The sequence below is a fragment of the Xenopus laevis genome, chromosome 2S (assembly GCF_017654675.1).
Source record: "Xenopus laevis strain J_2021 chromosome 2S, Xenopus_laevis_v10.1, whole genome shotgun sequence".
NCBI classification, from domain to species: domain Eukaryota; kingdom Metazoa; phylum Chordata; class Amphibia; order Anura; family Pipidae; genus Xenopus; species Xenopus laevis.
The window spans coordinates 25,182,055-25,254,143 of NC_054374.1; the positions used below are offsets into that span (position 1 = coordinate 25,182,055).

A 72,089-nucleotide genomic window follows, 5' to 3' on the forward strand; every position below is an offset into this window, starting at 1 on the left:
TAATCTGTGCAAAATAAAAAAAAAATTCTAATATAGTTAGTCAAAAATGTAATGTATAACGGCTGGAGTGACTGGATGTCTAACATAATACCCAGAACACTACTTCCTGCTTTTCAGCTCTCTAACTCGGAGTTAGTCAGTGACTATAAGGGGGGCCACATGGGACATAACTGTTCAGTGAGTTTGCAATTAATCCTCAGCATTCAGCTCAAAATCAAAAGCAACAGTAATGACCCATGTGCCTCCCCTCAAGTCATTGATTGGTTACTGCCTGGTAACCAATCAGAGGAAACCAAGAGAACTGAAAAGCAGGAAGTAGTGTTCAGGCTATTATGTTACACATCCAGTCACTCCAGCCTTTATAAATTACATTTTTGGCTAACTAACTATATTAGAAACATTTTTATTTTGCACAGCCTATTTACCCACTTTTTATTTTACACTGAACTATTCCTTTAAGAATTTAGGAAGTGCCCCCACCCCTTCATTAGGCCAAACTGTCAAGTGATCAGCTGGAGTTGTAGTTTACCTTCCTCCCTGCAAGTTTGGGAGCAGAAACCAACATTAAATGCTAAAATACCAAAATTCGGGCTAAATAAAAAGGTCAGGCCGCTGTTTTATTTGTGAAGCCTTCAGCTTTATTCAAGTCTGTGTGGCAGCTGCAGAACTGGAGTAGTTATACTTCATGCTGCTTACTCGGCCTCGGCTGGGAGTCTGCTCCATGCAACTACCCCTTCAAGCATGAGCTCGGGTTGGCACTTCCTGTTCCAGGAGATTAACGTCCGATACCATCAAGTGCCTCGTTTCCTACATCGAGGCAAACGGCACAAGATTTGCTCCTAAAAAAAGGCGATTTTTGTCAGAATACTTTGCGGCTTCTCCTTCTAAACATCCTCCAGGGGGAGCTCTCAGAGTGACGACAGATTTCCCTGCAGCCCCAGGCCACACCCTTCCAACTGGTGAACACAACAAAAATCGTATACAAAATATAAAATATCTTAAATATTTATAAACATTGCAAGAAAAATATAGAATTGTACCAAAATATTTTTTTTTTCAGTTTTTTTTTTTTCCTATCAAATCTCCTGCTTCCTCAGTGAGGTTTCAGTCCGTAGCTGCTGAGGGGGTAGGAGTAGGCCCGACCCAATACTATCCTGTCCCGGAGGAGCTTGAATAGGACGTAGTAGTTGCAGAAGAGAATGAGCGCAATTGAAAGCGTGTGGTTCCACTTCTCCGCCCGCAGCAGGGAGTAGAGCTGGTAAAGCACCAGGCTGCCCTCGATAACAAGCAGCAGGTTCAGGAGCCGTAACGGCCGGTGAAAGAGAAACTGCAGGAGAAAGAAGGAAAAAGTCAACTCTTACAGTCAAGTGCATTGCTGGTTCTGACTTCTGGAACAATGTAGCAGCTGTTTAACAGACCTGGAGGAAATGGACTCCGCTACATAGTTTCAGTACAGAGGGTGTCTGCACTAAACGTGGTGACAGTTTGGAATCCAAGGGATGTTTAAAGGGAAAGTGATCAAAGACTCCTACTTACATAAAATCTTGCGTGTGAGACTTCTGAAGGCACCGCTACATTATATGGGCCCACAGCTTTGTATAAACTTCTGCTGTGTCGTACCAGAACTCCCTGCGGCCACACTGTATTCTCCGACCAGCTACGGAAAGAAACTATAGTCAGTTACAGAACTTTGTATGTGCGATGCAGCATAGGTATTCCCCTGTACTAAGCACAATTCAGCAGGAACAGCCCCCTAAGTTTGCTCATAGCCTGTACAGAGAGATCCCATAAAACTATGGCAGCATAGGTATTCCTCTGTACTAAGCACAATTCAGCAGGAACAGCCCCTAAATTTGCTCATAGTCTGTACAGAGAGATCCCATAAAACTATGGCAGCATAGGTATTCCCCTGTACTAAGCACAATTCAGCAGGAACAGCCCCTAAATTCATAGTCTGTACAGAGAGATACAATAAAACGATGGCAGACAAGCTTAGAGTTGTAGTTACATGTGTTGGGGTGCGTTGCTGTATGCTCCATGCTCCAACTTCTGCCACTTGCCCAGGTGGGAGGCGGATCTGTGTAACAAGTCACAATACTTTGGGGGGAGGAGCTGGGTGCTGAGCATGACGAAGGCATTGATCCACACCATAATGAGGTGCTCACACGACCAGCGCATGTCGTAATACTGGGTGCTCTGTGGGAGAACACAAGTCGGTTAAAGGGGTGCACACAGAAAAACTACTGGGGTTCTCCTAAAATAGGCCATTGACATTGGAGGAAAGTAGATTCTACGATCAGCAAAGGAAGGGGATGTATAGACTATAGGCAGACATGAGAGGTTAGAGATCCCCCAGCATGTGACTCACCTTTACAAAGCAGAGCGGCAGGAAGGCCACATAGTAGGCACTGAACAGCGAGTTGAAGAGAACTTCCTTGATCCTGCGGTTGAAGTCGGACTTGAGACATTCCACTTCGTTGCGTATGAGGTCGGGGGACAGGGGGCAGCTGTGAGACGGGACAGACGGGGCGCTGTTCAACTGCTCCCTCAGCGATTCCCGCAGGAGGGAGAGGAAATCTTTGGGTCGGACGAGACTCCCCGCGCCGTTAGCACCTTCATCGACTAGAGAGTCGGGCACCAGGTAGCCACAGTCTGTAGGGAGCGGCTGCGAGCGGTTGTCTTGGTGAAAGCAGCAAAGGGGAACATAAACCCCAAACCTAAAGGGAAAGTCATTGTTCATTCTGACTGGTTGCGTCAGGGCTACAACTCCCACAATCCCTTGCACACTTGCTGATTCACTAAAATGTGAAAAGGAATTCAAGGTGCTGCTTCCAGGGGAAAGGGACAGAGACCAAAGCTTTTAATGTCCCCTTGTATCAGACTCACCTTAAAGGGGTGCTTCTCCTTAACTTTTACTATGTTATACAATACCAATTCTAAGCAAAAACAAATGCTCTGTAAGGCTACAAATGTATTGTTATGAGTAGCAGTCTTTTTACTCAGACCTCTCCTATTCATATTCCAGTCTCTTATTCAAATCAATGCATGGTTGCTAGGGGAATTTGGACCCTAACAACCAGACTGCGGAAATTGCAAACGGCAGAGCTGCTGAATAAAAAGCTGAATAACTGAAAAACCACAAATAAAAAATGATTACCCTAGCAACCATGCACAGATTTGAATAAGAGACTGGAATATGAATAGGAGAGAGTCTTAATAGAAAGATGAGTAATAAAAAGTAACAATAACAATACATTTGTTGCCTTACAGAGCATTTGTTTCTTAGATGGGGTCAGTGACCCCCATTTGAAAGCTAGAAAGAGTCAGAAGAAGAAGATAGATAATTCAAAAACGATAAAAAATGAAGACCAACTGTTGCTTAAAAGTATACATGACATACTAAAAGTTAAGTTAAGATGAAGCACGGCTTTCATACTGTGCAATGCTATGAATAGAAGGGAGGAGCTGGGGTGCAGTAGGAGTGGCCTCTAGTGGCCACAGAAGATACTGCAGCAGCTGGCAGCTCTGTGATGATTCTCTCTAATGACAGGCTATTGGGGTAGTACAGGGGGGACTGCAGTCAGGGGCCCCAAGAGGGAATGTGTTATTTGTGGGTCACAGAGTGGGCAGGGCTTGCGCAAATAACGGGAGCTTATAAAGTAATGGGTCAGAGACTGGCCATGCATGTAAACTATGGATGCACAGAATCCACTATTTTGGATTCGGCTGAACCCCTGAATCCATTCGGCCGAATACAGAACCGAATCCTTATTTACATATGCAATTTAGGGTTGGGAAGGGGACAATAAGTCATGCGATTTCCCTCGCCATTATGTAAATTGGGACTTGGATTCAGTTCGGACGAGCAGAAGGATTCGGCCGAATCCTGCGGAAAAAGGCCGCATTCCGAACCGAATCCTGGATTTGGTGCATCCCTAATGTAAACTGAATGTTTTTGCTGGGCATCGCTTTATTTAGAACATTTTAAAAAGCATGAATGGAGCACACAACAAACTATCGCTTGACGCGTTTCGTGGACAGAAGCCTTTTGAGGAAGTGGCTTCTGTCCACGAAACGCGTCAAGCATTAGTTTGTAGTGTGCTCCATTCATGCTTTTTAAAATGTTCTTAATAAAGCGATGGTTTTAACCCTGCTGGGGCTCCATGATTGAGGATTTTCTTGCTGGAATGTACACGCTTCAGGAGTGGATACACGTATCAGCACATCAGTGTCTCCTTCAAGGGTCAGTGAGTGTTCCCTGCTCTTGTGTTCTCACCAATTTTACTTTTGGCAGGGCCCAACTCTCTTGGGAACTTGGATGACCAGTGGGATAAAAACTATGGCTCCCCGGGATCCCATATATATATAGGCTTACCACTCCCTGACAACCAATAGCATTTAATCTGGAATAGGCAGAAAATCAATTCTAATCAAAAACCGCATAGGAAAAAAATACCAACTGCAATGTTGCTTAGCATTGTGCCCTCTGTAACATAGATGTTAATATAAAGGTGAACTTCCCCTTTAAGTCCCCACCCCACCATGGCTTGTGTGTATGAGGAGGGACTCACGGGTAGCCCAAGAAGAGGAGGTTGAGCAGTGAATGATTGCGGAACAGGTTGACCAGAGTCCAGCAGAAGATCCATCCGCACAGTGTGAGCAGCACCAGACGCCCAATGATCAGAGTCGTGTAATGGACCATCGACGAGGTTCCCACCTGCGAGGCCTGAGACACATCAAATATCACTTACACACCAACAACTACACATAGCGGATCTGTCCCATGCACAATATTTATATTATAGATCATAACAAACGGCATGAGACCCACATCATGTGATACAAAAGGAGGCAGCTCATCTCCCATTGGTGCTACACTGGGACCCGCAGCCAATCAACTGCTCATATACAGCCCTATGCCTCAGGATTCCACTCATTTTCTATTAATATGAATACAATACATGGGATACAGTGGTGTGAAAAACTATTTGCCCCCTTCCTGATTTCTTATTCACACAAAATGTTTCTGATCATCAAACACATTTAACTATTAGTCAAAGATAACACAAGTAAACACAAAATGCAGTTTTTAAATGAGGGTTTTTATTATTTAGGGAGAAAAGAAATCCAAACCTGTGTGAAAAAGTAATTGCCCCCTGAACCTAATAACTGGTTGGGCCACCCTTAGCAGCAATAACTGCAATCAAGCGTTTGCGATAACTTGCAACGAGTCTTTTACAGCGCTCTGGAGGAATTTTGGCTCACTCATCTTTGCAGAATTGTTGTAATTCAGCTTTATTTGAGGGTTTTCTAGCATGAACCGCCTTTTTAAGGTCATGCCACAACATCTCAATAGGATTCAGGTCAGGACTTTGACTAGGCCACTCCAAAGTCTTCATTTTGTTTTTCTTCAGCCATTCAGAGGTGGATTTGCTGCTGTGTTTTGGGTCATTGTCCTGCTGCAGCACCCAAGATCGCTTCAGCTTGAGTTGACGAACAGATGGCCGGACATTCTCCTTCAGGATTTTTTTGGTAGACAGTAGAATTCATGGTTCCATCTATCACAGCAAGTCTTCCAGGTCCTGAAGCAGCAAAACAACCCCAGACCATCACACTACCACCACCATATTTTACTGTTGGTATGATGTTCTTTTTCTGAAATGCTGTGTTACTTTTACGCCAGATGTAACGGGACGCGCACCTTCCAAAAAGTTCAACTTTTGTCTCGTCGGTCCACAAGGTATTTTCCCAAAAGTCTTGGCAATCATTGAGATGTTTTTTAGCAAAATTGAGACGAGCCTTAATGTTCTTTTTGCTTAAAAGTGGTTTGCGCCTTGGAAATGTGCCATGCAGGCCGTTTTTGCCCAGTCTCTTTCTTATGGTGGAGTCGTGAACACTGACCTTAATTGAGGCAAGTGAGGCCTGCAGTTCTTTAGATGTTGTCCTGGGGTCTTTTGTGGCCTCTCGGATGAGTTGTCTCTGCGCTCTTGGGGTAATTTTGGTCGGCCGGCCACTCCTGGGAAGGTTCACCACTGTTCCATGTTTTTGCCATTTGTGGATAATGGCTCTCACTGTGGTTCGCTGGAGTCCCAAAGCTTTAGAAATGGCTTTATAACCTTTGAAATTGAACTCAGGTGTGATAAACCACAGTTAAGTTATTTTTTAACAAGGGGGGCAATCACTTTTTCACACAGGCCCATGTAGATTTGGAGTTTTTTTCTCCCTTAATAACGTAAACCTTCATTTAAAAACTGCATTTTGTGTTCAATTATGTTATCTTTGACTAATAGTTAACGGTTTTTGATGAGCAGAAACATTTAAGTGTGACAAACATGCTAAAGAATAAGAAATCAGGAAGGGGGCAAATAGTTTTTCACACCACTGTATATATATTAATTGTGAGGTTATTCTGATCTCCTGTGCAAAGGGGAACTGCACCTTCCAGTATAGAGGCCTGTAATATCCATTGAATCAGATGCATTTAATTTGTACAATAAATTGGGTGGCAAGCAAAGTGGTCCATAGCAGTCCATGACCAATGCACAGGTCTGTAACCCACTTGTATGTAATGCAATAATAATTTATATCCAATAAATGGCTGCAAGAATGTCTGTATCCAATGAATAAGCTGCATCCAGTAGTTTAGACGGTATCATATAAATAAGGTGGATGAAGCAGATCTCTGTGCAATGAATAATCCTGTACCCAATGCTTCCGGCCGTAGCAGATCTATATCCAATAAACGAGGCTGCGGCAGATCTCTATCCAGTTTAATGAGCCCAATCAGATTGGCAGATCCAGATACAATTAATATGTCTGTTAGATCTGGATCCAACATAGGAGGCTGCAATGAACCCGAATCCAACGAGCAGAACTGTAGCAGATCTGCAGCCAATGGATGAAGGGATTTAGATGGTTTGTAGCCAATGACTGAGCAGTTGTAGTTACTGGCTTGTATCCAATCAGTGTTAGGAAGGCTGTCACATCCACTAATCGGGTGTTTCTGCTTGTCTTTCCTGCTAATCCCAACTGCCCCCTGTGCTGGCCCTTGCCCAGTTTATAAAGCAATAATGCTAATGTCGGTTTGTATTGAAATGATAAACAAAGGTGCACACGCATTCATTCAATTCTCAGGTCACAAGGGATGAAAGAATGAGTAAACCTTTAAAATAAGTGAATGTAAAATTGATGAGGGACTACTTGGTGGTCAGACTGGTGGGAAACTGACCAGCAGGTGGCGCTGTTGTAACAAATTAATTCATATTAACTGTACATGTATCCCTTAATATCTTGGAATTAAAGAAAAATAAATGAATGTAAATGACAAAAGTGCATAGAATAGTACCCTCATCAATTTTACATTCACTTATTCTAGAGGTTTACTTATCCTTTAAGTGAAAGACACTTACTTCTGATATAAGGGCCCAGACCAGGCGTCGGGCCAGCATGACCGTGATAAAGGCTGCCAAATGGTAATCGATCAGATGGAAATTCTGCAAGAGAGACAACGTTTCATTGACTGGTCAAACGGAGCAGGAACAAGCTATACCGAGTCCAATTTCCAACGTAAATACTATAATGCCTTCATTATTCAATGGGAAAGTCTTGCCAGACACAGTGCCCCCAGCATTGCCAGAACCCCAGCATTGCCAGAACCCCAGCATTGCCAGAACCCCAGCATTGCCAGAACCCCAGCATTGCCACAACCCCAGCATTGCCACAACCCCAGCATTGCCACAACCCCAGCATTGCCACAACCCCAGCAATGCCACAACCCCAGCATTGCCACAACCCCAGCATTGCCACAACCCCAGCCATCGCCACAACCCCAGCCATCGCCACAACCCCAGCCATCGCCACAACCCCAGCCATCGCCACAACCCCAGCCATAGCCACAACCCCAGCCATCGCCACAACCCCAGCCATCGCCACAACCCCAGCCATCGCCACAACCCCAGCATTGCCACAACCCCAGCATCGCCACAACCCCAGCATTGCCACAACCCCAGCCATCGCCACAACCCCAGCCATCGCCACAACCCCAGCATCGCCACAACCCCAGCATTGCCAGAACCCCAGCATCGCCAGAACCCCAGCATCACCAGCAACCCTAGATGGCAAAGAGCTTGACTTCCCCTCTTTAAGCCCTTAATAAATTGTGTATGTTGGAGCTTGTAGTGAAAAGCGGTTTGCTCACCAGTGAGGTGCAAGAGGCGGGGTGATTGTAGGGGTACCACCACACTGACTTGTAGATGTTGATGTACTGGATGAACAGGGCGACCAGCAGGTAGATGAAGAAGAGGAACTCGAAAAGGAGGCCCCCGTCCACCGGCAGCTCAGGGATGCGGCAGTGACGCACTGGTTCAGGGGTAATCAAGGCAGTGATGGGAGGAGCCGAGAGGCCAATGGCGCTACCGTTCCTAGAAGAGGGAGGAGCATTATACAATATTACTTGGCACATTTCCAACACACACCCAAACTAGCAGCACAATAGTACAGTATATATAGTATTGTGGCAGCACTTTATCTTTACTGTGCTGGTGATTTTACTTTCCCTTTCAAGGGTTAAACGCTAATTTGCTCTCAAAGATACTCCTACCACTGTCCCTGGATTGCTGCTCACACTTTCATTTACTACCCTATTAAAGGGGCGGTTGAACTTTACATTAACTTTTAGTATGTTATAGAATGGCTAATTCTATGCCACTTTTCAATTGACCTTCATTTTTTTTTCTTATAGTTTTAGAATTATTTGCCTTTTATTTTAGGACTCTTTATTTCAAATGGGGGTCACTGACACCATCTAAAAAACAAATGCTCTTTATACGGCTACAAATTTAACGTAAAGTAGAACAATGCATTTAATGAGCATTTCTTAGGTTCTGCAGATAGAATGCAGATCAATGCCTGGTCGCTAGGGTAATTTGGACCCTAGCAACCAGACCGCTGAAATTGCACCTTGTAGAGCTGATGAATAAAAACCACAAATGAAAACCAATTGCAAATTGTCTCACAATATCACTCTCTACTAGTGATGTGCAGGTCGTGGTTTTTCTCACCCTCCCGAGGCCAACTTCTGGGTTCCTTTTATAGACCCGCCAATGATGTCACAAAAGGGGCGGGGCAAGCAGACGTGCGTCTATAAAAGTTGAACCCGGAAGTCGGCATTTGTAAGGTCGTGGGCGGGGAGAGCAATCTGAAGAGCTCAACCCGGACCCGTCCACGACCCAGAAAGGGGGGAGCAAGGTCGGGCCCGCACATCACTATTCTCTACGTCATATTAATAGGTCATTTAAAGGTGCACAACCCCTTTAAGGTGTCCTGCGCTCTCCCCCTACTTATATGCTCCTTGTTTGCCCCGAGCAGAAGTATTACCTGTTCCTCAGCCCTGTGCCATTGCCACACGTCCCACCAACCAAGGTCTGCAAAGAGGGCAACGCGGAACGGCTCAGTTGCTGCCGGCTTGGACCCCTCCTTCCACCGGGCATGACAAGGTGCCAGTCCAGGTCCAGCACCACCAGGAGGCTCCACTCTGAGGCCTTGAACACAACCTGCACTCCTTGCCGGCTCTGTCACGGGGGAAAAGAAGAGAGGTCAGTATTAATCACATTATTAATGCTGCAGAGGCAACGCGTTTCGCACAAGCAAGGTTCCATCCCCCACACTGACTGCCGATCAGTTTCCTACGGACTCGGGAGTCGCTGGCTTCATCGTTCCTTTCATACAGTCACAAATTAGCCATTTAGCAAATGAGGTGATACAATTTCCAGCAAGTACTTTAGTCAGCACGCTCCATGAATTCAGCTTCAGTTTGGTGCAAGTCATACAATGTCCACTTTACACTGTTCTCTTGAATCCGTTTACTCACAGACAGCACCAGCCACACGATTCTTTTAAAACACCTTTATTGGAACATGGGCTCTGACCTGAAAATTCAGCAACCTTTTAGACTGCCTCGATAAAAGGATAAAATTACAGATAAAACCCATTGTTAAAAATTATGTAAAAGATGTATAAATTACGGATAAATCTTGCTCAAGTCATATTCCCTATTGAGGCCAAGGGCGGCTAATTTTTCTAATTTTCGGATCCATCTTGCTTAATTTTTAAGCGGCATTTTTATTCGATCTCCACTTTCTCTACTAATATCCATGTGTCGCTGGGGTGCTGGGAGTTGTAGCTCAACAGCAACTTTAGGTCCTTTTAGTTGGGCAGATCTAAAGTGCTGTAAACAGGAGATTTTTACAGGGCTAATTGCCCGGACCTAGACCTACATTTTGAACCCCCTATAGAACATGCAATATGACCCATGACCTGCCGCCCACTGTAAAATATGAAAATGACATCATAAACGCAGTAGTGATGTCATCAGAAGGCGGAAAGACAGGCAGAGAATCTGCTGCCAGGATTATTATGGCCACACTCAGACGCTGGGAGTTGTAGTACAACAACATTGTATATTAGTATTGCCAGACAATCTCCATGATGCTATGGCAGAACAGGCGTACATATGGTCGCTCTGGGGTTAGGGGGACGCTGGCAGCCATGTTTGTTAGTTGACAGGGAAGTGTGTTATTTCGCCCCCCGAGGTGGAGGAACCTTTTGTCTCTGTTACTCACGTCCCATTAATGTTTGTTTTATTTTCCATGACACAGAAGAGCAGCTCTGCGGCCTCGGAGCCAGGAACCTTGGCCGGGGACCAAAAATGCGCCGTATTTTCTCTCCCTAACTGAGGGCCAAATTCTCCATTTACTGCCTCCCAAGAGAGAGAAACATATATAGCAGCTGCGGTTACAGCGGATGGATCTTGATGGGTGCTGGGAGTTGTACATTATGGCCACAGGTTGTAATTGAATCATTATTTTATCATTACCATCTTGCCCATCTGTACCAATCACTCTACCTAGAACCAGCTGTCTCCCTCCATCTCCCTGGGTTACAAGGGTCTTTTTTAAAGGTGGCCATAGATGCAAAGATACCATCGTACGAATCGAGGATTTGTACGATTTTCGGACCGTGTGTGGAGAGTCCCGTCATTTTTCGTCCGGCGGAGAACGGTCGTTTGGTCGATCGGACAGGTTTGATTTTGTCCTGACGGTCCCACCGGAGCCCATTGCGCTCTCATCGTAATCTGATTGAAGGGCAGGTTATGTTTGATAATAATAAAGCAGTGGGCGTGTTATTAATCGGGCAGATAACACAGAAACAAGAAGCCACAGTCTGTGTGATACAAGTGCAGAAATCCCCAGGACAAAGAATAAAAACTCCCCTATTAACCACAAGACACACATCCCCCCGATAAGCACTTTCAGTTGCACTTTAGCAAACCCTAAGGTCAGGGGTTATTATGAGTCTCCAGACTGGGGCCCTGAAGTTGCCATATTGATGTAGCTGCCACCCCCACACTCCAATCCAATCTGTTCCCCCAGTATACACAGGATGGAAGCATGAAGGATTGTACCCAGGGCAAACAGCCTTATTTTATATAAGCTGGGGGCCATAACCAATGCCCTTCCAGTGTATTTATGCTGCACCCCTTTATATATGCAGTTGGCAGCCCATTAAGTACTCTGAGCCCTAAAACACAGCACAAACCACCCTGAATGACCAATGGGCTGGAGATACTACAGCTAGCAAGAACACAAGGATTTTCATACGGGCCCTTGAACCTGGAATCCTTCATATCAACATTTACTTCCTGCTGCAAACAGCTCACTCCTGCAGCGAGACAGGACATAGAATACTAAGTGACTTGCAGCACAGCTCAGGGAACCCCCCAGGTCTATAGATCTGACTCCTGTATTATTATTATAATTATTATTATTACATAGGTGTGAGTGCACTGGGACTGGCAGAATGATGGGCGCAGAGGTTTCCCTGCCTGGGATGAGATAAGAAGCCTGTACAGCATAATGGAGCCTATAAATGACAAGACTGGGCTTGTACACTCTGAAATGCTGAGGAAGGGAAGAAGTCGCTTCAGGCTGTTCCTGCTTAAAAGGAAAAAAGTCCCAAAGACTCTTCTATCTGCAGAACCTGAGAAATGCTCATTAAATGCGTTGTTCCCCTTTAAGTTTACTGTTAGTATCACGTATAGAGTGATATTCTGGGACAATCTACAATTGGGCTTTGTTTTTTATTATTTGTGGTTTTTCAGTTGTTTAACTTTTTATTCAGCAGCTCTCCAGTTTGCCATTTCAGCAATCCAGTTGCTAGGGTTCAACTTCCCTTAGCAACCAAGCGCTGATTTGAATAAGAGGCTGGAATATGAATAGGAGAGGACTGAACAGAAAGAGGAGTAATGAAAAAAAAAGTAGCAATAGCAGTACATTTGTAGCTTTCCAGAGCAGTTATTTTTTTAGATGAGGTCAGTGACCCACCATTGGAAAGCTGGAAAAAGAGATAGAAGAAGGAGGCAAATCTTTAAAAAACTACAAAAATAAATACTGAAGACCAATTGCAAATATGCTTAGAATAACGTACTAAAAGTTAACTTAAAGATGAACCGCCCGTTTAAAGGAACAATCTAATGTGGTCTTTCCATTAGGGAAAGGTAACGTTCCTAAGGAACAGACAGGAGGGTCGCCGACCCCACTGTGCAGCTCTGTTGCAGGGGCCCTATTCTTACACAATGACTTTTCCTTTTACTGTGGTCATGGCCAATCATGAATAGTTCTGACTGGTTGGACCTGAGTCTTTGTCCCACACCCAGGCCCCATTTTTTTTCTACTTGGACCTGATACATCTTATTCAAACCCCCGACCTAAAACTGCGTCTGTGCTATTGGCAGCCAGTCATCAGGCGTGTGCTTGGGGCCGGAGTAGGGCGCTACTGGAGGAACGTCATTTCGTTTCTACTATGTACTTTATTTACTGTATATGGCTGAAATTACAATAAAATCCACTTGACTTGACTAGTGGGAACATGATTCATAGTGACATGAAGGATCCGTTGGAACATGTTCTGAGGCTGCCGCTGTCTCTCAAGTTTTTCTGACTCCCAAATTAATCGGCCTTTAGGCATCCAACTGTGTGTGCAGAACAGAGAAGTACTCCCAGCAACCTCCGACATTAAAGCTCTCACCCAACCAGAAACCTCCTATTTTTTTATTGGATATCGCTCAACAGCCTGTACTTGTGACGTCACTCAGCAGCTTGTACTTGTGACATCACTACAACCCCATACACAGTACCACAAAGCCATGTTGCCAGCCAGAGCAGATTTGCACCCTGGTCCATTCCTTGGTTTTGTGTGTCGCATAAAACGGCAAACTAAAAGCCACTGCTTGGCAATAAAAGGCAAATCGTTCCCCTTTGAACAAATATTGATACAAATAACATGGCACCACAGCCACTATTCTGCTTCGCCCTTTGCTAAATATTCTCATTTACTCCCCGGCCTCTGCTTTGCCTCCTGCCCGACTTTCTGGGGCCCAGGGCAATCACCTAGGCGGTAACACTGGTGCAAGAGATGCCATTAACATATCCCTTTCCCTTCCCCGGCATTTCAACAACAAAGGCAGAAGCCGGCAGATTAACAAAACTGTGAAAAACAAAAAACATGCAATGCTGATTTCTTCTATATTGTGTCAAGAAGCAGAACTAACAGTGCAGAAAGGAGATGATTTCATGCTAATACTTTGCTCTAACGGCAGCACCGCATTCTAGAACTGGAGTGAGAGGCAAACTGTCCGCCCCCAAACATCAATGCAGACATTGCAGGAAGACTCATAGCGATTGGCTGATCAGAAAAGCACTGCAATGGCGCCGGCCAAGCGCAACCCAGGGTGTCCCAATCATTAGACCACTGGTCACTTGGGCGAGGGCCCTGCTAAGGGCAAATCACAATTTTGCATTTCTGAGAGCCCCCTTCGGCCATGGGGCCCCTGACTAGAGCACCCCCTGATGTCAGCCCTGGACCTGAGCAACAGGCAAACTACTCCTGGGCAAGTTTCTTCGTCTCAAACCTGCTGGCAGCAATGTTGGCAAAATCAGCTCTCCTCCACCCAAAACTACAATCCCCACAATTCCTTGTGGTCTCCTTTACAGGTATGTAATCACTGAACATGCAAGGCATTGCTGCAGGACAGCTGCCTTGTTCCAATGGTACAGGTATGGGACCTGTTATCCAGAATGCTTGCGACCGGGCTTTTTCCCAAATAACAGATCTTTTCCGTTATCCGTAATTTGGATCTTCATACCTTAAGTCTACTAGAAAATCATGTAAACATTAAATAAACCCAATAGGCTGGTTTTGCTTCCAATACGGACAGAGACACACGTGAAGATTCGGGGAGAGTTAGTCGGCACTCGGAGCACTTCGAAGTCGCTCAATGTTGCCTCACGAGGAAACTTTGGCAACTTCAGAAATCGAAGCACTCCGAGTGGCATCCCATCGGCGATTTAGATTCTAGCCAGCGGGAAGGCATTTCAGGGAGATTAGTCGCCCAAAGAAGAGCCGATTTGTCACCGGGCAACTAAAGGTGGCCATAGCAAATAAAGGTGGCCATACACCGGCAGATAAAGCTGCCGATATTGGTCGTTTAGATCAATTTGACAGCTTATCTGCCCGTTTATGGGGGCTTCCGACGGGTCATCCTGATTGATATCTGGCCATGATATCGATCGGGAAGGTTTGATTTTTACCCGACCGTTCCGTCGGAGCCCCTTGGCGCATCGTAATCCAATCGTTCGACCATACGGTCAAACATTTGGATTACCCCCGATATAGCCATGTAGTTAGTGGCATGTTGGGGAAAGATCCGCTCGTTTCGCAATGGCCAGCTTAAATCTCCCAGAATCTTCTTGTGTGTCTCTGCCTTAAGGATTACTGTAATTATATTTTAGTAGGGATCAAGTACAAGCTACCGTTTTTTTTTACAGAGAAAAAGGAAATCATTTTTAAAAATAAGAATTATTTGGTTATAATGGAGTCTAGGGGAGACGGGCTTTCCGTAATTTGGAGCTTTCTGGATGTACATGGAGTCGGGATGAGCAGTAAGGAACAGCATGGGACAAATAGTGCTCTCAGTAGCAATTGAATAATGTAGAATTACAGTGGAAATCTGTTCTGAATTATTTATATATACAGTGTGTCCCTAGGGTGCCACACAGACAGTCCCACCTACACTCCCCAGGCTGAACTGATACAAACACCTCTCGTTACCTCAGGGACGTCCTGAACCGGACAAATACCTTCCAGGTGCGGCCAGACTGCTGCTCCCACAATACAAACTTGGCCCGTTAAACACACACAAGCATGGATGTAATGTTATTAAGCACATGTGTGTTCATTAGCAAACTCCAGCGTGGTTCAACTACAACTAACAAGCAACCCCAAACCAGCAAGTTCTGCATTCTGCACTCTACTCTACAGCAAGCACCGACTCCTCAACAAAGCCATGATGTTTCTCCCTTTAAGGGCCCAACTCCATGCCAAGACTCCCGGGCGCTGGGTAACGCTGCAATGTGAGGGCTGACAGGGAGGTTCATGTTCTGCTTTTCTGCCACATCACAAACACTTTGCTCAATTTGCCAGAGTGTTTCCGTTGTGTCACTATGTGCTGTGCCTCTCTGCAACGAACTGTTTCCACCACACATTGACTTTTCTGCCTCAGGAAAACCCCAGAGCAGAGGAGACTGATGGAGCCAACACTCAATATACAGCAGCATCCCCAAGCTCATTCCTCCCGTCAGCACAGGGGTTCCCCTTTGTAACAACGTGCAGGTTCTTTTTAACTGGGTGAACATCAAGATGGAGCTGAGGGTAACAAAGGGGAACTAATGTGCAACACTCTTCAGGCTGCGCTTCATCACTATGGGGAGATGAGGGGGCACAGGAAGTGCAAAGGAAAGTGCAAGGGTGCACAGGAAGTGCAAAGGAGGCCACACAATGTCACACATACAACATATATCAGTCAACTATGCCCTCCACCCATATACCCAAGGCTGGGCCCAGGATAGTAGGCGATAAATCCACTCAGTTTAACCTATAATTTGCCAGAATCCTTTCTGAAACCCAACGGGGCCGTGGGTACCTAGTGGCTGCACAAGTGAGCCAAAGCTGGATAACTAGGGCTGCTAAATGTTAGAGGGTCAGCAGCTTCCCCACTCACTATTATTCTTTTTTTTTTTTTGTTTGTTTTTCAACATTTCAGAAAAGTTTTTAAAGGCATACAAATGTCACTACTCCATGTGCTACATTACTCCACTAAAGAGGCCGTATGGCCTGAAGAAAACAGATTTTAAAACAAACAGGACAGGAAATAGAGGTAGGCAGGCCACAGGCACTTTACTGCAGAGGATGCTGGGCATTAAGACTGGCATGCTTCTTGCTTGTACTGTACTACATACAGCCTGATAATTCATCTACCTGCCATAGAGCCACTTACCTTGTATGGGTGTGGGACTGAGCAGGGGGTAAAGCAGACACTTAGCTGCATATGTGGCAAGCAGGAAAGCATGGGGTCAGAAGTGAAGATATTTTATATATACACAAGTCTATACATTCTCCCCTTCAATCCTTGTGAGTGACAGGGGGGGTTGGTAACATGTGGCCCATAATGAATAAACTGGACCTCGGAAAAGTATTATCAATAGCAGTGACTGTCTGCAGTGCGTGTGTCTGTGCCATAGACTGTAGGGCACACAAAGTGTTTAAAGGAGCAGTAACCCCCCAAAAAAAGTGTTTTAAATCAATGACAATATAATAAAGTGTTGCCCTGCACTGGTACAACTGGTGTGTTTGCTTTAGAAACACTACTATAGTTTATATAAACAAGCTGCTGTGTAGCAATGGGGCAGCCATTCAAGCACAGGATACACAGTAGATAACAGATAAGTACTACTATAGTTTATATAAACAAGCTGCTGTGTAGCCATGGGGGCAGCCATTCAAGCAGAGGATACACAGTAGATAACAGATAAGTACTACTATAGTTTATATAAACAAGCTGCTGTGTAGACATGGTTGCAGCCATTCAAGCACAGGATACACAGTAGATAACAGATAGGTACTACTATAGTTTATATAAACAAGCTTCTGTGTAGCCGTGGGGGCAGCCATTCAAGCAGAGGATACACAGTAGATAACAGATAAGTACTACTATAGTTTATATAAACAAGCTGCTGTGTAGCCATGGGGGCAGCCATTCAAGCACAAGATACACAGTAGATAACAGATAGGTACTACTATAGTTTATATAAACAAGCTGCTGTGTAGCCGTGGGGGCAGCCATTCAAGCACAGGATACACAGTAGATAACAGATAAGTACTACTATAGTTTATATAAACAAGCTGCTGTGTAGCCATGGGGGCAGCCATTCAAGCACAAGATACACAGTAGATAACAGATAAGTACTACTATAGTTTATATAAACAAGCTGCTGTGTAGCGGTGGGGGCAACCATTAAAACACAGGACACACAGTAGATAACAGATAAGTATAACAGATAAGATAAGTAGTAGAATGGCTGCCCCCATGGCTACACAGCAGCTTGTTTATATAAACTATAGTAGAATTTCTGAAGCAAACACACCAGTTTTACCAGTGTAATCTCTAGAGCAAATGGACCACCAAGATGTGGGACCTGTGGCTGCAGCAGTCAGTAAGGGAGGCACAATGAGGAGGTGCAGCAGCATCTCTGCCATGTAGGGCCACTTGATGTGTCACAAGGACCAAAAATCTTAGAGTAATTAACAGTAACTCAAGGCACATGCTGAGGCCTGACCCTACAGATAATAGAGATATGAATTACTTCTCTCTCAGTAGCTGCAACACAGCCACTCGGGTACAGTCACCACAGACGGCCCAGTCAGACTTCATTTCCTTGCCCTCACCATTCACCCGCTTCCAAATAGACGCCAACGTGAGATGTCTGCCACTTCCTGGAAACCACCTGTGTGACTGGCTCCATAGGGAACTACAGACCACATTTTGGGCAACACTGCAAGGTTGTATTAAAGGCAGTTGGCCCAGCTGACATTTATCTGTCCTGTACCCTCAGGCAACTAGAGGTGCCCTTCCATGTCTGCTCTGCACAAGAAACTGCATCAAGACAGAGATGATAAATGAATGGGGCGTAAATTGCAGCTGACATGACTGACACTGTCCAGGAGTCCATATAACATAGGCAAGTCCAGGGGAGGGGGATGATTTTGGTGCCAGGAACCTGGTCAATGGACACCACCCTTGTAAAGCATCACTATCACTTTTACTGCAGGTTGTTTCTGAACTTGCCCTCTGCTCTATCAAACAAGCCCCACTCTTTCCCTGGCACCACCTTCCAATGCTCTGTATATAGGATGGCACTATGGATAAGAGCATGTGGCACATAAATGATGACCTGCCACCCAATGACATACTCTTGCACATAATGCACTCACACAGCTACACACCACTAATTGCCTCCCATAACCCTGCAATAAAGGCAACATTAAAAGCTTATTCCAGGCCAATTAACCCCACGTTACCAGTGAGTCCTGGTTGAGCCATTCTGAGATGTGGGAGACACGGTGCCCTAATGAATAGGGGGTACTCACACATGAAATGGCACAGGGGGGTGCAGCTGTTCAGGCATCAGATGGGCGGTATTCCTTCCCACAGTCTCTATGGCAGCAGCTCAGGGGGGCAGACAGAAGCAGAACTAAAGGGTAATTAGAAAGTGTCAGGGGGCAGGGCAAATTCAGGAAGGGAGGGTTGGGGTGCAGGGCAAATTCAGGAAGCGAGGGTTGGGGTGCAGGGCAAATTCAGGAAGCGAGGGTTGGGGTGCAGGGCAAATTCAGGGAGGGTTGGGGTGCAGGGCAAATTCAGGGAGGGTTGGGGTGCAGGGCAAATTCAGGAAGGGAGGGTTGGGGTGCAGGGCAAATTCAGGAAGGGAGGGTTGGGGTGCAGGGCAAATTCAGGAAGGGAGGGTTGGGGTGCAGGGCAAATTCAGGAAGAGAGGGTTGGGGTGCAGGGCAAATTCAGGAAGCGAGGGTTGGGGTGCAGGGCAAATTCAGGAAGCAAGGGTTGGGGTGCAGGGAAAATTCAGGAAGGGAGGGATGGGGTGCAGGGCAAATTCAGGAGGAGAGGGTTGGGGTGCAGGGCAAATTCAAGAAGCGAGGGTTGGGGTGCAGGGCAAATTCAGGAAGCGAGGGTTGGGGTGCAGGGAAAATTAAGAAAGGGAGGGATGGGGTGCAGAAAGGACTATAGGGGCGAAGTTGGCTGAGAGGAAGTAGAAGAAGGGGTGCAGGTTAGGATCAGGCCAGTGCAGGGGGAAGGAAAGTTCTCTGCTGGTGCATACTGAGCCCATGCAGCAGGCGGCGGCCTGGTGTGGGAGGGAGCAGGCTCCCCAGACTCTCCGGGTAAGATCCACTAACGTCCCCGGGATGGAGAGAGCGATGCACGAACCGGGTTGCGCTCCTCAGCAACAGCCTGCGACCTCCCTTCTATTCCATCCACTGCCTCCCTCTTCCTCCTCTCCCTCTCCGCAGCTGCCCAGGAGAGACGTGGCAGAGAAAAGCTGATAGCGTCATCACACAGCGACCGGAAGCGCATGCGCGGCATGTGAAGCTTGGCAAACCTTAGACGTAGGGATGTTTGTCTGCCATCTTGGTTGTGGCGAATATGTATATTGTCACAAAACATTCGTTTATGATTAAATGATGATACTTTTGACGCCTTCGTTGCTAACACAGGCTTATATTACATCCGTTACCGGTAAATGATTAGTTGAAGTCCTGAGAATAAAATAAAATGGTGCCCTCTAGTGGCGAAATAACTGGGAAAATGGTGGCACACTTGCTCTCCTCTATCAAACAAATAACATTTAAAGTGAAAATAAAAAAAACCCAATCATGCATAAAAATGAATTATTGATGTGATCTTAAAAAACTACAGACAGATCATTGGATTGTTTAATGATGCGTCTTTAGTGGGTACAGTGCGCCTTTAATCGTTTAGTTACTAGTAGCGTTGCCAGTGCCACCTTTTCTGGAAAAAAGTACTGGCCTTCCTATATTCTTGCTGTTTTTTCCTGTTAATAACATTGGCATCAACCCTAGTTACTAGTGTTGCTACCTGCCCAACATCTTACTGTTAAATTATAGTTCTGTAGGGACCCGTAGGACCCCTAGGTGCCAGGCAAAAGCCCACGTGTTATTGGCCCTTAGGGTTAGTGACTCCCTGTCACACTTTAATACAGAGATTGGAAAGGGGTGGTTGTTCCATCTTTTGACCCAGGTGGATGTGTCTGGGAAATTGATGTCAACAAGGCCCAGTAAAGCTGTTCTGCTCTAGAGTGAAACCCCTTCTGGTGAAAGTTGGGGAACAAAGACCCAGTGAATGAGGTTAAGTCAGATCAGGCTGTGTTTGGAATATGTTGTACGTTAACATACCTCCCAACATTTAAGAAATAGAAAGAGGAACAAAAAAAATTGCCACCTGGAGCAGGGTGATTTTTTTTTACCACACCCATTGTATGGCCACACCCCCTAATTACCATGTCCATTTTACAAAACTTGTCACGTTATGGAAAGTTTGAACACATTTCTGTGGTTTTTATGAGTTATTACAGTTTTGCTAATGAAGGTGAATTGCCCTTTAGGGAGGTGGCACAAGTAGCGTTCTGGGGAGATTCGTCACCCAGCGACATATCTCCTCTTCTTCAGCCGACTAATCTCCCCGAAATGCCTTCCTGCCTGCTAGAATGTGAATCACCGGCAAGTTGGGGCAAGTTTCCCCAAGAGACCTGCTTATCTCTTAAATTGTTACAATTGTATCTTTGCTTATCTTAATTTGTTACAAATGCATCTACGTGCACCTGCCAGGTGTTCTGGGCTCTCTGCCAAAAGCCAATTACGCTTTTGAAACATGTTATCAAAGAGAAAGTTGGGACATTTCAGAAACAAACCCGGGACTGGAAGAGGCAAGGAATAACATTTGTGCAGGGTTCCCTCCTTACCTGGGGAAAAATTCCATCTTTCCTGTCTGACTAAAAGTGATTTTTCAGCTAGTGATGGCAGAACATGGGTCATCAGATGGGCCTTCTCTAAGTGGAGCAGGAAGAGAGAGGATGTTGTGCAACTTCACCTCTCCAGCTGCTGTGTAGAAACAATAAATAGGACACCAGAGGTACTTGCAAACAAAACCAAAAGGGTGTTATTGAAACTACACATAAAATACTCAGTGATCAGTGTATAACTGTATTCAACCAAGTACTGTCATCGGCAGAGCAGAGCAAATGTGACAGCCCTGTGGAGAGGGCTTGGCGAGTAACTGTTGTCCTGGATAATAAAGTTCTTGAGGTCGTCCAGTGGAAACTGTAGGAACAGCCCTTTAAAGGAGAAACAAACCCTTAATAAAAAAAACCCTACCCTATATAGACCCCCTCACCCCCAGCCTATCTCCCCCCCATGCATTTGGTCTAACAAGGGGCACTAGGCAGGATTGCCCACTGTCACCCCTTCTATTTGCCCGGGCAATAGAGCCCTTTGCAGCTTTGGTAAGACAAAACCCACGAATAGCAGACTGGTCCACACAAATAGGCACAGACAAGATACAATTACATGCTGACGATACCTTGTTATACCTGGGGGATCAGAGTCACTCATTAACGGAACCTTTGGCTCTCACCTGCCTGTTTGGGAGGGTGTCTTATCTAAAGGTTAACCCTACCACTCTGTTCCTGGTGGATCCAAAGATGCCCGGGAAGGACCTGAGCCAGTGCCCCCTCCAGGTCACATCTAAATTTATATATCTAAGGGTAGAAATTAAACTCCCCATAGCCAGTTACTATGACTTAAACCTGGTTCCACTGTTGGAGTGGATTGAAACAAGACTCACGGCCTGGGCACCACTGCCAGTGGGTCTGGTAGGTAGAATAGCCCTTATCAAGATGTTCATCTAGCCCAAAGTCATGTATGCATTGTGGCATGCACCACTTCTTATTCCCAAAACCTTCTTCAAAACAATAGAAGCACTGCTTGGGAAATTTATTTGGGGTAAAGTTTGGCCTAAATTCTTTACCCAAGAGGATGCAGGCCTGAAGGTATTTTAGAAGGTAGGTAAGTGAACCCTGGTATGATATTTAAAATGTAAGTGGGTGTTCTTGCCAAATAGACCTTGATATGTTTTCTTTTCAGGTGATCCATTGTACCTTGGTTGACTTCTGGAGAGGCTGATGTACAAACGTAATGTTTTGAGTCTGAAATATGTTTAAGTGATAATAAAAGTTTGGTATAGCAAGCAGGGATGTTCCTGGGGGAGACTGGAGGGGACGTAATGTTTGTTGCCTTTTATTCAGACAGTCCCCTAAAGTTTTGCACAGGTAATTAATTTACAGTTGGGAGGGGAAGCTGTTTCACTATCCTGGGTTAAAGTATTTAGCAAGGCATTTTAGTAACTGGCCAGGAGATGTCATAGTCCTACTCTTTAAACTTCCCTTAGTTACCATTAGCAACACTCTAACATTTATGTTCCATTGAATCAACCACATTTTCTACATTTGTACACAATAAAGGACCTTCTCATACATATTCTATTAACAGTTGACCAATGCTGGGAGACCTTTCATTCATCTTTTTGGTGGTTTCCCCAATATAGATAAAGTTGCATGGACAAATTAGCATATAAACTTCAAAACTATGTGTCAGGCTTCTTACGCCCATGAATATTAACATCTGCACCAATAATGCCCCCTGTGAAAGAATATCATTGGTGGCTGTTGGAAAGTATAATTAGATTCCTCAATAGATGCCAGTGAACAAAACTTAGAGACAAAAGTGACCCAATGTAGTCAATCTCTATGGCACCTGCATTCTTTATCTACAAATTTTTCACCCTCCTGCAACCCCTCTCAATCAATTTACATTCTACCTTCTTAAGGTCATCTTGCAACACATAAGGATTATGTGTTATACAGCACACCTGTGAGAACTGACTAATAGGTATAAATCTTTTGTCAGTTGGGGAATGGAAACTTATCATACGATAACAGGTAATTACGGTCTATAGGTTTTGTGAAAATATACGTCTGGCAACCTGTCTCAATATGTGTAATGTCAACATACAGAAATATGATGTATCATTATGAATTGTATGTCCTGATGGGCACCATTCATTTCTCCCGGAAAATGGCCATGTCCAAGTCAACCCCACACTGGAGGAACCTGTCATCCTCTTTGCCTGGCAAAGTGTATATTAGAAATGGATGCACCTTATCAATCAACTTATGAAAGAGTTGGCATAGGCTGGGGCAACATTGGATACCATGGTTGTACCCTGCAACTGCAAGTAATATCTGTCCCAAAATGTTTAAATAATTTCAATGTAAAATAAATCTGTGTATAGAACCTGGTTCTCCTTCATCAATCTTATCAAGCATTGAACGTTTACTCAAAAAGTTCCAACGCCAGGTAAAAACCCAGTGGGCCCTCATGCTGCTAAACATTTTGCCTATTTCATGACCTTTCCCTATTTTCTATGAGAAAAAATAGATGGAATAATAGATTATAGTATGTAAAGAGAAGAGACTAGGAGAATAGAGGTTGACTGAGGAGAGGAAGAATAATAGTACTGAGAGTGGACCACTGGTCTAAGAATTTTGGTGGGCCCCTGGTATCCCAGTCCGACACTGGTCCTACGCATCTCCATTAGGAGGGTCTGTATACACTGGCCAGTATGATGAGAATGAAACCATTTTTTTGTGTGGAGATACTCAACTTTATTATACATATTCATAAATCTCAGGATAGATATTACTCGCAGTTGCAGGGGATGGCCACGAGCTCCAATGTTACCCCAACCTGATTTATACATTGATTTGAGGAGGAGCATGTTTATCAAAATGTACTCTTCGCTAGGCACTGTTATTACTGGTGGAGGTACACATTCTATGACATATTCTATTTATGGCAGGATCACTTGGACTCCATGGTCATCTTCAATGATGCAATTAATGGGGCCCATTGAGACACATAATTCATAATGGCAACTGATCTCCAAAGACTCTCATTGTGGATACTGTCATTGCACGTATCGATAAAGGTTTCCAGACATGTATTTCCACAAAACCTACAGACTGTTATCAGCTATTATCGTATGAAAGTTTCCATCCCCCAGCTGACAAAAGATTTCTACCTATTTGTCAGTTGACATAGTGACGTGTAACAAATAATCCTTATGTGTTGCAAGATGACCTTAAGAAGATGAAATTTTAAATTGATAAAAAGAAATTTCCTACAAATGTCTGACAAAGAAATTGTGAAGACAATAATGGTAGGTGTCATACAGATCAAGACATTTGGTTACTTTGTGTACATTGTCCAGGCTGACTTGTGGGGAACATCCCTCTCAGGGTCCTTTGCCTCATCCTTGAGAAAGGTCCTAGCAAGTTACATATTATACAGTGAGCAATGATCTTAAAATTGTTTTTGTATTCCAAGTTTACAGTTCCCCCGTTTTTTTAGTTTGAATTAAAAAATAGAAGCTGGCACAGAACCACCCACTTCTATTTCCCTTAGTTACCCATCACATCACTGTGTCTGCCTGTCATCATGCCCACCCCAACATCACTGCGTAAAAAGAGGATAGGATGGAGCACACGATTCAGCAGACTTTTGTTGCAAGATATTTATTAACATAATAACATGACATGTTTCAGATCAACATGGATCCTTTTTCAAGTGTTGATCAGAAACACGTCATGTTAATAAATATTTTGCAGCAAAAGTCTGCTGAATCATGTGCTCCATCCTATCCTCTTTTTAGGTATTACATGGGTTGGACTGGTGTGGCCTAATTTAGGAAAGAGAGCAGCAACACATGGTCGATTTCGTTAGAACAAACCTTCTTTGTTCCCAACATCCCTGCCCCAGGCCCAATTCTATCTGCCCCTCCCCCTTTGTTCTAGTTTATCTGCCCCTCCCCCCACAAGTCAACCCTACCGGCCAGGTAGGGTTGCCACCTGGCCGGTAAAAATGATGGTTGATCCCAATGCTATTAAAAAAGATAAATATATAGGAAGGCCAGTATTTTTTCCCAGAAAAGGTGGCAACCCTACCGCCAGGTGGCAACCCTACTGGGCCTAGGTTGCCACCTTTTCTGGAAAAAAATGCCGGCCTTCCTGTATATTTATCTTTTTTCCCTATTAATAACATTGGGATCAACCATCATTTTTAAAATACCAGCCAGGTGGTAACCCTACTGGGCTCTTAATATAAGCAGCATGGTGTGAGGCCAAAAACAAGGTTGTGAGGTAACATATCTGTATCTGAGCAGCTATCCCCATGTCATAAGGGTGATAATCACCCCCTCCATGCATTCATAAGGAGTTATTTCATTTAGAATGATGAGGAATCCACTTTAGTTGAAAATACAGCTATTGAAAGCTTCTGGTCTTGTGTCATTGACTGTACACAGTCTCAATGGCATTTGCTCTGGCAGTTTCATAGTTTCCCCTTTTTAAAAAAAAAAAAAAAAAAAAAAAGACTTGTTTTTATCATTTGTTGTTTGCCATTCGCTATTGTTTTACAATTTAACTTACCATTAGGATATTTTTACCAGGCCATGGCTTGTGTAGCACATTTCTGCCCATAAGTAAAATGGCTGCGCGTGAAGTAATGGAACCCTAACCATTCCGTTCCATTCTCTATGATGCCGCTCTATCCCCACCACTACGAGCTTTATGGTATATAGCGGAACAGGGGAAAGATGGAGGAGACGGCTGTCAGACTGATCCACTGCTGCCCAATCACGGGGAGAGCCTGCTGATATGGAACGTTCCACTCTGATGTCAGAAAAAGTAGGGACTCTGGCCTTTATATTCTGCGGGTATCACTGTTGCTATGGTACTGGCTGAGGGTGCCTTCTGCTTCTCTGTCGTGAGGGCATGGCTTAGTTTGTTAGGGCCACAGGTAGCCATTAGTCGTCTATTTTATATGTCTCCTGCCGGCCTGTGTTATTTTATTACAGAACCTCTGCTTACAGATGCTAATGTTTCATAAATCTCTCACACACCCACCGTCTCCTCAATCTTCATGTGTGTAACTTACTCATAAACCCTGAGTATCACTCGTATTATAAACGATAATGTACCCCCTACTATAAATGATATAGTGGATAATGTACCCCCTACTGTAATTTATAAAGATATTATGTTACCGAGGAGTTATGTGACCATATAAAAGCACAAGGCCGCAGGCCGAGTGCTTTTATACAGGTCACATAACTCCGAGGTGACTATTAATATCTTTATAATTTTCTGTAGGGGGTACATTATCTATTATAATCTACAGTGTTTTTACTTTTTTTATTGTCTCCCTGTGTGATTCTTCTCCTTTAAACTAAGTTCTGTGGCATTCTGACCACATGGTTGCAGTCATTTGGCTTTAAGCTAAAAAGTGGCAGAAGGGGAAAGGCACGAAGGGTGTAAAATGCAGGGGGGTGGGCAACTCCAGAGATGAACTGAGTGAGATAAACAGAGAGGAGATTGATGGCACAAGAGGGACGTGAGTGGGAGGGACAGACGCAGCGAGACTAAAGTATGAAGCTGGGGGGTGGGAGCAGCAAACAGATCGAGACAAAGAGTAACAGGGTGATGGAGTGTGACGAAGAAGGAGGGGGGAGCAGTAGAGAGAGGCAGACGGAGCAATATTGAAGTTACCTGGATTGGAGCGCTGAAGAAACAGGAGCAAACGGTGACAGGGTGTGGGAGGGGCAGAGGGAGGAGGAGCGGAAGAGGAAGCCCGAGGCAGACGAAGCAAGATCAGTAATGGAGGGGGAACAGAAGAGGAAGAGAGACACTGAGGGAGCAAGCATCAGAGGGTGGGAGACAAATGGAGAACGGAGAGGTAGGAAAGGCAGCACGACCTTAATAGGAGGCGCGAGAGAGCAGGCAGCGTGAAGGCGGAAGTGAGGCAGACAAAGCAGGAGGAAAGCTGTAGGGAGAGTGCAGCACTGATAGCTGCTGACGCATTAAGCTATAATCGGCGCGTTCTGACGTCAGAACGCGCCGTTTATAAGGATATAATTTACAGTCTGGTCCCATAGGGAAATGACCAGACTGTAGATTATAAGGATATTAGAAGTCACTGAGGGGCTCTGTGACCATATAAAGGCACAAGGCTGCAGCCTGAGATATACAGGGAACTCTGAGTATCACTCATGTATTATAAGGGATAATGTACCCCTACTGTAAATTATAAGGATATTAGACGTCACTGAGGGGTTTCTTTCTGTTGCAATATGGTAGCTCCCACTATTTTGTAAGTGCAGTTCTACATGGAAGGATGGTTGTGCTCTGATTATAGTATCTTTTCTAAACCAGTGAAAAGAACAGTAATGGCGTGAATGGCTGCCCCCATGGCTACACAGCAGCTTGTTTATATAAACTATAGTAGTACTTATCTGTTATCTACTGTGTATCCTGTGCTTGAATGGCTGCCCCCATGGCTACACAGCAGCTTGTTTATATAAGCTATAGTAGAGTTTCTGAAGCAAACACACCCGTTGTACCAGGGTAGGGCAACACTACATTATATTTGTATCACGTTTTGACCCAAAAGGTATTAAAATAAAAACAATTTCTTTTATTTTACATTATTTTACATGGTTTGATGCATTGTGAAAATGTATGCTATATGTCCCTCTTATACACTTTCATGTTACTGTTCCTTAAAAATGACCCTTGTGCCATAGGGAAATGTGTGTGTGTGTTTGCACAGCTACATCTAACACTGAATATATATCAATACAAAGGACTCCCATATGCCAGAGTAATTTCCTTGTATTCCTGCCACTGTTTACATGACATTTAGCAGCAGAACACTTATCATTATACTGGCAAACATACAGTATCATGAAACCCAGCCCTGGGGCAAGAAGTGAATTCTTTACTGTTTATTACACACACTGAATTGTGTGTGTGTGTACAGTAGTCTTCTCGTTGAATTTTAATAATATCAGCGGACCATTTAAAGGGGTAGCAGGGTTGTACTGATACAGCTCAGACCCTCTGTTGCTCCTGGGGACCCCCAGGAATTGGAGCACACCCCTTTTTCACCTGCTGTAACCTCAGCTAGAAGTGAAGATCTCAACCAAGCAATCCATAGAATGTATAAATATATATAGTGTAAACGTCTAATTTCCTTATCAAATACAGTAGGGGGTACATTATCCCTTATAATACACTAGTGATACTCAGAGTTCCATGTAAAACTCAGCCTGCAGCCTTGTGCCTTTATATGGTCACACAACCCCTCAGTGACTTCTAATATCCTTATCATTTACAGTAGGGGGTACATTATCCCTTATAATACATGAGTGATACTCAGAGTTCCCTGTATAACTCAGCCTGCAGCCTTGTGCCTTTATATGGTCACAGAACCCCTCAGTGACTTCTAATATCATTATCATTTACAGTAGGGGGTACATTATCCCTTATAATACGAGTTCCCTGTATAACTCAGCCTGCAGCCTTGTGCCTTTATATGGCCACAGAACCCCTCAGTGACTTCTAACATCCTTATCAATTACAGTTGGGGGGTACATTATTTACAAAAAAAAAAATAATTCTCTAAATGCAATACAATGCAAAAAAATGCAAAATGAATTCTAATGAATTCTAATATCCTTATCATTTGCAGTAGGGGGTACATCACTCCTCATAATACATGAGTGATACTCAAGGTTCCACAGGGCAATGGTCATGGAACTCTGACCTGATTTCTCTGATATACTGATATTTTACAACAGGCTGTACATTATTTATTTTGGGGGTACAGACTCGCTACAGGACTCTTATCTTGCCAGAATTTTCTATTTCAGTTTGGAAACAGGCGACTCATTTGGAAACATAATTCAAACACAGGAAAGCTGAAGAGTGAAGACCAGTTGCAAAGTTGCTAAGATTGAGTCGGTCTACAAAATACAATTAATTAATTTAAAGGCAAACTACACCTCTTTCAATTGCTGATAGGCGAGTGGTTTAAATGAGCCATGCACTCAGGCTGCATATAGCAAACTCTAGCCTCAGCCGCAGACATGGCCATCCCACCCCATCAACCCCACTATTCTATGTGCCTGGCCAAACGTTTGACTTCACAGTCTCTTTCCAAAGCTTCTCCCCCAGAGCCGTCTTAAATCCAGGAAGGTTGCCACATGGCAGAGTCAGTTTACTGAGCAATGAATAGGAGGAGCAGAGAGGAGGGAGCGTCCCTCAAGCTGAAGAATGTCTCTTTTTTTTTCTCTCCCACCCTCCCTCAGCCCATTGATGTTCAACACTCGGCTCCTGGATCGGCTGGTAGCAGTGAGTGAGCGCTGAGCCTTCCTCATTCCCAAGCAGCACTATGGGCACCGCATACTAAGGGCAACAAGGTACGAGCTTCTCTGTCATGTTACATAGTAGCAGAATTTATTCCTGATATGAAGGAAACTTGCTGAATACTTTATGTTGCATTGTTTAGATTGGTCTTAAACAAACCTCTATCCACCTGCCTGATTCACCTGTCCCAATATGTCAGGTATTTCTGACCACAGGGTAAATCACAGTTCCAATGCAGATTGTACTGCTGGGGAGATGGGCTGCTCTCTACTGTCTTATGGGAATGTCTGTCGGGCTCTCGGCAGATCAGAGTTACTGTCTGTTGCATTATTGTCGGGCACACGCAGCTGCAACGCTCCTGCAGGAGGCAGTTTGTTGATCCTAGAAAGTGTCCTGTGTAGTTCAGCTCCTGCACATCCCAGCGCCCCTCACTGCACTTCAAGTCTGTCTGTCCTTGGCACTAAATTGGCAGTACAAGGGCCGACACTGGCTGCCAACTCAGCTGCTCCAAAATGGGCCAACAGCAGGGGCTTAACTATGGATCCCCAGGGCCTACCACCCCTACCCCATGCACTTGTCCCCTCTGCACCAGCACCCTCCTGTCACCCATATCCAGCTCCAGCTTGCGCAATAAATTCCCAAATGGGTGTTTTGCCCCCACGTCACTTTCAAAAATGCCACCTTCAATTCCCTTTGGCTTTATCCTAGTATCCAAAAATTATGGGGAGAATTTCAGGGATATTGGAAATCTCTAACACAACTGATCTAATAATCCCACCGTACAAGAAACGGATCTATACATCCAAAACCTTTCTCATCCACAGGAGCAGAGTCATTGATCACACCCCAGGAGCCATCCAATAAATCGGATGTTACATACAAGTTATTCATTACTCTTAAACTATGATGAGAGGAAATATTGTTGTTTAAATTATTTTCTTACTCAGGTTAGCTATACTAACTTGTAACTGTGTGTGTTCTAGATAAGTGGCTAAGAATGTATTGATAATAGAATTTCTTTTATGTACCTACACATTTCCATTTTGTTATTTACTTTATTTGGAAACTAAATAAAAACATATGCTATGTATGCTTCAAAAACACTTTTAAATGCCACTTTCAAAAACACTTCCAAAAAGCCACTTTCAAAAACAGCAAAAATGATAAAAGGCCAACTGTAAATTGTCTGTATCAGACCAAAGCCTCATTATATGCCCTGCTGCCCTTTTAGCCATTCCCCTTTTTGTATCAGCTTTCACTCAGCCACTTGCAGTTTGTTTAAAGGCAACATTAACCTACTTTCAGCTGTTAAGGGCCTTTGGATGACAGGGATTACCTTGTTTGACTCAGAAGAAACAGACACACAAGCTTTATTCATGTATAACCTCATAGGTTAGTGACATATTTTGCACACTAGTGAGTGCGTGCTGGTTTCATGCTCAGAGTTAAAGATACAAACATGTAACTCTTGCACACAATGTGTGACTCCCGGGTTAGGAAGTACCTTGCAGGCCAGAGAGTGGAAGCGGTCCTCGGGATTGAAATGTTTGTTGTAGGGTGCCAGCACCCATTAGGGTAAGGGAATGAGCCAGTACAGTACTACATTGTGTGTGTGTGCCCATTTAGCAGGTGCACCTATGTGGTACAATTCACGTTTAGTGATACAACACAAAGAAAACATGGGAAAGGGAACTGCTATATTAATTTAGTAAAACTAGGGGTGGGCAGCAGAGGCACCTGTCTAGGGTGCAATGACATGGAGAGATTTGTCTCCCCTCTCTCTCCCTTCCTGTATATGTTGCTCTGCCAGTGGGCAGATGGCAAAATACTCAACTACCCTTCCTCTGACTTCATTGGTGATCACCAAAACCCTGGCGGTACAGTCGACTTGTGGGTTTGGAGATTATGGGAAAAAAAAAACCCCTGGCAAGTACCCTTCTGATATTCTTAAAGCTCCAACATAATCACTTTAAAGACATAATGCCATGCAGACAATAGGTGATGGTGTAGTAGTGTGGCTTAGAAATAAGCTATTCTTGGCTTGGGTGCCGATATTTTTTTAGTCCAGCTCTGAATTAGTGCTTCAAATCTATAGCTAAATCTACTCGCCCCTCACCTACACATAAAACATGGATTTCTATCCTATTTCCTCTTGTCCCTAATATGTCTTTAGTCATATTGACATTTGTGGACCTGTATCTTTGAGGAAACCAAAGCAGATCCCAGATGATCATAGCAACTCTGTGCTGATTCTGTCCCTTGCTGGAATCGAACACAGGATCACATGCAGCAAGATAGCAGTTCGAATCCTGCTGCCACCAGGTGTTAATTATCTTCCTTTCCATCTCTAGATGGGCACAGCTAATTAAATGGCCCACTGAGGCTGGAGGAAAGGAGATTTTGCCATCATCACCGGAAGGATCTATTTTATTATAAAGGAAGGGAGATTATGTAATTCCCTAGAAGACAGGTCATTATCATACCAGCATGTAATCTATTGCCATTAGAGGTGATGAGACTAATTGCTGGTAATGCCTTGTAAATAAACACAGCTGAACCCGCCTGTGGGAAGAGAGTAGGATTGTGTCCCTCGGGCTCTTTCTTGTGAGTGTCTGACTGACTGGGCACATTCCACTGGTTCATTTCACAATCCTATTGAATCATAACTGGTGTTTGGTTCCTCAGACCCGGAACACATTTTGCAATAAACTTTTTCACTGTTGGACGAGCACGCAGGCAACGTTTTACCTCTGAAGCTGCACTGATGATATGTTTGTGGCTTACTCTTTCCTCCAAGATTTGCCTCCCAGCCTGCATGGGTGCTGCGGTGTTAAAAGGGTTAATGCACCCTAGTGTTCGGTGCAAGTGATTGGCACAAGCTGTATCTTTTGCTTCTGGAACAGGACATCCCCCTTTGCAAGGTAAATAATATGGCAGGTTGGCTCCCTGTTATCATCTTGCAGTTCCCAGTAATACAGAGCTCTCATATTGTGTGTCTGTAATAAGCCCCTGTGTAACAATGACACTATTATGGGATGGAATTCAGCTCAGATCTTTCAATAACGTTTGGTTTCTTCAGTGACCCCGGCAAAATCTTGGGCCAGATTATACATCCGACTCTACTTCTGGAATAAAGGTGTTTTTTGTAACCTTTACATGTTTGTATTTGCAGCTTCAACTGAACACATTCTGCCAGAATTCCCTAGAGAGACAAATCCCAAATGTATGAGAATTCCACCAACTTTCCCTAGAAATTATTTACTGCACAGCATTTACTCTCTGCTCTTCCACTGTCACCTATAATTAGCTGCGATATCCCCCTCATGCAAATTATAAGGATATTTGACTTTCATAATCTGTATACCTGAAACTTTGTGTCTTTCTATGTCACAGAACCCATCAGTGACTTCTAATATCCTTATCATTTACAGTAGGGGGTACATTATCCCTTATAATACATGAGGGATACTCAGAGTTCCCTGTATAACTCAGCCTGCAGCCTTGTGTCTTTATATGGTCACAGAACCCCTCAGTGACTTCTAATATCCTTATCATTTACAGTAGGGGGTACATTATCCCTTATAATATATGAGTGATACTCAGGATTCTCTGTATAACTCAGCCTGCAGCCTTGTTCTTGTAAGCTGTCATCAGAGTGTCCCAGACTAGCAAAGTGCACACTGTAGAAGTCTGAGTTCACTGCTGTCGTTTTTTTTTTTTGCTTTTTTTTTTTTTTTTTTTTTTTTTTTACAGTACGTGCATTTCCTCAGTCTTTTCAGTGCGACTCGTAGTGAGAAGTATGACATGCTTAAGCAGAATTACCTAATAATTTCCTATGATGTCATGCAGAAAATATAGGAAAATAAAGTGTACATAGTAACCATGCAGGGTGTGTAGTATTTATATTGGTCCTTTGGCTTTAGTTCACTTTTAATGAACAACAGCTAATGGCAAATTTGAAATGTATTGTACTTTTTCTTTTGAGTTGCATAATACTGCCCTGGGTACCCCTGGAACTATAGCAGGGTGACTGTTACCCCAATGTTTCTATATATCTGTAACCTTGTTATGAGCTAAAGGGGCCCAGACAAATTTTTGACAGCAAACGTCTGTTCTGCTGTCATTACATTACAGCCAATCGTGTTTCTGGATACACTAGGGGGCACATTTACTTAGGGTCGAATATCGAGGGTTAATTAACCCTCGGTATTCGACCGTCGAAGTAAAAAAGATTTACTGCATTTCCTATGATCGAAAGAAAAATCGTTCGATCGAACGATTAAATCCTTCGAATTGAACGATTCAAAGGATTTTAATCCATCGATCGAACGATTTTCTTTCGATCATAAAATTGATTAGGAAGCCTATGGGGACCTTCCCCATAGGCTAACATTGGTGCTCGGTAGGTTTTAGGTGGCGAAGTAGGTGGTCGAAGTTTTTTTTAAAGAGACAGTACCTTGACTATCGAATGGTCGAATAGTCGAACGATTTTTAGTTCGAATCATTCCATTCTAGGTCGTAGTCGAAGGTCGAAGTAGCCAATTCGATGGTCGAAGTAGCCAAAAAAAAATTTGAAATTCGAAGTATTTTTTCTTCTATTCCTTCAGTTGAGCTAAGTAAATGTGCCCCTAGGTGAGAGTCCATGTTACAGAGGGGTCATTGGTTTCTTCTCATGGCAATAGCAGTAAAGAATGAAGCATACCGTAATATAGTATCTGTATAAAGGTCCCAGGTAAGGGTGGGACCAGGGTAAGTGCCGGACTATGGAATGGGCAGTGGGAAGACACTGGCAGGTTACAATAAACAGGACATTTCTAGCCCTGCAGGAGATTTTACGCTCAGTCCTCTTTGCAACTGGACAGTTGGGGTCATGACTTAAGTCCACCTTAAAGGGCTCAGCCCCACAAAATGGGAAACTCTAGTAGATATCCTTGTAAACATATTTTTGCTGTGACTTTTGACACCATGCAATCTAGGCAAATGGTATGAAGGCAGTTTATTATGTATTACGCCTGGGCTTTTTGTCTTCGACCCACTTTTGAAATATTCACCAACATCTTCCAATTACATCCAAGTAAATCTGTAAATCAAGTTTCCAGTGGGAAATTAATTCTGCAGAGAAAGAATGAAAAATAAACTGTATTAAATAAACCGCAAATAAGTTCCCATATTATTATTATTATCCTTTCATTTATATCACGCCGACACTTTGACAATGTTACCCATTTCGGTCACTATGGGTTCTCTGAGAACAATATTCATTTTTATATTTGACTAATCCTTTGGTTGGACTTTAAATTATGCATTCATGCTCAGCCTAACCTGCCTGTTTGTTGGAGTGTGGGAGTAAATTGGGGTGCCCAGAGGAACCCACACAGACATGGGGAGAACATACAGACTCCTTGTAGATTGTGCCCTGGCTGGAATTGAACCTAGAACCCTAGTTGTTCCCCATGCAACAGTGTTAGGTCCTTTGAGGATCTTCTTCGTGGTTTTGCTGACTGAATAAGACAACCTTATCTGTTATCCGGAAGCCTGTTATCCAGAAAGCTCCAAATTACTGGAAGGCTGTCTTTCATAGACTCCATTTTATTCAAATAATCCAAATTTTTAAAAATGATTTCCTTTTTCTGTGTAATAATAAAACAGTAGCTTGTACTTGATCCCAACTAAGATATAATGTATCCTTATTGGAAGCAAAACCAGCCTATTGGGTTTATTTAACGTTTACATGATTTTCTAGTAGACTTAAGGCATGAAGATCCAAATTACGGAAAGATCCATCATCCGGAAAACCCAAGGTCCCGAGCATTCTGGATAACAGGTGCCATGCCTGTACTTGAAACTTGCTGATAAGACTAGATGCTGCTAAAAAGGGCAAATAAATAGACGAGGTCCATTTGTTACAACTATTTATATATTGGGGGGGGGGCTGGAAACCATACTTCTTAAAGGGGTTGTTCATCGTTGAGAAAACTGTTAGTATGACGTAGAGAGTGATAATCTGAGACAATTTGCAATTGGTTTTCATTTTTTATTAGTTGTGTTTTTTTGAGTTATTTAGCTTTTTATACAGATGGTTGCTAATGTCCAAATTACCCTAGCAACCATGCACTTATTTGAATAAAAATGTTATGTACGGACTCCCAAACCCCAAGGTCCCGGTCCCGGCTCACACTTTGGGAGGAGCCCTCCGCTATGCTGATGCCGCCAGGTCTTAATGTGAGAGGACCAATTAGAGAGCTCTGGGCAGACAAGGAACCGTTTGCTGCAGGAACAGAGAACTAGGAGCATTTGTTTTTATATGGGGTCAGTGATCACCCCCCGATTTAAAAGCTGGAAAGAGTCAGAAGAAAAGGGCAAATACTTGATGAGTGGGGCAAAGCATGTTTATCCTGTTTAAAAACTTCATGGGAGGATTCCGGGAGTCACTTGTGCAACCTTTGCGCCTGCCAAAATGCTCTGAATCTGCCTGAAAAGTTCAGCTGAAGAGACAGCCAAAGATACAGTCAAGCTCCCCCCCTACTCAGTGAGTAACGACCCCTTCCCTTTACTTTCTGATGTTCCCAAACTGTGGGGCTGACCCCCGGGGGGCCTGAGAATTGGCTGGGGGCTCAGCAGCTGGAAACTATGGGAAAGAATTAGACAATACAACCAGCAGAGTGTACTCAGCACATAAAGCTTTGTATAGAATTGAATAGAAGTCTTATCACTATTTACTGTACAAGGGAGCAGCTCTGATAGTGGCGTTTGCTTTGTAATAAAGTGCCAACCCCATTAATAGCTCAGTCTTAAAGGAATTGTTCAGGGTAAAAATAAAATCTGGGTAAATAGATAGGCTTTTCAGCTCTCTAACTCTGAGCTAGTCAGCGGCTTGAAGGGGGGCCACATGGGACGTAACTCTTCAGTGAGTTTGTAATTGATCCTTAGTATGCAGCTCAGATTTAAAAGCCCATGTGGCCCCCCCTCAAGTCACTGATTGGTTACTGCCTGGTAATCAGTCAGTGTAAACCAAGAGAACTGCAAAGCAGGAAGTAGTGTTCTGGCTATTATGTTACACATCCAGTCACTCCAGCCTTTTTACATTACATTTTTGGCTAACTAACTACTGTATATTAGAAACATTTTTTATTTTGCACAGCCTATCTATTTACCTGGTTTTTATTTTTATTCTGAACTGTTCCTTTAAAGGTGACAGAAGCTCCACCCACGCCTAGGGGTGGGAATTTGGGGAGTGTAAAAAGGGGTCCCAAGGAAGTACCTGTCACTGGCTGTGCCTGCCTGTTTTCAGCCCACAAAAATTGGTGCAATACAATAGGAGTCATTTACAGCACCAGGGGCAAGAGGTGGAAAGAGTGTCAGCTTTCTGACTTGCACATATGAATGATTTACAAGTTAGGGGCAGGAGTTCACCTACATGGATCCCACCACCCACCCCTTTTGCAATTAATTGCAGACTTGTTTTTGCCTTTTACACGCTGAGAGGGCCGTTCTGGATGCCCCTAGAAATGACCCTGTATATCAGCCCAGAGCCCAGCACAAACTAAATGCATCAAATGCAAATCATTGAGTTAATCTCATTATTACATATCTACCACTGGTTCCTGGTGATTAAAATGCAGAGAGAGATGGAACAGGAGCAGATATGAAGATAGCGCGCTGAAATAGGAGCAGATATACAGAGAGAGAGAGATGGAATAGGAGCAGATATGCAGAGAGCGAGAGAGAGATGGAATAGGAGCAGATATACAGAGAGAGAGAGAGAGATGGAATAGGAGCAGATATGCAGAGAGCGAGAGAGAGATGGAATAGGAGCAGATATACAGAGAGAGAGAGATGGAATAGGAGCAGATATGCAGAGAGAGAGAGAGAGATGGAATAGGAGCAGATATGCAGAGAGCGAGAGAGAGATGGAATAGGAGCAGATATACAGAGAGAGAGAGATGGAATAGGAGCAGATATGCAGAGAGCGAGAGAGAGATGGAATAGGAGCAGATATGCAGAGAGAGAGAGATGGAATAGGAGCAGATATACAGAGAGAGCGCTGGAATAGGAGCAGATATGCAGAGAGAGAGATGAAATAGGAGCAGATATACAGAGAGAGCGCTGGAATAGGAGCAGATATGCAGAGAGAGAGATGAAATAGGAGCAGATATACAGAGAGAGAGATGAAATAGGAGCAGATATACAGAGAGAGCGCTGGAATAGATATGCAGAGAGAGAGATGGAATAGGAGCAGATATACAGAGAGAGTGCTGGAATAGGAGCAGATATGCAGAGAGAGAGAGATGGAATAGGAGCAGATATACAGAGAGAGCGCTGGAATAGATATGCAGAGAGAGAGATGAAATAGGAGCAGATATACAGAGAGAGCGCTGGAATAGATATGCAGAGAGAGAGATGGAATAGGAGCAGATATACAGAGAGAGTGCTGGAATAGGAGCAGATATGCAGAGAGAGAGATGAAATAGGAGCAGATATACAGAGAGAGTGCTGGAATAGGAGCAGATATGCAGAGAGAGATGGAATAGGAGCAGATATACAGAGAGAGTGCTGGAATAGGAGCAGATATGCAGAGAGAGATGGAATAGGAGCAGATATACAGAGAGAGCGCTGGAATAGGAGCAGATATGCAGAGAGAGAGAGATGGAATAGGAGCAGATATACAGAGAGAGCCCTGGAATAGGAGCAGATATTGAGAGAGAGAGAGATGGAACAGGAGCAGATATTGAGAGAGAGCGCCCTGGAACAGGAGCAGATATACAGAGAGAGAGAGAGATGGAATAGGAGTAGATCTGTGAGACTTGTTTGTGTTACACACTTTGCAATCAAGGCTCAGTTGTGCGTGGAGAAGACAACAAAAGTAAAGCCCTTGTGTTCACAACCTCAATGATACGTAATACAAATAAATACGCTGAAAAATGAATGGCCACTCACTGGTATGGGGAATAAGTAACATTTTGACCCAAAAAAACCCAGTATATTTTCTATTCTTACATTTCTGTATAAAAACCAGGGAGTCTGAGCCAAAGTCTGGACATTTTGAGTTCTCAAAGAACCTTTCGGTCACTGGAGCACATCAGTGATTGTTTTGAATCTGGGATGTTAGGACATGTGGGAGCCCCTATATAATGTACTGATATTAATGGAAACTGAATTGGATTGAGGTGCCCGTGTGATGGTTAGTATATTGTGTATTTACATCCCGGGGGGGTGACCCACAGTGCCGGCTGAGCATATTGGTGCTACCGAGTAGTGATCACTTGTGGTTACAAACTGTTAGGTGTGAAAAAGTGGTCTGGGCTGTGAGTATTGCTCCTATGTGTATGACGGGTCGCCCTCTGGGTCTGGTTTCCATGGCCACAGTGCAGCTCAGGGCATGTCCTGCTGTTTACATTACACCTATGAGACTGGGCAGTGCTTGTATATAGTGCAATAACTTTCTCTCTTTTCCATTCCAGGCAAGATATCGTTGGGACCCAGAAGCCTCAGGGTGGGAATGATGTCTCCTCTTTGGTGGAACACATCGGATGCAAAGACTCTGTGCTTGTTGTAGCTGAGACCAAGCAGCAATGGGACTGAGCAGCTCTGTGTCCCAGATGTTCTGCAGGATCCGAATCCTAGTTATTATATGCCTGTGCCTGCTGCTCTTTGGGTGGGCAGCTCTTAACTCGGCCGATGTCGCACGCTATGCACACAGGTTCAAACAGCCCTTGGATTATAGGTGGAGAGCCACTTCCATGGACAATGAAGAGGAGAGACAGCATGTGACTGCTGAAGAGACAGTCAAGCTCTGCCCTGCCCTCTCCCCCCTACTCAGTGAGTAACGACCCCTTCCCTTTACTTTCTGATGTCCCCAAACTGTGGGGCTGACCCCCAGGGGGCCTGAGAAGTGTCTGGGGGCTCAGCAGCTGGGAACTATGGGAAAGAATTAGGCAATACAACCAGCAGAGTGTACTCAGCACATAAGGGCAAGGCCAGACGTGGCGTTTTTGTAGCCTTTTTACGTTGTGTTTTTAAAAAAGAACAGCCAGGCGTAAATACGACCGTCAACATGCGTTTTTCAGCCCGTAGGATTCTTTTCCCGACATGCACTTCTCATTGTTCTCATTGAGTTCGGACGCCATATTAAAAATACGCTGCGTATTTCCGTAAAGTGTGGTTTCAAACATGCAGATCCCATAGAGTCTATTGATTTGGTAGTTTCTTGACGTATTGGCGTTTCTGCTCAAAAAAGCCAATACTGGCGTCCTGTGGCGGATTTCAGCTTGCAAGCGCCCTGTGTGAATTGCCATAGTGCGTTTTCCATTAGTTCAATGGTAGTGCAGTTTATGCGTATTTACGCCTGGCTGTTCTTTTTTTAAAAATGCCACGTAAAAAACGCCACGTCTGGCTTTGTCCTAAAGCTTTGTATTAATAGAATTCTTATCACTATTTACTGTACAAGGGAGCAGCTCTTATAGTGGCGTTTGCTTTGTAATAAAGTGCCAATCCCATTAATAGCTCAGTCTTAAAGGAACAGTTCAGTGTAAAAATAAAAACAGTGTAAATAGATAGGCTGTGCAAAATAAAAAAATGTTTCTAATATAGTTAGTCAGCCAAAAATGTAATGTATAAAGGCTGGAGTGACTGGATGTCTAACATAATAGTCAGAACACTAAAAAAACTGGAATTTTTCTAGATTTATTATAACTCGATGCTGCAAAAATCCGCCATCTCAGACCTGCCGAGGTCCTGTATAAGTCAATGGCAGAGGCACCAATCTCAATATGAAGATATCGTGGTTTGCGCTGAGTTTAGCCTCAGGCTTTTCGGGCAAAAATAAAAAATCTTAAAAAACTGGAAGATTCAATTAATTTGAGTTTTTTACTAATAAATAAGGTCAATTCGGGGCATGGGAGTTTGGTCGGGGTTTTTTTTTTTAAATATGAGATGAATTCGGAGTTTAGTAAATAACCCCATAATAATATCACAAATATAATGGAGGACAATACCATATACATTGTTTAGACTTACCTGAGCATCACATGTATCTCCGTGCTTTATGTTCCTGGGCAGTCAGTGAATTACCTTTTTGGTTTTTCCCACTATACAGGGGGCGCTGTACCACTAAAGTTTGAGCCTTCTTTAAGTTTGAACCAGGTGAAGAAAGAGAACCCCCAGGTGGAAAATGGCAGATACCAACCGGAGAGCTGCAAAGCTCAGCAAAAAGTCGCCATCTTGATTCCTCACCGAAATCGCGAGCGACACCTCTTGTACCTGCTCAAACACTTGCACCCCTTCCTGCAGCGCCAACAGCTGGACTATGGGATTTATGTCATTCACCAGGTATTTCTGTCACAGCGGGGTGTTAGGGGAGGGCTTGCCTTGTGGGTGCAATGCGGATATTTGCCATGTGGCGTCAGCCATGTTGTCTTGTTACAGGCCGGGAACCAGAAGTTCAACAGAGCAAAGTTGCTGAACATCGGGTACCTGGAGGCGCTGAAGCAAGAGGACTGGGACTGCTTTATATTCCATGATGTTGATCTGATCCCTGAGAATGACTTTAACCTTTACCTCTGTGACACTGAGCCCAAACACCTGGTCGTGGGAAGAAATGTAACTGGCTACAGGTAGGGACATGTCTACAGCTCCTAATGGCACTCGCTCCCATGTTCTGTTATACAGATAACTAGAATCTCAGCCATAAAGCAGGACAGGACTGCTGCTTCCAATGGGGATCAGATAGGATCTGTGCAGTCACTTTGACAGAATGCTCTGTTATACAGATAGCTAGAATCTCAGCTGCCATAAAGCAGGGCAGGACTGCTGCTTACAATAGGGGGACCAGATAAGATCTGTGCAGCCACTGGGACAGAATGCTCTGTTATACAGATAGCTACAATCTCAGCTGCCATAAAGCAGGGCAGGACTGCTGCTTCCAATGGGGATCAGATAGGATCTGTGCAGCCACTGGGACAGAATGCTCTGTTATACAGATAGCTAGAATCTCAGCTGCCATAAAGCAGGACATATTTAAATGCCAGGAAATACTTTACCCCACTCACAAAATATATTGATCGATAAAGACAGGGCCTTGAGTAAGTGAAATGATCTTTGCAAGAATAAAATTTGTACTGGAATATCATTATGTGAGTTGTGCTCCTGACCCGCTTTCCCCTGCTCTTCCTCTAGGCTGCGCTATAAGGGCTATTTTGGGGGTGTGACCGCCATGACCAGAGAGCAGTTTGACAATGTGAACGGCTATTCCAACAATTACTGGGGCTGGGGAGGAGAAGACGATGATCTGCGGCAGAGGTAAGATTTATTTGGAGAGGAGGTTGGCAGACGGGTAATTATTTTTAGTGCCAACAATGGTGATAATTGTACAGAACAAAAGCAAACAGAACAAGACAGATGGGTTCACAGAATTCATGTTCTATTACTTGTAACATTACTCCTTGTATTTATTACACTTGGCACTGCCTGGGATTTGCACATAATCTGTCATCCAGTTGCTGATGTTGTACAGCCAATGACAGCGGTGCTTGCTGACATTAAAATTATTATATATATATAATACACAAAAGCCATGACTATCTTGTAAATTATATAGTGAATAAAGTACCCCCTCTTGTAAAATATAAGGTTATTATAAGTTACTGAGGAGTTTCATGGCCTTTGGCCTTGTGCTTTTATATAGATCATGGAACTCCCAGGTAGCTTCTAATATCGTTATATTTTGCAACTGGGGGTACTTTATTTATTATTAATACACAAGTTTCAGTGAGTCATGTGACAGAAATGACATCAGAACTCACCGTTTATAACTGATGACATCAGAACTCACCGTTTATAAGGATGTAATTTTTTTAACATTTCTTTTATTGAACAAACAAAAGCAGTTGTACACATTGAATAAGTAACATGCATACATTGAGTTGGTTTTTGTTTGTACATAGCCTGTAACACAGTTTGCATTTATTACATTGTAACTAAATAAACATATTAAGATAAAATCAAATTATATTCAAAAAACCCACGGTGTCTTCTTTCTTCCCCTTTATAAGGATATAATTTACAAGATATTCATGGCTTTTGTGTATTATATCCTTATCAACGGTGAGTTCTGATGTCATTTCTGTAACATGACTCACTAAAACTTGTGTATTATAATAAAGTATTCCCAGTTGCAAAATATGAGGGTATTAGAAGTTACCTCGGAGTTCCATGACCTGTATAAAAGCACTCTGCCTTTTATATGGTCATGAAACTCCTTGGTAACGTATAATATCCTTATAATTTACAAGACGGGGTACTTTATTCACTATATACTGTTTATATATATATAGGAAGGTAGGACGTGATAGGCCAACCACTCAGATGAGCAGCTTTCACCCAGAAACACAGGACCCCTGCCCCCAACATCTCATCCCCAAACCAAGGCAGTTGCCCCTTCTGTTGCTGCAATAACTGCCTCTACCCCTCTGGGAAGGTTCCACTAGATGTTGGAACAATGGGAGTTGCCTCCATTCAGCCACAAGAGCATTAGTGAGGTTGGACATTGATGTTGGGGATCAGCCTCACAGTTAGGGTTCCAGTTCATCTCACAGGGGTTCAGTTGGGTTGAGGTCTTTGTGCAGTCAGGTTCTTCCTATCTCAGCAAACTCATTCTGTATGGACCTGGCTCTGTACCTGGGACCAGAGTTGTGTCTCCTGCCTTACCTGCTCTAAATACTTTCTCCTTCTAGGGTGGTGGGTCAAAAGATGAAGGTGGTCAGACCCCCGGCCGAGGTTGCCAGATACACCATGATCTTCCATACCCGGGATAGTGGCAACGAGGTGAACAGTCAGAGGTTGGTATTTTATTCCTGATCTTTCTACGGGGAAAATCAATTTCTAGGGAGGCAAGGACATGTACAGACACTTAAAGGATAAGTAAACCTTTAAAACAAGTGAATATAAAATTGATGAGGGGGCTATTCTAAGCACTTTTGTCATTTACAGTCATTATTTATTTTTATTTAATTCCAAGATATTAAGGGATACATGTACTGTTAATATGAATTAATTTTGTTACAAAAGCGCCACCTGCTGGTCAGTTTCCCACCAGTCTGACCACCAAATAGTCAAGGAAGTTGTCAGGAGAAAGAAAGAGGCTGCTCTGATGTTCTTCTGCTTAGGAAAAAATAAAAAACCTTTCCTATCAGTTAGTTAATTCAATATAAGACTTGAAAGGAGAACGAACCCCACTCCAAGCCCAGCCAGCTGATTTGCTGTTCTAGCCAACCAGAAAGACAGGCAGAAGTTGAATTTATTGATTCAGGAAGTGTCTCCTGATTCAAAGTGATAGAACTGATCAGAGATGTGTCAGGAGATGCAACCTGAAGTAAAACATTAAAGAGCACCTGTTGCCCTTTAAGCTTCTAGCAATTGTCCAACTGAAATTCATGCTATTCGTAATGAATAGAAAGAGAGTATAGCACGGGTATGGGATCCATTATCTGTAAACCCGTTATCCAGAAAGCTCCGAATTACAGAAAGTCCATCTCCCATAGACTCAATCTTATCCAATTAATTCAGATTTTTAAAAATGATTTCCTTTTTCTCTGGAAATAATAAAACAGTAGCTTGTACTTCCCAACTAAGATATAATTAATCCTTATTGGAAACAAAACCAGCCTATTGGGTTTATTTAATGTTTACATGATTTTCTAATAGACTTGAGCTATGAAGATCTGAATTACAGAAAGATATGTTATCCAGAATGCCCCAGGCCAGGTCCCGAGCATTCTGGATAACAGATCCCATACCTAACTATTCCAATACCCTTATTCCATCTCCCTTACACAGGATGAAACTATTGAATAAAGTATCCCGCGTCTGGAGGAAGGACGGCCTAAACTCTTGCGCCTATGAGTTGCTCTCGGTTGAACATGACCAACTGTACATTAATTTAACAGCAGAAGTTGGGCGGCCAGAGATCTAAATGAACATCAGGAGGGACATAGACTTTGTGAGCTAAGGTTCCAGAGACAAGGCCAGTCCTCAACATCCAAAAGGATCCTTGTTCCCATAGATGACGACACAGATGCTTTCTAGAAAGAAAATGGGACTTTCAACCAAAATCTTTAAAAGATTAAAAAAAAGAATCAATTTAAGGCCAAATCTGCTATTATATGGACAACGTTTGAAGTTCTTGGAGGTAGACACCTTTTTTTGGTGAATTTTGCACACAAGCAGTAGGGTTTCTTGTACCAAAAGAAATGACCCTCATCATCTACAAACATTCCAATAATGGTCCACACTGGACCTTCTCTTCAGAGTAAATCTGGTGCTAAAAACACATTTGGATGTGAAGCTTTGTATCAGCGGCTAGAAGTGCAGTGCGATTGGCCAGTGCTGCACCCACCATGGTAAATAGCGTGTCCAAAATCAGGTGATTAGAAGGACATGTGAGTTAGGGTAGATCTGTGAGGGTAAACTCTGTGGCGACCAAATTCTCTCTAGTCTAGGCCCTGGTCATGGCAAAGGATATAGAACTTTAGGAGTCTGGAAAACCTGGATATCTGAAGAACAAGTTGATAAGTAAGGTATATATGTGAGGGTAACCATCATGGAGACCAACTTCTCTGTAGGCTAGACTTGACCGTAAAAATCTGCAAAATATGCATAGCTGAAAAATATATGCGGACATGAAGTTTAGACCTGAGAGGGTAATCAAAATGGTGACCAACCTCTCTCAAGTCTAGACTTATAATTTACAGCTCCTCTACATGGTTACGTCAGTAGACTTGAAGGTACATTGATAGAATAAGTCAGACCAAGGAATATAGGAGCTGTGGAGCCTTTCAAAACCCCGATATCTGAAGATAACCACAATGGTGACCAACTTCGCTGTAGGCTAAACGCTCATGTCAAGGCTAATGATATAAGATCTTGGGAATCTGCAAAAGATACATTGCTGAAGGACAGAGTAAACTTGAGAGGGTAATTACAACGTTGACCCATTTCTCTCTAGACTAGACTTGTCATTTCCAGCACCTCTACATGGTTTGGTCAGTAAATGTAAAGGTCCACTGATGCTTGAATAAGGCAGACCAAGTAATATAAGCCTTTGGGAGCTTGCACTGCACATAAATAAGGTATAGGGTAACCACAATGCGGTAACCAACTTTTAGGCTGGACTTATAACTCCTCAGTTCAGGGTTAGGCATATAGGACCTGAGAGTCTGTAGACTTGAAGGTACATTGGTGACCAACTTCTCCCTGTTGTTTTCTACAATGGTCATTTGTGATACTTTTCAGGAGATCACCTTCTGCCGCTCAAACTCATTGTATTGGATCTGGCAAACCTGATTCCCAACTGGAGAGAAAGTAAGTGCTTTACAGCTCCTTAACATGGTGACCTTAGTAGACTTGAAGGTACATTGATGATGGAATAAGGAATATGGACCTACAACTCTTCGTGCTCTCCTTGAAGGAACATAATCAGATGCCGTAACGCTACAAGGCACAATGGTGGAACGTGAAGACCACCAGTCTTCGGCTGGATTACAAACAATGTATGTTCTCAGTGGAAGGTCTTCTACAGTGGGTGGAATTCATACGACTAACGATCCCAATCCTGGACATGGTCCATAACTGCACACAGATTTGCACCTTTTGCAGTACACCTATCAAGGTTCAACACTGTCGCCCTGTAGAAACATGTATAAGGAGGGTGCGCCTCAGATCTAATTATGGGGTAAAAAGTATTGCACCCAAATTTGGGGATATACTATTAATATACATAACCACAAATGCATTTTATACATGCTGCATTTAGGAGATGAGCTCAGAGTATTTTTACGTAAAATTATTTTTCTGGGGGGGGGGCAGGATTTAGGTTCTTGAGTATAAAGATGTCCCAGAATAAGACGTAATGTGCCCGGGGGGGGGGCATGAATTCATTATTTACAAGATGGCCGACAAATAAAAAAGGAAGTAATTTATGTAGAGCTAAATAAAGGGGAGCTGACCGGGTGTTCCATTGAGTTGCTGATCAGTAAAGGGCTTTCAGCATTATCTATTACTTTTTATTTTGTAGATATTTTCCAAAATGTCATGGCATGTTCTTCACTAGCCTTAGAGAGATGCACTGCTTTAAGGATTGGCCACTAGCAGCTCAGGACTGCTAAACTACATTTCCCAGCATCCCCAGGGAGGCCCCTGGTAGCAGATCATTGCCTTGGAGCAGGGGTCTCCAACCTTTTTTACCCGTGAGCCTCATTCAGTTGTAAAAAGAGTTGGGCAGCAACACAATCATGCAAAACGTGTAACGTACTAGTCAGTTGGAACCTAATGAGCCGTGGGTACACTCGCATGCACAGGGCACCCCTCTGGACTCCGGTGTTTACCGACGCCCTTTTGGGGCCCGGGGCTTTCTGCTGTGGAATCTACAAGGAGTACTGCGTAAAAAGTAACAAGTCCAAAAACGAGGTACCGGCAAGGATTAGGCAAGACGTAGTCAAAGAACAGGCAAATGGGTCAAGGCAGGCGGCCGGAATGGAAGTCAAAAAGTCAGGCAGGAGTCAAAACCAGGAATTCAAACGCAGAATAACACTTAGGCAGGATCTGTAAACAGAAGTCAGCTTGGGCACTGTCAAAATGACAATTTGGCTTTTTAAAGGGAATCTTTGGGGCAAAAAATTCAAATTTGCTCCGAATGCTAAGTGTCATGACGCAAGCATCACAACGATGGTGAAGTGACTTTGGCGTCACTTCAAGGACTAGACAGCGCGGGATCCGCCCCCTCAGTCGGGAAGAGACGCAACTGGAGGGAGGAACTTTAGAAAAACTCCCAGCGCATCTTACAAAAAGTTTCTCAAGGATACCATATAATGGCTGTGATTGGCTATTTGGCATCCCCCTTATGTGCACTGACAGTCTAAAGAAGGTTCTGTTTGGCAGTACATCTGGTTTTAACACAAACAAAACTTGCCTCCAAGCCTGGAATTCAAAAATGATCACCTGCTTTGAGGCCACTGGGAGCAACATCCAAGGGGTTGGAGAGCAACATGTTGCTCATGAGTAGGATTGCCTTTAATTTGTAATACCCTTAAAAAAAAAGCCCTTGGCCGCCCCCAATTCGCTCAGCTCTTACCATTTTTTTCAGTGTTCTGGACATCGTGCGATGTTGCCCCACCCCTTTTGCATCACAATGCAGGGCTCCGCCCCTTTTTTGTGCCCGCCCCCCACCGGCCGGTAATCTTTTTCATTCTCCTAATGAAAATCTTTTCAATCTTTTTCATTCTCCTAATGAAAGAAAATGTCATTCTAAGCAATTTTCCAACATCCATTCACTCCCCATTTTCACCGGTTATAAAGTTATGAGTAAATGTCTTTTCTGCACTGCTGGTTGTGACTATTGAGTTAGTTAGAGATGCACCGAATTCAGGATCCGGTTCGGGATTCGGCCAGGATTCGCCCTTTTTCAGTAGGGTTCGGCTGAATTCTTGTGCCTGACCGAATCCTAATTTGCATATGTAAATTAAGGGCAGGAAGGGAAATCACGTGACTTTTCGTCACAAAACAAGGAAGTACAAACTATTTTTTGCACTTTTTCCCTCCCTGCCCCTAATTTGCATATGCAAATTAGGATTCGGTCTGGTATTCGTCCGAATCTTTCATGAAGGATTCGGCCGAATCCCATATAGTGGATTGGGTGCATCCCTAATTGAAACAAAACCGAGCCGATAAGCAGACGTGGCTCGACGCATGCTGCATAAAGACACATCTTGCTTAGAATTTTATTTTCTTTCATTAGGCAACAATTTGGTCTTTGGGTTTGTCTTCCGTTATGTGTTGGTGAAATCTTTGGTAACAGACTTGGCCACATTCATGAATTTTATAGATTTGCTAAATATTTTAATATTTAAAAGTAAATTATGAATATCACTGATTGTTGTGTCTTTTTCATTCAAATCTGTCTTTTCCATGGGGGCTTCCAGAATCGCTTCATTATGATAAGCCCTCACCCCAAATCTCCCCCTAACTGGCCTTCAGACTGGGCCCCCTTAGCTCATAACAAGGTTACAGATATATAGAAACATTGGGGTAACAGACACCCTGCTATAGTTCCAGGGGTACCTAGGGCACAAATAATCACTCACCCCAAATCTCCCCCTAACTGGCCTTCAGACTGGGCCCCCTTAGCTCATAACAAGGTTACAGATATATAGAAACATTGGGGTAACAGACACCCTGCTATAGTTCCAGGGGTACCCCGAGCACAAATAAGCACTCACCCCAAATCTCCCCCTAACTGGCCTTCAGGCTGGGCCCCCTTAGCTCATAACAAGGTTACAGATATATAGAAACATTGGGGTAACAGTCACCCTGCTATAGTTCCAGGGGTACCCCGAGCACAAATAAGCACTCACCCCAAATCTCCCCCTAACTGGCCTTCAGACTGGGCCCCCTTAGCTCATAACAAGGTTACAGATATATAGAAACATTGGGGTAACAGACACCCTGCTATAGTTCCAGGGGTACCCAGGGCACAAATAATCACTCACCCCAAATCTCCCCCTAACTGGCCTTCAGGCTGGGCCCCCTTAGCTCATAAGGTTACAGATATATAGAAACTTGGGGTAACAGTCACCCTGTTATAGTTCCAGGGGTACAAATAAGGAAGATGCCATATAGTAGTTCTCCTTTCCGGAGAATGGAATTCAGTGGTCGGGGGCAGATAAGAAGGGAAGCCAATGCTGTGCCATTATGACAGGGTCTCGTCACAGCTCATTGGATATTAGATGCTCATTAAAGGATAAGTAAACCTTTAAAATAAGTGAATGTAAAATTGATGAGGGTGCTATTATGAAGAACTTTTGAAATTTACATTCATTATTTCTTTTTTTTTAATTCCAAGATATTAAAGCATACATGTACTGTTAATATGAATGAATTTTGTTACAACAGCTCCACCTGCTGGTCAGTTTCCCACCAGTCTGACCACCAAGTAGTCAAGGAAGTTGTCAGGAGAAAGAGGCTGCTCTGATGTTCTTCTGCTTAGGAAAGGGTTGAAAAAGGTTTTTAATTTTTTTCCTAAGCAGAAGAACATCAGAGCAGCCTCTTTCTTTCTCCTGACAACTTCCTTGACTACTTGCTGGTCAGACTGGTGGGAAACTGACCAGCAGGTGGCGCTGTTGTAACAAAATTCATTCATATTAACAGTACATGTATCCTTTAATATCTTGGAATTAAAAAAAAATAAAATATATGTTAAAATACAAAAGTGCTTAGCATAGCACCCTCATCAATTTTATATTCACTTATTTTAAAGGTTTACTTATCCTTTAGGGAGAATTCCTTATCACATCGGCCTCTCTGATTACTTTACAAGTAACTGGGCAATGGAACAAGCCAAGCTCAGTGCTGCTGGAAACTGGTGTCTCCCTGGATGGCACTTAGATGGTATCACCTTACAGAGCTGCTACAGTAAAACAATAAAGATGTTATCAGCCCAGCACTGTGAGGATAGTTGCACAGGGGCCTGTTCATATGTAAAGACAATGGCACTTTATACCATTAGTTCCCAAACTAGCCCCCCCCCCCCCCCCGGTTAGGGCTTTAGCACACAGGCCGATTCGGGAAGATTTAGTCGCCTCTTCTTTGGGGTGACAATCCCCCCAAACTGCCTTCCGCCTGCTAAAATGAAAAATCACCTGCTGCGATGCACTCATGGCGCTCTCAAGTCGATCTCCGAAGATGCCTCACGACGCAACTTTGGAGATCGAATCGCCGAGTGCATTGCCACGGAAATCGAAGTGCCGCGAGTAAATTGCTGCAGGTGATTTTTCATTTTACCAGGCGGAAGGCAGTTCGGGGAGTCACCCCGAAGAAGAGGTGGTTAGTCGTCAGGCGACTAAATCTCCCCGAATCTGCCCATGTGCTAAAGCCCTAACAGGGGCGTTATAGAGAGAGAGAGAGAAGCAGTGCTAATTAGGGATGCACCGAATCCACTATTTTATATACGGCCGAACCCCCAAATCCTTTGTGAAAGATTCGGCCGAATACCGAACCAAATCCTAATTTGCATATGCAAATTAGGGGTGGAAGGGGAAAACATCTTTTACTTCCTTGTTTTGTGACAAAAAAAGTCACTTAATTTCCCTCCCGCCCTCAATTTGCATATGCAAATTAGGGTTCGGATTTGGTTCGGCCAGGCAGAAGGATTCGGCCAAATCAGTATCCTGGTGAAAAAGGCCGAATCCCGAACCGAATCCTGGATTTGGTGCATCCCTAGTGCTAATGTATTGCAGATGTAAAGGTAAACGTCTTTAGTTCATAACTATTATTCTCTGAGACTGCAGCTTATTCTATAGCTTTCTATTCCGCCCCTCCCCTATTTATCTCCCAGTCTCTTTCTCTCAAACCACTGCCTGGTTGCTAGGGTAAATCGGACCTTAGCAACCAGCAAACTAAACTCAAAATCCACATAGTATAAAAAAATGAAGACCAACTACAATTCTTTTAAAGAATATCACCACCATATTTGGCCAAACACACGCGTATATGGTTTTATCTCAGGAAATAGATTTTATTTTTTTTACACAAAGAAACACTCAGGAAATGGTTTATAAATAGGAAAAAAAATACCATTTAAGAGCCGGAAACCCTGGGAATTTCCAGTGGGAAATAAATCCCTTTCTCCTTTGTAGAAAGCATGATATTTCTGCATTTAATAGGACCTTAAACTTCACTTTATAGGGCTCCCGGGCCCCAATCATCAAAACATATGAAAATATGGAACGTCTTTGTTTGGGTCATAAATACTGTTATCACTTGCTGTAGATAAGGGGAGAGCTGTGATGTCACACTTCACCAACATGACATCAGAGCTGTGACATCACTAGTACTAAAGGAACAATGTCTCCCCTGCAGTGTAAGCAATAGGGGCCACACGCATCTTGTATCAAAATGATACAGTCAATATAGATCATCATTAGACAGTGGCTAAAATGTAGCAACCAATCACATGGCTGCTTTATGTATTGAAGCTGCCCCATATCTACTCAGGCTCAGCCCAGTTCCACGCAAACAGTCCAGTTCCTCTATCAGTAGGAAGCCAACCAACTGGGCACAAAAATACATCTTGGGGTTAATTTATAAACACGGGGCAAATTATCTCCTGGACAGTAATCCATAGCAACCAATCTGTGATTAGCTTTTTTCAGCCAGCTGTAGGTTAAAGGAAAACTATACCCCCCTCAAACAATGTAGGTCTCTATAAAAAGATATTGCATAAAACAGCTCATATGTAAAACCCTGCTTCATGTAAATAAACCATTTTCATAATAATATACTTTTGTAGTAGTATGTGCCATTGGGTGATCATAAATAGAAAATTGCCATTTTAAAGAATAAGGGCTGCCCCCTGAGATCGTACGATTCACTGTGCACACATACACACCAAATAAACCATACTTGTTAGCTCACATGAGCCAATTAACAGACAGAGTTGTGTCTTTTGCTCCCACACTTCTTCCTGTTACAGTTAGAGCTGCAGTATTTCTGGTCAGGTGATGTCTGAGACAGCACAGATAGAGTCACGAAATGTCGGTTCAAGGCAAGAGATGTAGAAGGGCAATATTTACTTAAATATATATTTCAGTTTGGTAAGATTCTTTAATATGCCACTTAATTTGATCTGTATTCATTTTGGGGGTATAGTTTTCCTCTAAGCACGGAAAGCAATCATCTGATTGGTTGCCATGGGTTACAGCCCATGAGCAAATCTGCCCACTGTTTATAAATGACCCCCCTTGTGTTTATTCTGCCTCTGCCATTACTCCCATGCACGTCCCACTGGTTATTTCAGGAGCAGCAAACATCTTCTTTCAAAATAATAACAACACCCCCCCCCCAAAAAAAAACAATCAAATTCTCTATGTCACTGCTCAGAGACACAAGCTGCCCCCATCACCTGTGCATCACCTGTGCATTACATGTGCATTTCCTATACATTACCTGTGCAGACAGACAGACAGGAGAATTTAAAGGCCAAGTTTTGGGGAACAGCTCCCCAGTATCCTCTGAAAGCTGGCCAGGTGTATAGGAGACGCTCTCTTTCATGTGCAAAATGAGGAATTTATTGGTCCACGCCGGCAGGTTAAAAGAGCTTCCATCGGGCCGGTGCCTCAGTCACTAGGGGGGGGTCGCCGATATCCGCAGTGATGTTGGTATAGAGTGGGGCCCTGGTTCTGGAGATCAGTTTGAAGTCCAGGGAGTTCATCCCGTCCTCTCTCCACGTTCGCCGGGTGTTGCCGAGTTGGTCGTACCTGCAAGAGAGGAAAGGGTTAACTGCATGCATAGATTCTATTGGATCACACTTATTGGGAAACCGCTAGGCAGCATGAAATACTGTGTAATGGGAGTGGGGTGACCTTGCTTGGGTCAGACCATTAGATTCAGTCAAACAGCTGCACAGGTTATTCTGCCCAGTCTGCCTTTTCTAATCCCCGCAGTGACAGGTTCATTCACTATTCCCGGTGATTCAGGAATTCACAGTTCCAAGAGCCTGTGGACAGACGAGGCGATGATCCAAAACCACAGCCCTGAGTGATGATCTGCCCTGGTCTGTTGCACAAGATAAATACAGAACTGTGTGTACTTGTCAGCACATACGGTGTCCCAGCAGGCTCAGTGCTGGGGAGCAGGGCAAGGGTTAAATGAGGCTGTTGCCAGTTTAGCTTTATGGAGTCCCCAGCAGACGGCAGTGCTTCAGATCTGCCTTTTATTACTTCCATCAATACACAAATTGCCGGATATAGCCATTTATTGTGTGAAATAGAGCGGGGAGCTGGGAGACACAGGACTGTGTTTTCTGTTTTTATTATTGGCCCAACCGCAGCCGCAGCATATGGTGAATCTGGAAGCCTCGGGTTTAGTGCTGGGGACACAGGGATAATATTACAGTGACTGGGTAGTAGGGATGCACCGAATCCGGGATTCGGCCTTTTTCAGCAGGATTCGGCTGAATCCTTCTGCCCGGCCCAACAGAATCGGAATTTGCATATGCAAATTTGGGGCGGGGAGGGAAATTGCGTGACTTTTTGTCACAAAACAAGGAAGTAAGATTTTTTTCCCCTTCCCACCCCTAATTTGCATATGCAAATGAGGATTCGGATCTGGTATTCGCCCGAATCTTTCGCAAAGGATTCGGTGCATCCCTATTGGGTAGTTCAGCTAGAGGGGTGAGCAAGTGGTGTAGCCACACAGATGAATGTACAAGCTGTGCAATCGCGGATCCAATGCCCCTTAAATGCACTGGCGGGAGGATTTTGCCCCAACAGACTGATGATGATGATGCAATGGGGCTGCATGAATCCTGCCGAGACCACCAACACCCCAGTCATTGTGGCAAAGGCATCCCCATTCCTCTCCTTTGGGAAACAGACTGGAAATCAATTACTCATCCAACTGACCAATGGCTGATTAGCATTAGGAGGGGGTTCTAAGGAAAAGGCTACTTGTTTCACCCCTAAATCTCACTCCCCAATGGCAGGAACAGAGGGAAACGTATTTATGATGACTCTGCTGGATGAATGGGTTATTGCTGCTGTTTTTATTCCAGGATTAACATGTCAGATAAACTGACAGTTAGAAGGGTTTGTAAGGCTTCTTTTCGATACCCCTGTTCTTCTGCTTGTGCTGCATGCCACAAGAAGGATGATGGGAGTTGTAGTTCCCAAAACAAATGAATGGCCAGAGAGTAGTGTATTTTACTTCATCAGCAAAAGAACCAGGGCTTTTAAGTGTTGCTGCAACCTTCCAGTGTAGATGAACTATATCTCTCGGACACCCTTGATAGCAAGTAGAAGTGATAGCGATATGGGGAGCCAATGAAACATGCTGGAGTTCCACGCATTTACACTGCATAATCCGCTGTGCTGTGACTATTGTTAGAGGTTACGTTCCACTGAATGACCCAATGAATAAATACCTGCACATCACATCACCCTACATCACTGAGAGACAGATGCAGTTCAGCAAGATGTGCAACAGGCCTGCTACTCTTTATAAAGACATTAATAGTGGGATTCTATAAAGGACAGGTGGAGGAGAATTCATGAACGTGACTGGTTATCTGCAATGGTCAAGATCTGGGATTTCTGGATAAGGGGTCCTTTCTTTATGTTGCACCACCATGACCACACTACAGGGGTCTCAGAGACCAAAGAGAAGCTGCCATGTCGACTGGCAAAATAGAGCGAATTATTAAAGGGGTGGTTCACTTTTAAGTATTCTTTTAGTATGTAATAGTATGGCCAATTCTAAGCATTTTTTCCATTGGTCCTCTCCTATTCATATTCCAGTCTCTATGCATGGTTGCTAGGTAACCTGGACCCTAGCTACCAGATTGTTTAATCTGTAGAAATATGTAGAGGTGTGGGACAAATCCAAGGCAGCAACTGGCCTGCAATAACTTCTTTATTTGGGATAGAGGTACACAACATGTTTCAGGCAGCGCCCTTTGTCAAGGTGAGCTTCACTTGTACTCTTAACTACCAGATTGCAAATTGAAGAGCTGTTGAATAAAAAGCTAAACAACTAAAAAACCTTAAATAATAAAAAATGAAAACCAATTGCAAATTGTCTCAGAATATCACTCTCTACATCATACTAACAGTTAACTCAAAGGTGAATAACCCCTTTAAGACATAAAACAAACATGACAACAATAAAATGGCCATTTAGTGTTTTACCTTCTGCTGTTCTCCTCGTTGCCTGAGTCCCGGCTATGGGAGATCATTTTATAGCGCCCGAGGCTTAAAGGGTTCCGTGTGATACTCATTCCCACAAGACGGATCCTGGAAACAGGAGCACAATGCTGTCAGGTACTTGGCCGAAAGGAAAGGGAAAATATTCCTAGAGGCATCCTGGACATTTGCATAATAAGGAGGGTGGCACCAGAGCAGGGATTCTTAACCGATCACCCATGTTATTGCCCCTCGTGCTTACCTCATAGCGATGTCATCATCCTCTCCGCCCCAGCCCCAGTAATTGTTGGGGAGTCCATTGATCCTCATGTACTGATCTGGGGTGAGTGCAGAAACTCCTCCAAAGTACTTCCAATACGGCAAGCTGGAAACAAACAGAATATATGTGGAGCTTTAGTTCCCCTTTAAATGCATGCACAATCCCCTTTATAACACAGCGTAGATTGAAGGCCTTTAGACACAAGTAAAAGGCAACTCCCAGCACCTAAACAATAGCCGAGGAGCTGTTCTTGCTGAAATGACAAAAACATCCACCAGGGGGCAGAAAAGAATTATTCTTGCTGTCTGAAATGACAAAAACATCCACCAGGGGGCAGAAAAGAATTATTCTTGATGTCTGAAATGACAAAAACATCCACCAGGGGGCAGAAAAGAATTATTCTTGATGTCTGAAATGACAAAAACATCCACCAGGGGGCAGAAAAGAATTATTCTTGCTGTCTGAAATGACAAAAACATCCACCAGGGGACGCAAGCTACATGTAATGTAATGCACATCCATAAAGCAGACCAGCGCGGTTATTCCTGGCAGGGGCTCCTCTTATAAATACATATACAGAAATATATGAGTTTAACCATATCAGTGCCAGGCAATGTTTCCACTTCATTTGTGTTATATGTTAGGAACAGATTCTACCCAGAAGTGGTGCGATAAAGCTAAAACTTTCATTTGCATGCAGTAATTTTTTAAGGCAGAGATAGAAGGTCCTGTTGGTGCTAAACCCATAAGAAAGGCTGTATTCCAGAATTGTCTATATAACAGAGCCAAGGCTTGTATTTGCCCTTTAATGACTCCTATCAGTGCAGATTTACCTGTAGTCGAACTTGTCCATGGCGCTGGCCAAGTGTTTGGGATACTCCTCATCACAAATGTACATGTTGTAATCATTCTCGGGTACAAGGTCAACGTCGTGCAGGACCAGGCAGTCCCAGTCGTCCAGTTTTAGGGCCTCCCTCACCCCAATGTTTAAGAGTTTGGCTCGATTGAATGTGCTGTTCCCGGCCTGGGGAGATAAAGACAATTGCTTATTACTTACAGGCTCTATAGCACCTCTGTAGCTCTTGCCCTCTAGGGTCGGATGCCGCTTTTAGCTGTGGGATCGGAGCAGCGAGGATTCTGGGTAAGGAAGTGGAATTATATATACGATTTCTGGCACATGCAAGTATTCTTAAAGGATAAGTAAACCTTTAAAATAAGTGAATATAAAATTGATGAGGGTATTGTTCTAAGCACTTTTGTCATTTACATTCATTATTTATTTTGTATTCCAAGATATTAAGGGATACATGGACTGTTAATATGAATGAATTTTGTTACAACAGCTCCACCTGCTGGTCAGTTTCCCACTAGTCTGACCACCAAGTAGTCAAAGAAGAAAGAAAGAGGCTGCTCTGATGTTCTTCTGCTTAGGAAAAAAAAATTAAAAACCTTTCTCAAACCTTTCCTAAGCAGAAGAACATCAGAGCAGTCTCTTTCTTTCTCCTGACAACTTCCTTGAATGTAAATTACAAAAGCGCTTTAGAACAGCCAGCTCATCAATTTTACACTCACTTATTTTAAAGGTTTACTTATCCTTTAATCATTGGAACTACCACTCCCAGCATGCCCTGTCGGAGCAGCTTACAAAAATGTTCCCATTCTATTTGTCAGTTAACCCCTTGTTTGAGTTTTAGCAAATATATAAGAGCTCATAGCTCTTATATACTGAGCAGACAGTAGCCAATGAGAACACTAGGAATTGATGTCAAGAGCAAAACTTTTCCCTCCAATGGTAACAAGTAGGGATGCACCGAATTCCGGTTTCGGACTTCTTCAGCGGGATTCAGATTCGGTGGAATCCCTGTTTCTGGCCGAACTGAATCTGCATATGCAAATTAGGGGTGGGGAGGGAAATCACGTGACTTTTTGTCAGAAAACAAGTAAGTAATACTTTTTCACTTCCTGCCTCTAATTTGCATATGCAAATTAGGATTCAGTTTGGTATTTGGCCAAATATTTCACAAAGGATTCGGGGATTTGGATGAATCCCAAATAGTGGATTTAGTGCAGCCCAAGTAACAATAAACCAGTTCTGCTAAACTGGCCCATAATATCAGAGAGCCCCCAGTCTTGTGACAGGCATGATATAACAGGACACACCTCCTGCTTCAGAAGATGATACTTCTTTTGAACTGTTGCACCTTCATGATATTAGTGGTGCAAAACTGATAATATCATTAGAAGTCATTTGCAAAAGTGCTCAGAAATGCAATTTACATTTATTTATTTGGGTGTGTATAGTTGCCCTTTACGTTCATCCACATTATGTATGTATGTATGTATGTATGTATGTATGTAAGTATAACTTTATTTGTAAAGCGCTGTTAAGGAGCCGCAGAGCTGTACAGTGCATAAAATTATAATATATATAAAAGTGTAGATGGGGGAGACATATCACATAATAAATATATACAGAATCATATCAGGACAAGGAGCTTAAGTGCTATGTGGTAAGAGACAAAGTGGGAAGGAGGTCCCTGCACCGTAGAGCTTACAGTCGGATGGATGGGAGGCTAACATACAGGCACAAATTGGAGATGAAAAAGTGCACAAGGTAAGGCATAGTCAGTAGGCACAGGATTAGGATAATGTTTTAGTGCTCCAAAAGGTAGGCTTTCCTTACAGAGGAATTCAGGGATGGAGTTCCAGAGGCAAGGAGCAGCAAGATAGAAGGGTTTGAGACGAGAGGTGGCAGTGGATGGTGTAATAAGAAGGGGCTCTGAGAAGAGCAGAGAAGACGAGCAGGAATGTATAGTGAGACAAGTGAAGAAATGTAGTGGGGAGCAGAGGAATGAAGGGCTTTGAACGTTAGTAGAAGGCAGCCACACTAAGGATTTTAGTTGGGGTTCAGCAGGTTCCCTTTTAGGAGAGAGCAGAAGGATCCTGGTAGCAGAGTTTAAGATTGATTGGAGGGGAGAGAGATGGGAGTCAGGAAGACCAGTTAAGAGGAGATTGCAATAGTGTAAACGGGATAAGATAAGGGCATGGATTAGTGTTTTGGCTGTGTTTTTTGAAAACAACGGGCGTATCTTGGCTATATTACGGAGGAAGAAACGACAGGTTTTGGCAGTATTATTAATATGATTAAAGAAGAAGAGGGACTCGGTTTGGGTGTAAAGACCATTCTTGGCCAAGTTGAGCTTGAGGTGGTGTTGGTTCATCCAGGAAGAGATAGCTACTAAGTAGTCTGATATCTGGGTGCCTAATATATCTGAATGTCATCGGCATACAGGTGATATTTAAGGCCAACTGAAGATATAAGGTCTCCTAAAGAGAGACGGAGAACAACAGTACAGAAGTACAGAACCCTGAGGCACCCCCACATTAAAATGAACAGGGGCAGAGGTTTTGTTTGCAAAAGTAACAGAGAAGGAGCGGTCAGAAAGGAAGGAATAGAACCAGGTACAATAACATTATTATTATGGTACAAGCGGGTGCATTTACCTGATGGACAACAAACACAGCGTAATGGAGCTGCTGGCGCTGAAGGAAGGGGTGCAGGTAGTAGAGGAGGGTGCGCAGGTGTGACTCTCTGTTCCGGTGCGGTATGATAATTGCAGTTCTGTAGCGTCCAAAGCAGTGTCTCGGGCTGAAGTAGCCGCCGGGCTTCACGTGGCGGTTTTTCTGCTGCACCTTTTTCAGGCTCGGGGTGGTTTGGAAAGAAACACTCAGAGGACCAACTGCAACAGAAAGAAGAAAATTTCAGTTATGGATTTTGGATACATTTTCAAAATTGCACTTATGCATATACAGTATATATATAATAAGGCAGCCATATTATTTTTTATACACAGTACAGTGTGAGGCTATTGCCACTGAGTACGCTGTTTAACCCTTTGGGATACTATTAGAATCATTCCCCACAGCCCATTCTCATGATACAGTGAAGTGAATCACTAATATTGCTGGTCACAGGCAAAACAGAGACTGGGGTTGCAGCGTTGTCCCTTAAAACCAGATTTAATGAGAATCCTCTAGGGGGTCCCTGTGCTCTATGGAAAGCTGAAACAGGTTAATGAGGCGTAAATGTAAATTATTATTTGTGGGATTTAGAAGAAAATGCAGTCTCACCTCTTCCTACAACCTAATGGTTTCACATCATCCAAGGGAATTGGTTGTGGGATTTGTGCGGATCCCAAAGAACATCTCAGCTTATATTGGCCCTTATAACCCCTCCGGCTCTATATATAATCCTGCTCCCCTTCCCCTGTGTTATTAACAATACTCATCATATACAGCCAGTCCACAGATGCTGATTATAAAGAACTGCGAGAGGAATGAGAAATGATTTTAATGTGTTTAAAGGTGAAATATTCCTTAGAGCTAACAGCTACAGCTCCTACAGACACAGTGTGAGTGTCAGTGCAGGAGCTGAATGGGGCACTTTATGTCATCAGCCACACAAAGAGCAGTGCAACTGTATCAGGACACACCCCCTTGGCACAGAATGGAGTGTCCCTGGTAGGAGCAACAATAGCCAAATTAATATTGTATGTACTGAGTTATGTACAGACACCGCGTTGCCAGGGCCCATGGGTTTGTTCTCAACTGTCCTGGCTGCCAGCCTGTGCCCTAGGCCATGTTCTTTCTTCCATCTGGACCAGTAATGCCATTCTGCCAGGCCAAGAAGAGGGAAGTGAGAAGCTACCTAGCCAGAAAGTAGCAATAACATACCCCAACCCTACTACCCATGGACAGATGAAGTTTGTACTAAGCACAATTCAGCAGGAACAGCCCCTAAGTTTGCTTATAGTCTGTACAAAGAGATCCCATAAAACTATAGCAACCTACATATTCTTCTGTACTAAACACAATTCAGCAGAAACAGCCCCCTAAATTTGCTCATTGTCTGTACAGAGAGATCCCATAAAACTATGGCAGCATAGGTATTCCCCTGTACTAAGCACAATTCAGCAGCAACAGCCCCCTACGTTTACTCATAGTCTGTACGGAGAGATCCCATAAAAATATGGCAGCATCAGTATTTCCCTGTACTAAGCACAATTCAGCAGGAACAGTCCCTATGTCTGCTCATATACTGCACAGAGAGTTCCCATGAAACTATGGCAACATATATATTCTTCTGTACTAAACACAATTCAGCAAGAACAGCCCCCTAAGTTGCTCATAGTCTGTACAGAGAGATCCCATAAAACTATGGCAGCATAGATATTCCCCGTACTAAGCACAATTCAGCAGGAACAGTCCCTAAGTTTGCTCATATCCTGTACAGAGAGATCCCACAAAACAATGGCAGCATAGGTATTCTTCTGTACTAAGCACAATTCAGCAGGAACAGTCCCTAAGTTTGCTCATATCCTGTACAGAGAGATCCCACAAAACAATGGCAGCATAGGTATTCTTCTGTACTAAGCACAATTCAGCAGCAACAGCCCCCTAAGTTTACTCATAGTCTGTACAGAGAGATCCCATAAAACTATGGCAGCATGGGTATTCCCCGGTACTAAGCACAATTCAGCAGGAACAGTCCCTATGTCTGCTCATAGCCTGTACAGAGAGATCCCATGAAATTATGGCAACATATATATTCTTCTGTACTAAGCACAATTCAACAGGAACAGCCCCCTAAATTGCTCATAGTCTGTACAGAGAGATCCCATAAAACTATGGCAGCATAGGTATTCCCCTGTACTAAGCATAATTCAGCAGGAACAGCCCATAAGTTTGCTCATATCCTGTACAGAGAGATCCCACAAAACGATGGCAACATATATATTCTTCTGTAATAAGGACAATTCAGCAGGAACAGCCCCCTACGTTTACTCATAGTCTGTACAGAGAGATCCCACATAACTATGGCAGCAAAGGTATTCCCCTGTATGAAACACTCTTAATTGGGAAGTGTTGTTTTCGAAGTATATTGGAAAAAAAATATAAAAAAGAAAAATTGGACATGACCTAAGAAAATCACATGATAAAATCCAAACATACAGGCAGGTTAATTGGCTGCTTCTTATAAACTCCCCCCCGTATCTGAGAGGGACCTTAAATTGAAAGCTTCACTGGGGATAGGACTGAGGTATAATCTCTGCAATGCACTGTGGACTATGTCCGCACTGTATAAATAAAGGATAATAATAATTATACATTTAATTTGCCCTTTAACTACAACAATACACAGACTTTCTTGCCAACTCCCAGACACAATGTTAGAAGAGGTGAGTGTTACAAAGTCCTGTCTCAGCCATAGTTGCAGCAGCAGCAGCAGCAACAAGCCAGTTATTTGCCCTTTTCTTTCTGACAGTTTAAATGTCTCTGGATGCTTTTATGTTCACCCTGACCTTTAAACACACACCTCCTATTAAGCAGACTTAATTTCACCTGCTGGAAAAGTTGTAAGTGTGAACACCGGGGGGGGGGGGGGGGGAAAACTTGTGGCCATCTGTAGTGAGGGATGCTGGGAATTGTAGTCCACAGTTTTGGACAAGAAACAGAACATGTTTTATTAGATTACCAATGCACAAATAACACCCCCTGCGTAATGGACTCCTCCTTATCTGGCAGGTAAAGACAAGTGGGAAAGGGTGGCAAATGGTTTACTGCTATTGACACGAATTCAGCGAGAGGGAGTGGCATATGAAGAGAGAAACGAGATTAATGAATACGGTGTCTGCGGAACATGTTTTTTTTAATTAAAGGGGAACTATCATGAAAATGAAAATTTTATATAAGCTTCATCATACTGAAAAACGAAACTTTTTAAGTACAATCAATTAAATATTCTGCATCTTTTCTGAAATAATTAAGTTTATGTTCACTATCCCTCTCTCAGCATCTGTTTCTCTTCATTCTGTCTTCATGCAGCAGTTGGGTGTCAGATAGCAATTGACAGTTAGATCCAATACATCTTATAGGGGAGGCTTCCTTTCCTAGCAGAATAAATTAGAGCTCATTTAAATAACTGATTCCAGTACAAACAAAATCATTAAAATTATCAAAATAACTGCCCTTTGCACAAATTCTGCATGTAGAGAGACAGGATGTCTGGTGATTTTAATAGAGTGAGCTCTAATACAACTTCTAGGCAAAAGGAGCCCCTTTATAAGATATATTGTATCTAATTGTCAATTAATCTGACACCCAACTGCTGCATGAAAGAATGAATGAAGATGCTGAGAGAGGGAAAGTGAAGATGAACTTGATTATTTCAGAAACAATACATACTATTTAATTGATTGTATTTAGAAAGTTTCTTATTTCAGTGTGATGAAGCTTATATTAAATTTGTATTTTCGCGACAGTTCCCCTTTAAGAAACATCTATGGTTTGGGTTATATTTGGCTCAGATACAAGGTTTACTTCCTGGTTCTGCCGAGTCACGTTTTCACAGGAGCTGACAGATGGATTTTTCTTGGCAGTGCAATACATACCGAGTATAGGTGATTTTGCTGGGCAATACTGAGTATTCACATTCTCTGGGTCTGGCACAAACAGACTGAGGTTGGTGTAGACATCTTGGGTTTTGGAGTAGTCCCAAGGCGGATCAGATCCCCCAAACAGCCCCTGGAAGACGCCGGCAGCCCCTCTTCGATACAGAATTAAAAGGAAGAGCAGCTGAGAGAAGCAGAGCAGCAGCAGAAAGTTATGTCTGTCGATGCGCGACAGGAACATGGTGCCAGTCTGGTGCCAGTATTCATGTGTTCAGGATCGGTGTCCTTTGGGGCATATTCCTTTTGAATAGAAATCTGGAGACATCCCCGGCCATCCCGTCAGAGGTTACCCCTGCGCAGCATAATGGTATGGTCATTACAGACCCATCACCTGCAAATTAACAGAAAAACACTGTTAGAGGAAACAGCAATGTCCAGGCCCAGACGAGTGGATCTTACAATATAAACAGCCGTCATTGTCTCATTTTCTCTAGATAACACTCCGCTGCATTAGTTGTTACCTGGATACAGGTGAATAGCAAGGCCTTCTTTTTTTTTGTCATATAAAGACATGTTGGCACATGGATACATACACAGGCTCTTTATATCCTTGCACCTAGAACACTGCTAATATATTGATCCCAAATGAAAGGTGAACTTAAAGGGGTTTTTTTTCCCATTTTTTTTTTTTTTTGATTTATGCAGAAAACATAATTAAAATTAGCTTTGTATGTGATACAACTTTAAAGGAGCTCTAAAGCTTAACGGATAAGTAAACCTTTAATATAAGTGAATGTAAAATTGATGACACCATATTAAGAACTTGCAATGTACATTCATTTTTTATTTATTTTTTATTCTAAGATATTAAGGGATACATGTACTGTTAATATAAATGAATTTTGTTACAACAGCATCACCTGCTGGTCAGTTTCCCACCAGTCTGACCACCAAGTAGTCAAGGAAGTTGTCAGGAGAAAGAAATACTCTGCTCTGATGTTCTTCTGCTTTGGATTTTTTTTTAAAAAAAAAAAACCTTTCTCAAACCTTTCCGAAGCAGAAGAACATCAGAGCAGCCACTTTCAGCCACTTTTCTTTACACCCAGTCACTCCAGCCTTTATACATTACATTCTTGCCTTACTAACTATATTAGAAACATTTTTTATTTTGCACAGCCTATCTATTTACACAGTTTTTATTTTTACACTGAACAATTCGTTTAATTCAAATATACTCTTCCCAAAATTCGACGGGAGGTTATTTAAGAAAAAATTTTGATGTCTAATATTCGATCCAATGGTTCAAACCCAAAAATTCAAATCGTATTTGATTCTCCCGAAAAAAAAATTTGAATGTCAGGAAGGCTATTAACATCTCCAATAGCTCAGCGGACCTCTGCCATTGACTTGTACATAAATTCGGCAGGTTGTAGGTGGTGAATATTCGAATTAGGGCTGTTTCCATGGAAAAGGTGTGCTATATATATCACATTTGAATTTATATTTGAATGTGGGGGATTAAAATTCGAATGTAAACATTTTGAATTCTGAGGTGTTGGTCCATGTTTGGAAAGAGACAGAGATATACTACTGGAACGTGTGAAGGCTGTTGGACCTGAGGCGTTGGTCCATGTTTGGAACAGAGACAGAGATATACTACTGGAATTGGCAAAGGCTGTTGGACTTGAGGTGTTAGTCAATGTTTGGAACAGAGACAGAGATATACTACCGGAATTGGCAAAGGCTGTTGGACCTGAGGTGTAGGTCCATGTGTTGAACAGAGACAGAGATATACTACTGGAATTGGTGAAGGCTGCTGGACTTGAGGTGTTGGGCCATGTTTGAAACAGAGACAGAGATATACTACTGGAATTGGCGAAGACTGTTGGACTTGAGGTGTTGGGCCATATTTGAGACAGAAATATACTACTGGAACTGGTGAAGGCTGTTGGACCTGAGGCATTGGTCCATGTCTGGAACAGAGACAGAGATATACTACTGGAACTGGTGAAGGCTGTTGGACCTGAGATGTTGGTCCATGTTTGGAAAAGAGACAAAGATATACTACTGGAATTGGTAAAGGCTTTTGGACCTGAGATGTTGGTCCATGCTTGGAAAAGAGACAGAGATATACTACTGGAATTGGTAAAGGCTTTTGGACCTGAGATGTTGGTCCATGCTTGGAAAAGAGACAAAGATATACTACTGGAATTGGTAAAGGCTTTTGGACCTGAGATGTTGGTCCATGCTTGGAAAAGAGACAAAGATATACTACTGGAATTGGTAAAGGCTTTTGGACCTGAGGTGTTGGTTCATGTTTGAAATAGAGACAAAGATATACCATGTTTCAACAAGATCTTGAGGTCAGTGGCGGCTCATCCTGTTGAACTGAAGAAGCTGCTCAGATGAGTAGTGAAATGTCTTCAATGATTACTCAGCATGTCTAGTTCTTCTAGATTTAATTTTACTAGATATACAATAACCTTCATAAATGAAAACCTTTATAGGCATCCTGTCTTTAGAGTAGAACTTATCAAGGCAGTGCAGTCCTGCAGCTAGAAGAACCTAGATCAGAGGTTTCCAAACGCAAGCCACGTTCAAATGTAAAAAAAACTAAAAAAGCTAGTGAGCAAACACAAACAACACAAGGCTCTCTTTTAGCAGTACACATGGTATTTATGCCATTAAAACTTACCTCTAAGCCAGGAATTCAAAAATAAGCACCTGCTTTGAGGTCACTAAGAGCAATATGTTGGAGACATATTGTGAATTTGATAACTGGGGTTTCTTATTATCAGCAAACTGTATGCATACCAGTACCAATCAGACTCCATGCGGACACCCAGTCCTACACTAGGTACAAAGCCATATATCACTCACTGGTGTCCCTTATGTCCCACATACCTTATCTGTTGAGCAGCATAAGCCCTCTAGAACACACACACAAGGTATCTAGAACACAAACACAAGGTATCTAGAACACAAACAAGAAGAATAAACCATTATCGAGGGAGTGGTTACAGAATCAACAGCATTTCAGATGATGGCACCAATCGCAGATGTCTTTTTTTAAAACGCCTTTATTAAGGCATGGGCTATGACTCCCAAAATACAGAGAGGGGGAGATCGAATAAAAATGTTACTCAAAGAGGAAGCAAGATGGATTAGAAATTTAGAAACATTAGCTCCCCATGGTCTGAATAGAGAATATGATTTAAAGCAAGATTTACCGTTGGATCTTGTTTTTTGACTATTTTTTATCCCTTTTTTTCTTTCCAGCTTTGTTATTTAATCGAAATTTGTTATTTATTCGTATTTTGTATATTTGTTTTTTTTTACAACAAAGCTTTTTTCACACAGAAAATTAATGGACACTATGGCAATCAAGATTTTTCACTAAGATAGAACAAAGTATACATATCCTTGTAACTAGTAACGATTTGATTGGTTCCATTTCTGGTGGATTTTATATGTGATACAATGTTTGTTGTAAATGTGATAATACACCAATAAGGGTCACTGTGTTACAATGTATAAATAAATGTGCACAGGTGCTGCTGAAGTGGCTTGATAAAAGACCGATGTCGGTCTGAAACGTTGTTGATTATCTGGGTCATAGCCCATGTCTTAATAAAGGTGTTTTAAGAAAAGACATCTGCGATTGGTGCTGTCTGTCATCTGAAATTCTGGAAATTAGTTGGAGGTGGAAACTGTGGGATTTGCACCAGACAAGAAAGCAATCAGGAGGTAGCTGACTAAATCCTTGCTGAACTACAGAATCAACAGCGACATCTTCACCCTCAACCAAGTCAACATACCAGCAACTGTAGCACTGCACAGGCAAGTCACACGTGGGATAAGTAGCTGAGGTCTATTATGGAATTCATATCAACCAGTACCATTATCTGTCTTGCTCTTGGTATCTGAGATTACGTGAAACAAAACGAGATGTATATTTGTATCACGGCCCACAGTAACAAAGGGCAAACCACCTGAAAGCACATCTCAGGTGGCCCTGAAATCCCTCGAAGAACATGCCTGTGTCCTTGTGCATAGAGACCTTGCACTCAATGGCCCTTAAAAAACACACTTCAGAATCCAAAGGATTTCCAAGTTCATTTCATCTAAACAATGTTGAAGCCTTCTCAAGCCTTCCGGCCTCCTGATGTTCCCAACGCCTCTCAATGTATCTAATATATAGTATTTGGGGTGAAAGTTCCCACTGCCTCTTGAAGTGTTTAATGTATTCCTGGTGTCACTACCCTCAGTGTATAACATATTTATACACTTCCTTCCCAGAGACTATTATTCCACTGTTACTATAGGCACCATCTCTCCCTACTATACCTGCTATCCCACAGTCACACTCCCTTCCCAGAGACTATTATCCCCACTGTTACTATAGGCACCATCTCTCCCTACTATACCTGCTATCCCACAGTCGCACTCCCTTCCCAGAGACTATTATCCCACTGTTACTATAGGCACCATCTCTCCCTACTATACCTGCTATCCCATAGTCACACTCCCTTCCCAGAGACTATTATCCCACTGTTACTATAGGCACCATCTCTCCCTACTATACCTGCTATCCCACAGTCACACTCCCTTCCCAGAGACTATTATCCCACTGTTACTATAGGCACCATCTCTCCCTACTATACCTGCTATCCCACAGTCACACTCCCTTCCCAGAGACTATTATCCCACTCTTACTATAGGAACCATCTCTCCCTACTATACCTGCTATCCCACAGTCACACTCCCTTCCCAGAGACTATTATCCACTGTTACTATAGACATCATCTCTCCCTACTATACCTGCTATCCCACAGTCACACTCCCTCCTATAGACTATTAGCACCACTGATCTGTATTACAAGCTCTATACAACTTGTTTTGTATTGGTTACCTGATGACCTAGATCAGGGGTGTCTAAAAGGTAGATCGGGATCTACCAGTAGACATTTAGCTGCTGATCAGTAGATCTCAAGTCACTGTCAACATGCAGCTTGTCTAAATCACCCTCCTATTTCATTCTTTTCATGAGATATTTATTATGTTAAGGTTACATAAGAAATAGCTGTTTGTTAAATATAGTAGAACCCCCATTTTAAGTCCCCTGATTTTATGTTTTCCCTGTGTAACAATATACATTTTCCTATAAACCAGTATTTAAGTATTTTCCAAGAAACAGAATGCTAACAATGCTTTTGTGGATGTAGCTCATAATGGGACAACATCACTAAGAGTAGACCTCGTAATGATAAAGTATGGGCACTCCTGACCTAGATCCTGACGTCAAATAATATACATCTGCACTAATTATACCTCTGTTAATCAGTTAAATCAAGCCACTTGGATAAATTGGAGCAGTATGTAGAAACTGTTTTTTCAGACTGTGTTAACAATATATGCAAGGAAGATCATGTGTTTCTATTTAAGGAATATATATATATAAATGTGTCATTATTTATTTATTTTTAAGAGCAGGATGCAGAATAGGAAACCTATTTATAAAGCTCCTCCTCAAGCAGAAGGCAAGAAATCATCAGCATTTCCTTTGGGTGTATATTCTGTATGTACAGTATGTACAGGAATCCAGACCCGCATTTATATTTATATCTGTGAAAAAGAAACTGTTTTGCATTTATTTCTCCAAAAATATTAAAGGGCAGCATAACCTCTTTTTCAGCAAGAGCTCAACAAACAGGGTGTGTGCAGAACATATAATTTCCTTATCCGTTTTCTAACCTCCTGGTTCTGCTGAGTCACTGTTAAAGAGTAAAAGAAGAAAGTACTAAAGACCACAGATAAGCCCTCTGTGTAATGAGCTGTTTTTTTATCTTAAAGTCTAACAACGGCTGCAGCTTTGGGATGGGAGTGGATTATATCTATTGGTCTTATTATCGCCATTTAAAAAATTACCCTGTTTTCAGGAGGCGGAATGGATTGGCGGAATTCAGTGATAAACACGTTTTCCATTAGCGCTTTATAATGGCAAAAACAATCTGCAAAAGCTTATAGAATATAATTGCTATATCATAAAGTTGAACTGATAGGTGAACTTTAATCCAATCATATTATACAGCAACTTGAGAAATGTATCCTAAATGACAATTATTGTATCTGTGGGAAAACACATAGTTCCCCCAAGTGTTGGGCACAGCCGCACATCACTAGCGCAAGCAGTTTCAAGGAAATTAACTGAATGTAAACAAACTAAATCACAATTACTCTTCTAATCACTTTGTTTCTGGTGTTAGAAGCAGTTTTTACACTGCTAACATAATGAATATAAAACAACAGCTCCACCTGATGTGAATTTCCACTAACTGGGCATAGCTGATAAATTGGCAAGATTTCCCTCCTCTAAATAACTTAAAGGGATCCTGTCATGGGAAAAGGTTTTTTTTCAAAACGCATCAGTTAATAGTGCTGCTCCAGCAGACTTCTGCACTGAAATCCAATTCTCAAAAGAGCAAACAGATTTTTTTTATATTCAATTTTGAAATCTGACATGGGGCTAGACATATTGTCAGTTTCCCAGCACAGGTTTGAGCTTCCTCGCGGCACTAAAAATCCGGGTTGCCAGACGGATCCATGCAAAGGGCTTACGGTCTGCTTTTTTCCTCTATACTATATCTAATTTCTACCCTATAACCACCTATCTGTAGGAAACTAGTTAGGTTCACCCGGTACCACATCAGAACACAACTGCACTCAGCACCAGATGCATGTGGGCTCCCAGAAGGTACAGACTGGCTCAATGCATTTCCTACACTTCAATGACTATAGGCATTCAACATATATTTTGACTGTTTGACCTCCCTGATGTACTGGTGCTGCCACATACATTGCCTACGTTCCCCATGGAGTTCGGTGCCCTTTAAGTGCAAGGCTACTGGTATTAAAGGAACAGTAACACCAAAAAAAGTTTTTAAAGTAATGACAATCTTGTGATGTAGTGATGCCCTGGGTACAACTGGTGTGTTTGCTTCAGAAACGCTACTAAGGTAGTTTACATAAACAAGCTGCTGTGTAGCCATAGGGGCAGCCATTTAAGCAGGAAAAAAGGCACAGGATACATAGCAGATAACAGAAACTCTGTAGTATACAGTATATTCTTCACAATTTAAATGTTATCAACTGTGCATCCTGTGCTTAATGGATGCCCCCATGGCTACACAGCAGCTTGTTTATATAAACTATAGTAGTCCTTATCTGTTATCTACTGTGTATCCTGTGCTTGAATGGCTGCCCCCATGGCTACACAGCAGCTTGTTTATATAAACTATAGTAGTCCTTATCTGTTATCTACTGTGTATCCTGTGCTTGAATGGCTGCCCCCATGGCTACACAGCAGCTTGGGTTTCTAAAGCAAATACACCAGTTTTATCAGTACAGTGCAACACTACATTGTATTGTCATTCCTTTAAAACAATTTCTTTTTTTGGTGTTAATGTTCCTTTAAAGGAGAACCAAAGCCACACCCTCTATTTTCCTCTTTTACAGTGTCTGAATGTTTTGCTTTTTTTCTTCTGACTCTTTCCAGCTTTCAAATGGGGACAGATGTTGTGTAAGGCTACAAATGTATTGTTATTGCTACTTTTTATTGCTCATCTTTCTATTCAGGCCTCTCCTGTTCATATTCCAGTCTCTTACTCAAATCAATGCATGGTTGCTAGGGGAATGTGGTTCCTAGCAACCAGATTAGTGAAACTACAAACTGGAGAGCTGCTGAATAAAAAGCTAAACAATTACAAAACCACAAGTAATACAGAATGAAGACCAATTGCAAATTGTCTCAGAATATCCCTGTCTACATCATACTAGCAGTTAATTTAAAGGTGACCCACCCCTTTCACTTCACCACATGCATTCCCCCCAACAATCAACCCTGCAGCTCTGTCATCCCAGTTCAAACCCACATACAATTGCAGTTAGGCACACAAGACGGATAATGGATCTCAGGGAGGCTACACATCCCCAAAAGCGCAGCATTTGCCAATAGGAGCCTGGGACAAGTTACAAAGGATGCTGGGACTTGTAGTTTGACAGGTGGAGGTTTCCCCAGACAGAAAGTTCCGAGCCCAGTGTACAGACCCAGCCAGAAGCGAGAGAAGTGCGATAGTACCTGTCCCCGGGTCGGTGCCGCCTCAGCAGAGAGAGTCCCATGTCAGGTGTCGCCAGTCACCTGCCACCTAGCGCGTCCCCGCCTCGCGCGCGCTCACTTCCACACAGGAGGCGCCACTACCTCTCTCTCTCTCTCTCTCTCTCGCGCTCTTTACACACGCCCACACGTTACCGTTAGACAAGAACGGGCTCGGATTGGTGGAATCAGCCAATGTGGGTGATCTCTGCGGTTTGGCTGTGGAGAGTGTCGCCAGAGAGCGCGACCTTAATGGCCCCGCCCTACCCCCTGTTGGGTTTGTCGCTGCTGCGCTTGATGTTGTAGTAGTTGGGGTTTTTGTGGCCGTATCATGAGCAGTGTTGCTCTGAGCTTGGCAGCAGACTTCATTTCACGCCGGGTTATGTAACAAGAGGTTTTTGTGCTCCTCAGAAAAGTCATTTTAAGCCTTTGGGCGGGAAACGCTGAAAACAAACAGTAGTGAAAGCATACCTCCCAAATGTCCCTTTTTCGGAGGGACAGTCCCTCTTTCGGAGGGACAGTCCCTCTTTTGGCAGCTCAACCCGCAGTCCCTCGTTTGTACTGGAAAGTCCCTCTTTTCTCTACACTGAACAGCCAGAAAAAGAAACAAAGTTTCTCACTTAATTGGCTTTTAGCAGAGAGCCCAGAACAGCTAACAGGTGCAAATAAGATACTTTGTAACAATTTTGAGACACAAAAACACAGTTTAGATAAGGAGAAATATTTTCAAACTTTCATAACCTGCCAAATTTTGTAAAACATACATGGTAATTAGGGGGTGTGGCCACAGAAAGGGGTGTGGTCAAAAAATTGCTGTGCTACGTGTGGAAAAAATATTTTTGTCCCTCTTTTTACTTCCAAAATGTTGGGAGGTATGTGCAGTGCCGGGCCTACTTGGGCAGGCGCCCTAGGCAACCCGGCCAAATACTTCGCCCCCGCCGCTCGCGCATGCGCAGAAGTGTGCGAGCGCCAAGGAAGTGCGAGTGCGCAGAAAGTGCGAGCATGCGCATGCGCAGAAGACCATACAGTACGTAGAACTTCAGCCACAGCTTCTGAACATAGCGGTCAGAGCTAGGGGAAGGCGTCAGAAGAGGTACATGCCTGGCGCCACTGTGCCTTTGCGCCCTAGGCAAGTGCCTCTTCTGCCTACCCCTAGTTCCGGCCCTGGGTATGTGAAAGTGT

General features: G+C 43.2%; 3 protein-coding genes across 9 annotated transcripts; 1 reads left to right on the plus strand and 2 right to left on the minus strand.

Moving 5' to 3' along the window:
* Positions 1 to 615: 615 nt before the first annotated feature.
* Positions 616 to 19,519, minus strand: tmem39a.S (transmembrane protein 39A S homeolog). Of its 2 annotated transcripts, NM_001097015.1 has the most exon segments (10): positions 1,061 to 1,327; positions 1,537 to 1,657; positions 2,009 to 2,196; positions 2,369 to 2,717; positions 4,572 to 4,726; positions 7,410 to 7,493; positions 8,198 to 8,420; positions 9,376 to 9,569; positions 18,541 to 18,644; positions 19,284 to 19,439. In NM_001097015.1, coding segments are annotated over 8 exon segments (1,467 nt in total). In that variant the 5' UTR covers positions 9,489 to 9,569; positions 18,541 to 18,644; positions 19,284 to 19,439; the 3' UTR covers positions 1,061 to 1,093.
* Positions 19,520 to 25,637: 6,118 nt separating this feature from the next.
* On the plus strand, positions 25,638 to 46,455 carry b4galt4.S (UDP-Gal:betaGlcNAc beta 1,4- galactosyltransferase, polypeptide 4 S homeolog). Of its 6 annotated transcripts, none has more exons than XM_041583143.1 (9): positions 25,638 to 25,781; positions 29,243 to 29,353; positions 32,098 to 32,221; positions 38,762 to 39,119; positions 40,396 to 40,628; positions 40,725 to 40,912; positions 41,475 to 41,597; positions 43,031 to 43,135; positions 44,133 to 46,455. In XM_041583143.1, the coding sequence occupies exons 4-9, from the start codon at positions 38,873 to 38,875 to the stop codon at positions 44,266 to 44,268; spliced, it is 1,032 nt and encodes a 343-aa protein (XP_041439077.1). In that variant the 5' UTR covers positions 25,638 to 25,781; positions 29,243 to 29,353; positions 32,098 to 32,221; positions 38,762 to 38,872; the 3' UTR covers positions 44,269 to 46,455.
* A 5,604-nt stretch (positions 46,456 to 52,059) lies between these two features.
* Positions 52,060 to 71,147, minus strand: b4galt3l1.S (beta-1,4-galactosyltransferase 3-like 1 S homeolog). The gene is made up of 7 exons (XM_018248974.2): positions 70,893 to 71,147; positions 62,756 to 63,146; positions 58,809 to 59,044; positions 56,138 to 56,328; positions 55,287 to 55,409; positions 55,031 to 55,135; positions 52,060 to 52,603 (listed from the first exon to the last, which is right to left on the minus strand). Exons 2-7 carry the CDS (start codon positions 62,994 to 62,996, stop codon positions 52,435 to 52,437), a joined length of 1,065 nt encoding a protein of 354 aa, XP_018104463.1. The 5' UTR covers positions 62,997 to 63,146; positions 70,893 to 71,147; the 3' UTR covers positions 52,060 to 52,434.
* Between the last annotated feature and the right edge of the window lie 942 nt (positions 71,148 to 72,089).

Coding starts and splice junctions, on each gene's coding strand:
- tmem39a.S (XM_041583252.1), bottom strand. CDS start 9,488: ATGCCCGGTGGAAGGAGGGGTCCAAGCCGGCAGCAACTGAGCCGTTCC. Junction 8,421..9,375: donor GGCACAGGGCTGAGGAACAG/GTAATACTTCTG, acceptor TCCCTCTTCTAG/GAACGGTAGCGCCATTGGCC. Junction 7,494..8,197: donor CCGCCTCTTGCACCTCACTG/GTGAGCAAACCG, acceptor TCTCTCTTGCAG/AATTTCCATCTGATCGATTA.
- b4galt4.S (XM_041583143.1), top strand. CDS start 38,873: ATGGGACTGAGCAGCTCTGTGTCCCAGATGTTCTGCAGGATCCGAATC. Junction 41,598..43,030: donor GACGATGATCTGCGGCAGAG/GTAAGATTTATT, acceptor TTCTCCTTCTAG/GGTGGTGGGTCAAAAGATGA. Junction 43,136..44,132: donor AACGAGGTGAACAGTCAGAG/GTTGGTATTTTA, acceptor TCCCTTACACAG/GATGAAACTATTGAATAAAG.
- b4galt3l1.S (XM_018248974.2), bottom strand. CDS start 62,996: ATGTTCCTGTCGCGCATCGACAGACATAACTTTCTGCTGCTGCTCTGC. Junction 56,329..58,808: donor CTGTGTTTGTTGTCCATCAG/GTAAATGCACCC, acceptor TTATCTCCCCAG/GCCGGGAACAGCACATTCAA. Junction 55,410..56,137: donor ATGGACAAGTTCGACTACAG/GTAAATCTGCAC, acceptor GTTTGTTTCCAG/CTTGCCGTATTGGAAGTACT.